General features: G+C 42.7%; 4 protein-coding genes across 4 annotated transcripts; 2 read left to right on the top strand and 2 right to left on the bottom strand.

Annotated features, from left to right (window-relative positions):
- The first annotated feature begins 5147 nt into the window (after positions 1-5147).
- On the top strand, positions 5148-6188 carry LOC133905325 (uncharacterized). Its single transcript, XM_062347093.1, has 2 exons — positions 5148-5501; positions 5660-6188. Exons 1-2 carry the CDS (start codon positions 5175-5177, stop codon positions 5834-5836), a joined length of 504 nt encoding a protein of 167 aa, XP_062203077.1. The 5' UTR covers positions 5148-5174; the 3' UTR covers positions 5837-6188.
- A 20643-nt stretch (positions 6189-26831) lies between these two features.
- Positions 26832-30148, bottom strand: LOC133905555 (putative pentatricopeptide repeat-containing protein At3g16890, mitochondrial). The gene is made up of 2 exons (XM_062347374.1): positions 27882-30148; positions 26832-27744 (listed from the first exon to the last, which is right to left on the bottom strand). Exon 1 carries the CDS (start codon positions 30051-30053, stop codon positions 27978-27980), a length of 2076 nt encoding a protein of 691 aa, XP_062203358.1. The 5' UTR covers positions 30054-30148; the 3' UTR covers positions 26832-27744; positions 27882-27977.
- A 10163-nt stretch (positions 30149-40311) lies between these two features.
- LOC133904950 (GTP-binding protein SAR1A-like) lies at positions 40312-43702 on the bottom strand. Its single transcript, XM_062346609.1, has 3 exons — positions 43415-43702; positions 42158-42289; positions 40312-40892 (listed from the first exon to the last, which is right to left on the bottom strand). The coding sequence occupies exons 1-3, from the start codon at positions 43541-43543 to the stop codon at positions 40572-40574; spliced, it is 582 nt and encodes a 193-aa protein (XP_062202593.1). The 5' UTR covers positions 43544-43702; the 3' UTR covers positions 40312-40571.
- A 6550-nt stretch (positions 43703-50252) lies between these two features.
- LOC133904794 (DNA-directed RNA polymerases II, IV and V subunit 9B-like) lies at positions 50253-51732 on the top strand. Its single transcript, XM_062346345.1, has 4 exons — positions 50253-50532; positions 50639-50714; positions 51144-51302; positions 51410-51732. The coding sequence occupies exons 1-4, from the start codon at positions 50504-50506 to the stop codon at positions 51488-51490; spliced, it is 345 nt and encodes a 114-aa protein (XP_062202329.1). The 5' UTR covers positions 50253-50503; the 3' UTR covers positions 51491-51732.
- The last annotated feature ends 20110 nt before the right edge of the window (positions 51733-71842 follow it).

Raw genomic sequence — 71842 nt, 5'->3', positions numbered from 1 at the left:
ATGAGCTCAAGCAAGAAGTGGAGAAGCTCAAAAAGGAGTTGGCAAAATTAAAGGGCAAGAATCATGTCCAACCACCTCAAGATAACCGTGTAACCATGCTGAACAAGCTTGCGGAGGGGTCCGATGTGACTTGCTTCAAGTGTCATCAAGAAGGCCATAAGTCCTTCCAATGCAAGCAAGTCAGGAAAAAGATCAAGGAGAAGAAGAAGGCGACGAATATCTCCAACAAGACCTTTAACCTTTACACCAAACCCAACTATAAGAACAAGAACAAGAGCAACCACTACAAGCTCAAGAAGAAGAAAAATGGCAAGGTGGTTGCGCATATGGTTAGGAGGAAGGACCGGGGGTAGAACCAACCTATTTGGGTACCTAAGGAAGTCATCACCAAGATGAAGGGGCCACAATCGGTTTGGGTTCCAAAGAAGACTTGAAGCCCGACGCGGCTATGGGAATTTAGAGACTTGGCTTACAAGATGAAGTAAAAGTTCAAGAAAATAAGCCAAGTATACAAGATTTGACGCTTCAATTAAGATCATGGCCATCATGTACCCAAATCCCTTTCCAAAGGTAAAAGAGGAAAATATTGGTATCATTGTATTGGATCATGGTTCATGAAGATATCTCCGAGCTCCCTCTCCCGGAACTGCCTTCTCGGGTCCTCGGGGAACTTGGGTACTCGGGGACCACTGTTCATGGCCCCGAGCGCCCTCTCCCGGAACCGTGTCTTCTCGAGTCCTCGGGGCACTACGGGTACTCGAGGACCACTGTTCATGGCCCCGAGCACCCCTTCCGGAACTGGGTCTTCTCGGGCCTCGGGGAGATAGTCCCCGAGGGAAGGCGCCACGTGGCATTCTGCTGTCCTGACCTCGGGACTCGGAGATCCCTGGTTCCCATGTCACCGACAGCGGGTTTCATAGAAGTTATTGGAAATACAATTTGTACTAACAGGAGATCAAGTGGCAGATGGATTCACCAAACTATTATTAGCTCTAGGTCTAAACACTACTACAAAAGCTATTTTTTGAGATACCTAAGGTTTATTTCTACAGGCGGTTCATACGACAAACTGCCTGAGTAGTGGGCTGGGGGCCCGTGCGGTTTTGAACCACCTGTGAAAATTAATTTTCACGGGCTAGGAGATGAGGACATTCCACGAATAGTACATGAGGGCATGTCGTGTGGGGTTCTTCATAATCACTACTTCTATTCCAGCTAACATTTATCTAAGCGGAGACTCCTATCTCACAGTGGATTTTAAGGACATGCACGCTTTGTTCCACCACGACAAACTCAATATCAATCTCATAAGCGTGTGGTTCCTGTAAGTGCCTACAATCTACTCTTACGTTCATATATATACTAATATATGCTACATAAGCTAATGACTAGTGACTTGTCTTGTAGGATATAATTTAACGATGCGAAAAAGTTGAAGTTATAGGTCAAATTCATTAATCTGCAACGAATTTTTCAGTCTAACTTGGTCGTGAACCGCTTGTGAAAATCTATTTTCATAGGCGATCTATTTTGCACATGTGGAAATCGTTCATTTCTACAGGCCTAAGATCACAGGCGGTTGCGCTAAACGTCTGTAAAAACCGATTACGAACCGCCTCTAGAAATAGTTTCTGTAGTAATGAAAAGAATTTAAACACAATTTTAACTTAGTTAAGTCATGATTGAGGGGGAATGCGAGATAGAGTTAGGCTACAGATTGAATCAAGATCGGTTGATATTGGTCACGTGTGTTGGAGATGGAAAAGGGCTTAAACTGAATCGGACTAGACCTTCAGAGATAAATGTGTATGCATTTGTTCGTTATCAGATGTGACCAAAACCGGCCAGATCAAGTTGTATTCCAAGTATGTGATCTTTGCTGCGTTTTGGCAGCTATATAAATACATTACGTGGCCTCGAGCGAGGTGACAATGCTTTCTAAATAGGCTAGACAATTTACACGCCTTGTGCCCACAAACTATTCGGCCCTGATCCCCGTATAGCTCAGACGGACCACCGGTGGGCTGCTCTACCTCCTCAACCACACCAGCTTGTTGCTGGACTCCAACGTTGCGGAGAAACCTCCCAAAAAACACCGCTCACTACTACAGAACTAGTCATAAGTGTCGTCTCATCAGTACCGGTTCAGTCAAAACCGGCGCTGGTAGGATATCAGTGCCGGTTGGTAGCAATACCAAGCATCAACTTGTCCATTTAGATAAAAAAACCGGCACTGATACTACAATCGGACCCGAAATTTTTATGTATCAGTGCCGGTTCGTAAAGTTTTGACAACAACCGCCACGCTCATTTGCCTTTACCGACGATGAAGACAAGACATCCATGCATCGGCGCAACACCACCTGCTCAAGCGTCCATATATCAGCACCAGAACATACCACATGAAATACAAATAGCAAGGAACATGGTCCTACATCCCGCAACCCGTCCAACGAGCAAACCGACACTCATCACATTCGTTTAACTGTAGCAATGCTGCTTCACTTTTTTTATCTTTTATTTACAACAGCAATGATAAGGGAAAAATACATTTTTGAAAACTACAGAACAATGGCTAAAACTTTCGTAGAGAAATCATATTTTTATCAGGTCAATAAGGGCCTCTAAGATTCTATTAAAAACAACACTGAAAACTGTCCTGAAAAGCCTGACAGAACCCTTCACATTTTTTTTCGTAATTAATCCACAAATCCAAAAATTCTAAAAATTTTACAGAATTTGTAAAACTCCAGTATCTACCACTTTATAGTTATAGATTTTTGGATTTAAAGCTTCTAAGGTGGCCAAATCATGCTCTGAACATGATTTCTGACGACGAAACAACAATAGCAACTTTTAAGAGGTCATAACTGGAGTTCTACTCATCCTCTGATAACGTACTTTACGCTGTTGAAAAATTATGAAAATCTCTAAAACTCATTCTACAACAGAGGCAAGCCTTACCTAGGGTTTCCCTTCAACAACGGTAAGGGCAACAACCTTGATGACGATCCCCGGGATGGTTCCTCCTCTCTTCCCTTCTCCTTCTCTTCCTCCTCTTCAATCCCTGTTTGGTACTATAGCATGTCTACTGTAGCTCACTAGCATGAGGGGTGGCCACAGGGGGCCCTTAGGGTTAGGGTGGTGGGGCTAGGGTTAGGGTAAACTGGGGGGTGCCTGGGCCTTGGATGGGTCGGCCCAGTTGGCCTCCCCAACCTAATTTTTTTTAATAAAATTATTTATTCATTCCATTCATTTAATCATTTATTCATTTTCCTTATTCCTTTCCTTTCCGCAACGGTGACTCGAAAGAACACAATTGAAATCAAAATGGTATATATTTTTTTTGGGTGTTACAGTAGGCAGTGCCACTCTAGATCCAAACCACCAGAGAGGCGATCGAGCAAACCCGCATCAACCCCTCTTTTCCCCGTTTCTAGAAGAGCAATGAAATCAAGTTTATTGCCATGAACGCTATCATTTATGTATGGAAGTTTAGTCAAGTAATTAAGACCTCTGCTATTCCATAATACTCCTCTCATTTGACAATATTGTTTTGTTATTTATCTTTATCTTCTTGATTTTCCAGCCTTCTCTTATGTTTAACTTTGCGGATCGAGATTTTAGGCTTCGCGTTGTAGGCCAAAGGTCACATACCATGTTACCCGGCTCAACCTCATCCCCATCCACTTTCGTTAAATATTTTATTAAGTGGAATAAGAGTTGATCATAAGAATCTAAGTCTGACTCATCCTTACTATGTTCAGTCTCATTTGAACTTACTGTAATGTTCCTATTTTGTCTCATAGTGTCATTTTTCCATTTGTTTGAGGGTCTGTATGGACCAAACTATACCCATTACAACTCCAAGTTTTGACATATTTGATAAAATATGATGGTTGGAGGAGAGGCATTTATAATTTGAATTGTCCATGTGCGTACCTGTTAGCAAGGCTGCTGAGGTGTATTGTGATGTTGAGGGCACCGCTCTGCTCATCCCCATCTCCATTTTGCCCTTTGCAATGACCGGGCCATCATGGTTCCTGGCGGCCGTGCATCTCATAGCGCACGCAAGTGAGTCGTCATCCCTAGCCGCCACTCCGCTAGCTTCAGGTGCAGCAGAGTTACGCTCGCTGCGACGGAGCTCAGAAGATGAGGTAGCTGATGGCGCCGAGGTTCGCTTGTTTTTCGTTGTCCGAGCTGGCCCAACCTGTTGACTCAGAGGCGGCGTTCCGGGCACACCACCCCCAACGTCAGCTGCAACACCTTTGATAACATCTTTCATCCAAGGTGCAGTCGCCGTTGAGGGGCATATGCCCGGCTGCTGCCCTCTCCATCTTTGCAACTGAGCCACAAGGCTCTCGCTGACAAACATTCCAACACTCCCTGAGTCCACCAACACCAGAATTTCATGCTTAGCTATGAATCCCTGGAATCTCATTGTCTTGCGCGGTCTCTTAACCGAAACTGTCTGCTCCTGAACCACCAACACAGCCTCAATTGTCTCTTCCTCAATGGCAACCCCTCATCTGGTGGTTCTTCAACAATCTGCAGAATTTCCAGAACTTTGTCATATCTACCATTATTTTTCCTACATAAATAATTATTTAAGTAAACTAATAAAAGTGGTTTCACTAATTTTGGGGTGTTATGGATTAGTTATGAATTAATCTATCTGCAACATATTTACTCAATTCTGCACGTTATAATAATTATTTTATGATTTCATGTATTTTTAGAAGATAGAGGATCACGTAAGAAGACTAAAAAAATTAGTTTCATGATTTTTGGATTAGTAAATAATTAACTATGCATTTAACTCGAATTAATAAATGAGTTGCACGTTTTTCCTTTCTTTTTCAAACTTCCTCTCCATGAAATATGATGCAAAGGATATTATTTTTGAAAACAAATTTCACAAAAGGTCTTAGAATTGTCTCTAGTTTTTTTAAAAAAATTTGTGATTTTTTTAAATGTTTTTGAATTTTGTAGGTGTTTTTTAACTAAACTAAATTTTTAGGGTTTTTTTTTATAAAAAAACAATTTTATAGGAGAAAATCAAAATCTAAGCGACTTTAAGGGTGTTTTTTATTTTTGGCAACAGATCAGATCAAGAAGCACAGCAACTCCAGACCCTCCCCAAACCAAGCATTCCAAACTCACCGCACAACCCAATGGCGGCCATCTTCTCGAAGGCGGTCGACGCGGTTGTGGCGCTCTTCTCGCTCATCATTACCGTGGCGGCGCCGCTGTTCGACTCCCAGGTCGTCCTCCCGCGCAGCCTTTACCCAGCGCCGCTCGTGAACATCTACCGGTGGTTCATGGCCGAGTTCGATCACTACCTAGTGGCCGACCCGCCGCCGTTCTTCCGCGGCCTCGTGTGGCTCGCTCTCGCCTTACTCTGGCCGGTTTGCGTTGCCAACCTCTACGGCATCCTCGCGCGCCGCCGCTGGGTCGCCACCACCTCCCTCGTTGCCGGCGTCTACATGCTTACATACTTGGTAACCATTTAGCTCAAATAAGGAGAAATGCAATTACTTCTTGTTTCTTGGACAAAATTTCAATTCGATTCCACCGGTCAATCAGTGGAATTATCCCAGACCTCAGTAACATTAGTTAAATTATCTCGATTTTCTAATGTTAACTGTATTCATTTCAGTCTGCAATATTTGGGGAGATGTTGGGTTCCGGGAGAGCAACACTGAAGCTGGTCCTGTTGTACGTTCCGTTCCTTGTATTTGCTGTAACTTTAGTTTTGCGTGGCCTCTGCCCATGCCCAGAGCTGGTTACTGCAGTTTCGTCAGTTGCATCTTCTGCTCAGAAGAAGAGGGTCTAAGATTCGCGGCAACTCGATCAGGGATCTCTTTTATTGGAAATGTGTTGGAATATTTGTTAGAATATGTGTACTAGTCAGTTACGTTTAGATTTGGAGTTGTATTAACCGAAGAATCTGTATCAGATTTTTATAACTCGGCTTCCTCGTAAATATGAGAAGATTGCTGTTGTGGCCATGTCAATATAGCGACCCTGGGTGACTGGTGTTATAACTATAGGGAGTCACCTATAGTCATATCCTGAGATGCCTCTGGATGTAGGCTTTAGTTAACCTCAGCAACAAACATCTTGATCTTAATGTCGCCTATTCTACTAGCACAGTAACTCTTGTTCGCCCAAATAGGCTATTCCAAAATCACCAGACTTGTACAAAATGAACCACTCCTTTTGTGTCAGCATGAAAAGAGCTTACTGAAATCTAGCATTCACACTTCAGTTGCCTACTTGTTATTTGATATTGAGAGAAGATCATCGTTGTTGTCCGAGTCACTATTATGGATCGCAATATTGGCACTTTCCCCACCGCGTGTTGCAACGCCACACAGCACGAGCACTACCAGTCTTTAAGCTCTTGTGTCATTGTCGTTAGTCTCTGTTGTTGCTTCTGCCACCTGTTAATACCATCCTAACGACCCACGGTATTACTGGTGTAGCGAACATGGTTTTTTTTTAATATGTGATTTTGATAATTAGTAACAACATATTTAATTGGACTAATATATTTATCAAGTATATATCTTAATATATCTTATAGATGCAATATATAAATAAGTCACCAAAGCTGAATTTAAGAAAATTTGAATTGAACGAATTCAGAAGAAAATGCATATACCGGAGTATTTTTGGTTCTATATAGAGGGATGAAGACTTCATCGGATGGTCTGATGTTTAAAAAATATACACTGCTGAGCATTTTTCAAGAATGAGTTTTTCAATACAGAAGAACTTTGAACTCACCAGATAGTCCGGCGATGAAGATAATACACCAGAAGCTTCTCTGGAGGATCTTTCAAAAGGGTTTTAGAGGTTTAAAAAGTTGTACACATCGGATGGTCCGGTGATGAGAGGGTCATACAAACCAGACTATTGCATAGTGAAGAGTGGCTCGGTCAAGCTCAAGTCTACACACTGGAGGGTTCAGTGATAGAGATCAAGGTTACACTGGAATATTTGGTGTTCACAAATGGATTTGAGTGGAGTTCCAACGGATAATTTGTATTGTTATACACATCGGATGATCCAATGTTCGTACTGCTGTTTACACAGGATCATTCGGTGTTCATAGTCTGTTGGAGCCGTTGGGGCAACGGCTAGTACGCGGGTTTGGGACTATAAATACCCCATACCACTCAGCCATTTGAGTAAGCTGGAGTTCAGAGAAGCTTATATACACTTGAGAAGACATCCAAGCCACCAAAGTGATTAAAGTGATCGTCCAAAGTAATTAAGTATAAGATTATATAGTGATTAGTGATAATAGGCCTAGAGGGTGTTGTGTCTAGGTGTTGTTACCTAGAGAGGGATCAAGGAGTGATTCTAGTTTGTACCGAGAGGTACGCTGGCGCCTTGAAGTTTTGGTAACTCACCGGCACCTTAGGCCTTCGTGGCTCAAGCTTGTTGACCCTCCGACTTAGTGTGGAGCGGTGGTAAGACTCTTATATAGGGACGCGTAGACTCTTGTCTTGGTGGCTCAAGCTCTAAAATGACCGGAAGAGAGGCTTGTGGTGAGGCCTTAGCTTGGTGGCTCTACCCACTCAATGTGGACTAGGTGTGACGTTTATGTTATCGATACAACGGAATAAAAATTCCATGTGTTGAGTTTGCTCTATCTACTATCTTTACGTTCTCGCATTTACTTCTTGCAATCTATCCTTGCATATTTACCTTTATAGAGTAGTTTGCTAGGATAGACTATAGGTTGCAAATCTTTGAACAGTAGAGTAGACACACTAGATGAATCTAGAGCACTTTTTGATAGAAATTGATATAGGTTTATCTTGTGAAGTCTTTAGAGCCGATTAGTTTTAAGTGTCCTAATTAACTCCCTCTTCTTAGGACGTCACCGATCCCTATAACATGGGACTAACATGTTTCAGGATAACAAGGAGCATGAAGAGCTTAAGGCTAAATTTGAGTGTATTGAATCTCAAATTAAGATCCTTTTGAATCAATCTATCTCTATATTTAATTTTAATCCTAAGGTAGATGCTTCTACTTCTTGCGATGATTTAATTGATTTATCTAGCTCACCCCTTTGTAGTGAGATTTGTGTTGAGAATGTTGTAAAATCACCTAACAACCTCATTGCATAAGAGAATGATGAGCTCAAGCAAGAAGTGGAGAAGCTCAAAAAGGAGTTGGCAAAATTAAAGTGTCATCAAGAAGGCCACAAGTCCTTTCAATGCGAGCAAGTCAGGAAAAAGACCAAGGAGAAGAAGAAGGCGACGAATATCTCCAACAAGACATTTAACCTTTACACCAAACCCAACTACAAGAATAAGACCAAGAGCAACCACTATAAGCTCAAGAAGAAGGAAAATAGCAAGGTGGTTGCGCATATGGTTAGGAGAAAGGACCGGGGTGGAACCAACCTATTTGGGTACCTAAGGAAGTCATCACCAACATGAAGGAGCCACAATCGGTTTGGGTTTCAAAGAAGACTTGAAGCCCGATGCGGCTATGAGAATTTAGAGACTTGGCTCACAAGATGAAGTAAAAGTTCAAGAAAATAAACCAAGTATACAAGATATGACACTTCAATTAAGATCATGGCCATCATGTACCCAAATCCCTTTCCAAAGGTAAAAGAGGAAAATATTAGCTAGATCTTTGTTCATGCAAAATCTCTCAATTGTTGTAGCTCATTTGACTTGTCCAGGATTGCATATGCATATTTCAATTTATTGCAATGCCTAATGTAGATTTTCATATGGTAGATTGTTTATGTTTCTCTCTTTCTTATAAGCAATATACATGGTTTATTAGTTGTAGTTTCGTTACATGACATAAGTTTACAAGTGATATACTTTATGTGCCATGAGTCCAATTTATAGGATAAATTCTCCATTGTTATCAATGACAAGTGCATGTCTCACACAAGTATTCGACACTTGTATGCACATATTTAAGGGGTGCATATCCTATGAGTTGTGATTTTGAGACTCATGTGATTCAAGTGGTATCTTTTGTAGTCTTATGGAGTAATCTACAAGTTCTCGGAGGTATGCAATGCTTATTCGTCAATTGGTATTATTGTCGATTCATTTGATCTTTTAAACTACCTCTATGTATAATATAGTTTAAACTCCCTATCTTATCATATTGTTTAGTTATGCATATGTTTCACTCTCATCATATGTATGCATATATATAGGGAGAGTTTAGACTATATTATGTGATTTTTCTTGAATTGTGATCTATGTATTTTTAATTCAAATGGTAGCCACATTGCTCATTTCAATTGCATATCTACAGTTGGTATGCATATCTATGATTGGTATTATTTACTCTACAGTTGGTAACATATCTTTCAATTGAATTCCTACAAGTGGTATTATTTTATTGGATCATGGTTCATGAAGATATCTCCAAGCGCCCTCTCCCGGAACTGTCTTCTCGGGTTCTTGGGGAACTTGGGTACTCGGGGACCACTGTTCATGGCCCCGAGCGCCCTCTCCCGGAATTGTGTCTTCTCAGGTCCTCGAGGCACTACCGGTACTCGGGGATCACTGTTCATGGCCCCGAGCACCCCTTCCGGAACCGGGTCTTCTCGGGCCTCGGGGAGATAGTCCCCGAGGGAAGGCTCCACGTGGCATTCTGCTGTCCTGGCCTCGGGACTCGGGGACCCCTGGTTCCCATGTCACCGACAGCGGGTTTCATAGAAGTTATTGGAAATACAATTTGTACTAACAGGAGATCAAGTGGCAGATGGATTCACCAAACTATTATTAGCTCTAGGTCTAAACACTACTACAAAAGCTATTTTTTGAGATACCTAAGGTTTATTTCTACAGGCGGTTCATATGACAAACTGCCTGAGTAGTGGGCTGGGGGCCCGTACGGTTTCGAACCACCTGTGAAAATTAATTTCCATTGGCTAGGAGATGAGGAGATTTCACGAATGGTACATGAGGGCATGTCGTGTGGGGTTCTTCATAATCACTACTTCTGTCCTAGCTAACATTTATCTAAGCGGAGACTCCTATCTCATAGTGGATTTTAAGGACATGCACGCTTTGTTCCACCGTGACAAACTCAATATAAATCTCATAAGCGTGGGGTTCCTGTAAGTGCCTACAATCTACCCTTACGTTCATATATATACTAATATATGCTACATAAGCTAATGACTAGTGACTTGTCTTGTAGGATATAATTTAACGATGCGGAAAAGTTGAAGTTATAGGTCAAATTCATTAATCTGCAACGAATTTTTCAGTCTAACTTGGTCGTGAACCGCTTGTGAAAATCTATTTTCATAGGCGATCTATTTTGCACATGTGGAAATCGTTCATTTCTACAGGCCTAAGATCACAGGCGGTTGCGCTAAACGTCTGTAAAAACCGATTACGAACCGCCTCTAGAAATAGTTTCTGTAGTAATGAAAAGAATTTAAACACAATTTTAACTTAGTTAAGTCATGATTGAGGGGGAATGCGAGATAGAGTTAGGCTACAGATTGAATCAAGATCGGTTGATATTGGTCACGTGTGTTGGAGATGGAAAAGGGCTTAAACTGAATCGGACTAGACCTTCAGAGATAAATGTGTATGCATTTGTTCGTTATCAGATGCGACCAAAACCAGCCAGATCAAGTTGTATTCCAAGTATGTGATCTTTGCTGCGTTTTGGCAGCTATATAAATACATTACGTGGCCTCGAGCGAGGTGACAACGCTTTCTAAATAGGCTAGACAATTTACACGCCTTGTGCCCACAAACTATTCGGCCCTGATCCCCGTATAGCTCAGACGGACCACCGGTGGGCTGCTCTACCTCCTCAACCACACCAGCTTGTTGCTGGACTCCAACGTTGCGGAGAAACCTCCCAAAAAACACCGCTCACTACTACAGAACTAGTCATAAGTGTTGTCTCATCAGTACCGGTTCAGTCAAAACCGGCGCTGGTAGGATATCAGTGCCGGTTGGTAGCAATACCAAGCATCAACTTGTCCATTTAGATAAAAAACCGGCACTGATACTACAATCGGACCCGAAATTTTTATGTATCAGTGCCGGTTCGTAATAAGAACCAGCACTGATACTACGATCGGTCCTGAAATTTTTATGCAATGCATTTTTGGCTCGTGCTGGCGTCCCCTCGGCTCGATCATCACTCACGTGTCCACCTTATCCTCTCGGTCACCACTCACCTCTCGGTCTCTCCTCCGGCCTCCTCCCCTCCGGCATCCTCCCCCACCGACCTCCCCTCCGGCCTCCTCCTCTCCTGCCTCCACCGGCCTCCCCTCCTGCTTCCTCCACTCTAGCCTCCTCCCCCACCGGCCACCGTGGCGGTGGCGATGTGTTGAGCATGCGGCGGTGGCAGAGAAGAGGGAAGGCCGAAGGGGTAGCAAGGAGGTGGTGGTCGGCGACAGCGCCAGGTACACCTGCGGTATAGGCTCTGTCTGTGGTGGTGGGTTGCTAGGAAGAGGAGCTACTGAGGAACGGTTCTCCATGGAAGCTTTGGGTTTTGGTTGAATCTGTGAATGCGTGTGTGATCGATTTATGCAGGTTGATGTAGTAGACTTGAATTGTAGGTGTATGCACTCTGTGTATGCGTGTATGAATGTTCTTCTCCTCTATTATGTTTATGCATTTATGGTTGCTCTGTTCTTGGGATGGGCTGCAATGTGAAGAGTGGTGTGTTGAGCAGAGGGAGAAAGGTGGGCTGAAATGCTTGGAGGGAAGTAGGAAGGGCAGGTGTGTTGAGAATGCGGCGGCGGTGGTGACGGCAGGAGCGACAGCTGAGCTGGCTCGCTTATTTTTTTGGCTCGAAAATATTTTTAGTGCCGGTTGGAGGTATGAACTAGCACTAAAAAATAACTTTTAGTGTCAGTTCTAAACCCGACATTGATAGTCAGTGTGACTATTAGTGTCAAGAAAAAATACCGATTAAAAAACCGACAATAAGTTATTTTTCAACCGACATTAATATATAGTTCTGCAGCAGTAACTGCTTAACTCACAGCAGTCACAACTGAGTATCACAACACTGGCCCGGGGTTCGACCTCCATTGCCTGCTGCAGTGACTCGCGTTGATCTGCGCCTTGACTCGCAAGTCCGAGTCCATGCCTCCTATGCACTCGCGCACTGCATCGTCTTGTTTCGCATCCACAGCACCAACCCGAAGCTGCCCTGCCGAGTCTGAAACACCCTGAACACCGCGTCTCACCAGCCGCCTGCAGTGCCAGCCTGGGCTCATAGCCGTCAGGCGACGCCACAAGCTTAAGCTCCACCTGCGCGCACGCCCGCGTCCCACCGAGCTCCTGTTCACTCACCCTGCATGCCGCCGCACGACCTTGCCGCAGCCGCCTTCGCGCCATGAGCCCTGTCGAACCATGCTGGACCACCTTCTGCATGACGAAGCCGAAAAAGAAGAAAATAACTCATTACAACCTCCTGAGCTTGTAATATAATGTTCTCCCGAGAGGATCTCTTTTTTCTTTCCTTTTTCTTTTTTTTATCTCACGGACGAGCCCACCCTGCGGGCTAGGTTGGCAATTAGACCGTGGGCTCAGGTTCCCGTGGATTCTGTACCTGACGGGTCTAGGTTCAAGTCTAAATATTCCCTCATGAGTCTAGTGGGTTAGGTACTGAAATGAGTCTGATCTGGCTCAGTTTTCTGAATTCAGCCATGGTTTGAATCATGTACCCGTAAAATCTTATATAGACCATTTAATTTTCATTTTCTAAATAATCCATCCAGTCCGTCTACCATCTGACCTCTCTCTCAGTCTCTCCATGTATTTCTCTCTCTCTCTCCCGGTTCGGTCTCCACTCATGCTACTGTTGCTCACCCCGTGCAGCCACTGGCACTGCCCCACGCCACCACCAACATTGCGCTACGCCGCCCTACGCAATCGATGTCGCCCCGTGCCACCTCTGTCGCCTTGCGCAACCGGTGCCACCCCGCGTCCTGGTCTTCGCCCACTTTCTAAGACTACAATCAATTCAACGAGCTGCCTCCTTTCGAAGAGAATATCGATCTGTCTCTCATTGATGACACTGAGGAACCTACATACATACACCGCGATCATAATTTGTATCAGGGATATGTAAAAAGTGTGACCGATATTGGGGCTATTGTATAATTTATGATAGTTAATTTCTATTAAGTATAAAGCTTGAATTTTTTATAAACAAATACATTGCCTTAAGTAACGAAGATGTAGTACACAAATTATAAACCTAATATAAAATAAATTACCTAGTATACAATAAATTACAAACCTAAATATACAATAAATAAGTTCCTGTAAAAAAAATTATAACTTAAGGCCTAGATATAAACAAAATATTTTGTCAAAAAAAAAGTAAAAACAATATCAGTGCCGGTTATAGGGAAAAATCGGCACTGATAGACCAAATATTAGTGCCGGCTTAATTATAAAACCGGCATAGATACTCCAAGTATTAGCACCGGTTGGGTTATACAACCGGCACTTATGCTAGTATCAGTGCCGGTTGTAGACCACAGCCGGCACTGATACTCTATCCCTATATAAGCAGGACTTAGCCGCAGCCTCTTCATTCCTCCCTTGCATGCCCTAGATTCCCACTGTCTCACAACATCGCCTCCCCGTCGCCGTCCCCGTGCCCGTCGCCATCCCCGAAGCCCCGTTGTGCTCATCCCCGTCGCCATCCCCAGAGCCGACGTTGCCTCCCCACCGTCGCCTCTCCGTCGCTGTCTCCGTGCCCGTCGCCATCCCCGGAGCCCCGCCCCCGTGCTCATCCCCATCCTCTTCCCCGAAGCCCGCACGCCATCCCCGGGGCCGCCCACGGAGCCAATGTAGTCCCCGTCGCCGTCCCCGGAGCTGACGCCGTCCACGGAGCCAACGACATCCCCGTCGCCCACGGAGCCGACGTCGTTCGCCGCCGCATCTTCTCCATGCACCCTCGCCACCTCCCTGTGCTACTCGGCATAAGAAAAATATTTACATGCATGCATCAAACAGAACTTATTACTTTCGATCTTCATTCTAACTGTTTAGCCTAAGGTTGTGTATGAATCTAATTCTAAGAAACTCGGCAGATTTCTCCGTGTTCCTAATACTAAAGCCTAAGTCGAATGATTAATTTTGTCATGAATCTTTGATGAGTGTTGATGTTCTACCCAACTAAACTTGCTCTGGGGTTCGTGACTTCGTAGACTTGAAGGCGTGAGTTGCTATCTAGTAAATCCTTCCTGAATAGGGGGATAGTTTCCCTATTCATCACGATTACCTTCCTTATATTTTATCGCTACACATTTCTCCATGTGGTCACAATATACACAAGATCAAGTGAGATATACATGATCATCGTATACCCTTATAGATATAAGGTGTTTATAGAATATATAATAATAATTATATATCCCTGTTAGAACATTTCTCATCTTAAATGAAAGGAAAAAAATTTCTGCATTAATATAAAAACTAAATGTCCACATATGGCATACTCTTATGGATCAGTTACTGTAGATTTTTGTTGAGCATATGCTCTTGTTGGTTCGGCCGACATTTACAATGGTATTGAATGCCCGTGCGTTGTAATGAGAGTAAGATCTTCATGAGATAAGTCGCAACGGGAGTAAAAAAATTTCAGTATACTCACCATACTTAACAAATTTGTCACATGTTAAATAATTTTTTTTTGCTTGCACAACTAAATTAACGATGAAAAATGAAGTTCATGGATAAATGATTCAGGTAGAGAAATGGTTCTGGTAATTTACAGTTTTTTTTACCGGAAACCAACATGAGATTTCCTAGCTATGTATTAATAGAGAAGGAGAAACAGAGTACAGAGGCGGCTGAGGCTGAAATCACCAAAAAAGAAAATTAACATCAGCAGTTCACCACACACAGGGCCAGAAACAGCCTAATGTTATAACGCCAAAGCTGGTCCATATGAAAATAATCAGCCGAGCTAGCTTCACCTAGCTTATTACATATCGCATTTAAAATTGCTTTAGATTGAGATGTATTAACTAAAACAAAAATTGAAGCAGTTAACAACCCAGTTTCTACAGTTTATATAACCTGAGCAGACCTCAGAACCCACAAACTTTGATGTTTATCATTGAGCTCGAAAGCAAAGATCTTTGTATTCCTGTATTCAAAGCAAAGATAGAAAATTTGGTTTGAGATCATAAATCTGTCATTGTCGGCTGGCTTGATGTATAATCCAAACAAGCAAAATAATCACATCCAATCCTTGATATGTGATGCTGAGGAGTCACATGAACCATCTAATTCGTTGGGAGTCTTACAAACCAGAACATTTGTTTCTGAAGCATGGGCCGAAGTCCGTAGAAATTAGAGATCCAGTGCACGCGAACACAGAATTAAGTGTGAAATTTTTAATCCACCAGTCCACTAATCAAGTGCTGGCATGGGGGTGATTGGGGCTCCTTGGGTGTTATTGGTGCCTAGAAAAATGAAGAGCTTCTTGACTGAGACACTCTAAATACAGGTCGAGCAAAACACTGAGACACTTTAAACAAAGCTACCGTGTACTGTATCTTGGTGAGACTCGTTCAATTTTTATGTCTTCACAGGGATGCGGTCTAAGTAAGAAATCTTTCAGTTTTGCACTTTGAGTTGTTATTAAATTCTAGGGCAGATGAATTTATTTAATATATTAAGATAATTTTCAAAGATAGCCAAATTAGAATATGATATTCTATTATGAAAGTATATATATTCATTATTTTTTTTAACAATCTTTCTCTTTGATTGGAGCTGCATGTGGCGAAGTTGAGTCGAGGGCATGGAATGCCAACTGCATATCAAACGCCGAGGGTATGGACCACCTCAAGGGAAGCAAATTGAGAGAGGAGCTCACTAGGACAATCATTGCTCGCAACATCCTTCAGTCATTTGGCTAATTTTCAGCATATGCACTTCCTTACAGGCTTCCTTTTTAGTTAGTTTTGTTTAGACAGTCCATGTTATATGTTGAATAAGCTTGTGTGTTGCAAAATGATATTGCGCAAATATGTTTTCATTTGTGTTTTCTATCTGAACTGAGTTTTGTTGGGCAGAGGGGCAGAGGAAAGAGACTGTATACCCTTTTGTGTGCACATGATGTACCTGTTTGAATTGTGTTCTTTTAAAAAAATATTCCTTTGGATGGCCCGTGTGTCCGCAACAAACTACACACGAAAACAAATGCTTGCAACTAACTTTGTCATGTCCTAGCTGACTACTTCCTGTTATCGTCCCATCCCTATAATCCTTTTTTAATTGCTCAATTGAATCTTAAACTCGTGGGCTGTTCAGTTCAACAATTGCAAATGATTAAGCATGTGAGTTGCATCCACTTTGACTAACACGTACATGATCAATTCTCAAATGTGTCCGAAAGAAAAACCTTTACAATTGTTTAATCCTCCACTTCCTCGATCTCACCTTGTCATTTAACTTTGTTCTATTAGTACTTGTACTTATATCGATGTTGTAAGAAATCTGAATAGTTCGAATTTTTATGTAGGAATGGCTCGTGCAAAATCAAGTCGTCGCCCACGGATGTGCCCCCCGATACAAGGCCCCTCCTCTGACCAGGCGCCAGTCGCGAATGATGCTCAAGAGGAAAGCCCAAGTGCATACCTCAACCTGACGATAATGCTCCGGGGGTTCGAATCACTGATGCTGCTGAGGATGGTCTAACCACTGATGCTTCGGAGGGTCTGACCACTGAGTCTGCGCCGGATGGTCAGTCGTCCGAAGGATCGAGGTGTGGCCGAGGTCCTAGCAAGATGCCTGAAGGATGGTTTGTTATCACGGAGGTTGATTTAGCTGGGGATCTCATAAAACCTCTACACATACTCGGGCCGTTCAAGACAGCATGCAGGTGTCTCGTAAGGGACCACGTCGCAATCACTTACAGGACTTGGAGAGGTAAACGAGGTGACAAGTGGGCGGTTCCCGATACCATCAAGGGTTTCATGTGGGGCAAGTTGTCGCAAAAGTTCGAGTACCATGAAAGATGCAACATGGCCATAGCGAAGCATCAGGCCCTAGTCATAATGGGCAGAATTTTTAAGAATTTTAAGGGTAAATTGTATAGAGATTATCACTTGAAGGGTCAAACACCGGACTGGGATGATTATCTGACACTGAAAGATTTTTGGAATGATTTCGTGGAGTACAGGGATTCAGAGGAAGCAAAAAAGATAAGATAAGCAAACAAGACTAACTCCCAGAAGAACATATACCTCAACAAAACTGGCTCGCGCGGGTACGTTAGAAAACTTGACCAGTGGGAGAAGATGGAAGAAGACGTAACTAAAAGTGGTGTCACACCTGTGACAGCTGAGTTGATTCCACAAGCGAAGAACTACCTGTATGGGAGAGGGGTGACTCTTGCGCCTGATGGAACCTTATGCTTCAAAAGCGAACGAGAACTCGAAGCCACGCAGAAGATTAGAGATGCCCATGCCCAGTGTTCCCAGGGCTCCTTCGAGGCAAACAGGGAGAACGATGAGCTAACACTGGCACTGGGAAACAAGGAGCACACCGGTCGCACACGCGGCAAGGGTTTGAGGCCTTGGAAGGTCGGATTCGAACAAAATGCCGATACTTACAAGAAACAAAAAAAGAAAATATTTCAGAAATTATGGCCATGCTAAAAGAAGAACTTGCAGAGGAGAGACGGATGATAGACGTGAAAATAGAAGCGGCTATGCAGCAAGCCAGGCAGGAAGCAAGGTAGGAGCTGTTAGCCGTCACAGAGAATGCTTTGGTGCCGAGCCCTGGCGGTCCTCGGAGCAGCTGCGCGTCCATGGGGCTTCCAGGAGAAGCCTCAATCCGTCACCCCGTGGATGACATCACAGAAAGCACATCATGCAACCTTGTCGTGCCAGTCTTGTGTGTTCCCACCATGGTGGCTAGGGGTCTGGCTGAGCAATGGGTGGAAGGGACCCTCTTCAACGGTAGTCCGATACCACAGGGATATGCCAGGGTATATGTGGACACTGTAATACATAAGTACCATAAAAGCAAGCTGGATTACCCTACACAGGTGGGGGAAACGAGGCTCTCAAAAAACGTAGGCCATTACGTCCTGTGGCGCAAGCGCGATATATTATTTGGCAAAGACACAGACGAGTCTGGGTCTAGTTCGGAGTAGTCGAACGAACCTAGAGGATCTCCGCCTCCTTCGCCGTTGCCTCGACAGCCACCCAGAAGCTCTCCACCTCCTCCGCTGCCGCCTCCATAGCCACCCAGAAGATCTCCACCTCCGTCGCCACCTCCACAGGCACCAAGAAGATCTCCACCTCCGTCTCCTCTGGCGTCGACTCCATAGGCACTCACAGGACCTCCGCCTCCTCCGCCGCCGCCTCCACAGCCACCAAGAAGATCACCAACCCCTTCGCCACCACCACCTTTCCCACTGCAGAAGCTGATAGCACATGCACAAGCTCGGAAGTCGATGTCATCTCAGAAATCGACTTCGTTATAGCAGCGAGCAGCATCTAAGAAGCGGCAGTCAGCATCTAAGAAGCCAGCATCTCCTCTGCTTTATGATTTAATTGAGGAGGAAACCAAAAGAAAAGTGAGTGTCGATGTCACTGCACACTTCAAACTTACTGAGCCAGAGAAGATTCCTATGGATCCAGCAGTGGTCGGCAAGTTTATTAACTCTTTGATGACAAGACCTGGGCCTCCACCGCAAAAATCTAACTACGCCCGCATCATGGGTAAAAGCCAAATGAGGAAGACGTCGATCGTAAGGTAAAAACAAAAAACAAAGAGCGCTACAACAACAGGAAGAATTAGAAAAAAACTTTCTAATGTCGGCTGGACTGACAAAAGAAGTGCTTTATGACGAGTCCAAGGTTGAAAAGGCAAAAATTGTATGGCATTTTAAACTTGGCGATCTACTGGTTGAGTCCCTGTCGGAGCTAACAACCCAAATGCGGAGATTCCATGCCTGGTACTTGGAACAGTCGAAGGCCGGTAGAGAAATGTTCGCGTTCAAATACAGATATTGTGATTTCCTCCACGGGGACGGTGAAGTCTGGATTCATTTCGACGAAATGTATCAATTGTATCACCAAGACGCCCTCAGCGTTCAGCTCTTAAGTTTGTGGAATCTGTAAGTATCTTACATGTACCATTCACAGTATATATTCTTGTGCCATTAAACTGAATATCTTAACTTCTTGTGTATGTAGAATGGAGATACATATGTGCGGTTAAAAGGGAATCACTCATGTAGGATTCCTCGACCCAATGAAGATAAACCAAACGACGGTCAAAACCAGGCCACAAGAAATCGAGGATTATGCACTTCAATTTATTCAAATTTACCAATTAAAGCGATACATACTTCTACCTTACAACTTTGGGTACATGTTTTCCTCCATGTTTGTACTACTCTTTTTGAGCATCACGACGTTAGGATTTACGACTAATTACCTACGGTGACATCTGTGCAGATTTCACTGGGCCCTCTTTGTCATCCAGACTAATTACAGCTGTATCATTGTCCTTGACGGGAAAAGAAATCCAGTAACCGAATACCAACCTGTCATAGACTTGTTACAATGGTAAACTAATTATTTCATTAATGCTTTAGTAAACTTTGAATTGATTGAATCTAAGTTTAGTTACGGTCAATAATCACACTCGTATAGGGTGTACGTGCGCTACGTCAAGAGGAAAGGACGTCACTTTCTGTTCCAGAAGGAATGAAGGATCGTAACAGACTTTCCTTGTGGGTTTCTGACCCAGAGCAACAATTTATGTGGCTACTATGTATGTGACTTCATGTATGGATGGACCGAAAGCAATTATAGTGACATTCTCAAAGCTAAGGTTAGTGTTATAGATATTGATGTTTAATTTTCAGTTCTTACTAGTGTTCAAATAGATTGATTTCTTCAATTATGGTGTTCAAATAGATTGATTTCTTCAATTATGGTAATTGCAGGACCTCCAGCTAGAAACAGGTATCCTCACGTCACAGACAATCAATGCAATTCAGGAACAACTCTGCGGGTTCATCATTGATCAAGTCATTCCAGAGTCCGGGTGGTACCATGTTCCCAAATGGTGTATTTCGTACAAAGCCGTCCCTTCACAAGACCCGTGGAGTTCGTTACCTGATTCTTCAAAAGGCAAAAAATGTAGTTCAGGGTCCTCGGTCAACAAGAACAATTGAATGACATCGTTTCTTGCTCTTTTGTTGTATACTTCTGTTGATTATGAACTTTTGTTGCAAATTATAATTAGTTATGATCTGTAGTCAATGACATGTGAAATAGCATTGTTACGTATGCATGAATGAGATGAGATGAGATGAGAATGAATTATGTATGTGTGTGATACATTATGTGCTGAGATGATTATATGTGCATGTGCTTTATGTGACATTATTTGTGTTGTTGTCAGTAAAGGCTACATTCTGTACAGGGGGGAGCGACTATCAGTGCCGGCTCAATATAAACAACCGGCACTGACATAGATAATATCAGTACTGGCTTTTACTAAAAACCAGCACTGATATTTTCTGTATCAGTGCCGGTTTTTATTCGTTAGCTGGCACTGATACTCATTATCAGCGTCGGGTCAAAAACCGGCACTGATAGTCCATGACTATCAGTGCCGAGTAATCAGTACTGGTTCAAAAACCACCATTGTTGGTGCTTTTGAGCCGGCACTGATGACCATTTTTGTTGTAGTGAATTGGACTGAAGTGGGTGTTTAAGGTGAAGAGACACGAAAATGGTGCTGTGGTGAAGTACAAAGCTCAACTTGTCGCAAAAGGGTATGTCCAGCAACATGGTGTTGACTTTGATCAAGTATTTTCGCCTGTAGCCCATATGGAATCTATCAGGTTGCTGCTAGCAATGGCTACACACAAAAAATGGACTGTGCACCATATGGATGTAAAGTCTGCCTTCTTGAATGGGGAATTGCATGAAGAAGTTATGTAGTGTAGCCACCTGGATTCATTGATCCTGATCAGCCTCAAAAGGTGCTAAGATTGAAGAAAGCCCTCTATGGCCTTAGACAAGCATCCAGAGCATGAAACATCAAATTGGATAGGACCCTGACCTCATTAGAATTCATGAGGAGTGCTCTGGAACATGGAGTTTACTCTCAAGGATAAAATGGCAATAGGCTACTAGTTGAAGTTTATGTTGATGATTTGATAATCACAGGTGTTGATCCAACAACAATGAGGAGATTCAAGGGAGAAATTATGAAGAAGTTCAAGATGAATGACCTGGGTAGTCTGAGCTACTATTTGGGCATAGAGGTTCAGCAGGGAGGAAGTGGCATTACTTTGAATCAAAGCTCCTATGCAAGAAGGCTGCTAGAGAAGGCTGGGTTGAGTGAATGCAATCCTTGTACTGTTCCCATGGAGAATCGGCTAAAACTGAGCAGAAGTGAACAACCTCCAATGGATGCTACCCTGTACAGAAGCTTGGTAGGGAGCCTGTGGTATTTGGTTGACACTCGACCAGACATTTATTTTGCTGTTGGCTATGTCAGCAGGTTCATGGAAGACCCCGAGAAGACCATTAGGCTGATGTCAAGCACATACTGAGGTATGTTGCAGGGACTCTGAGCTATGGTTGTCACTACACCAAGGAAGAAAAAGGAAGTACAGGTCTGATTGGTTATACTGATAGAGATTTATGGGGTGATCTGGATGATAGGAAAAGCACCATTGGAGTTATGTACTTTGTTGGCACTAATCTCATTGGGTGGCAGTCCCAAAAGCAAAAGGTAGTTGCACTTTCATCTTGTGAAGCTGAGTACAATGCAGCTACCACTGCATCCTGCTAAGGAGTTTGGCTAAGGAACTTAATCGGTGATCTAAAGAATGAAGCATCTAAGTCTGGACTATTGAAGATGTAAAATAAGTCTGCCATGGCTTTATGTACGAATCCAGTCCTTCATGATAGAAGTAATAATATAGATGTGCGTTATCACTTCATTCGGGACTGCATTGATCAAGGGAAGATTAAAATCGAGTTTGTTTGGACTGAAGAACAACTTGTAGACATCCTGACCAAGTCGCTAGGTCGAATTCGCTTTCAGGAGCTCTAGCACAAAATCAGGGTTAAGGAAACGAAGAACAACAAGACTTAGGGGGGGGTGAAATGATGAGTAAGTCTTGTGTTTTTGCTATTTATTTTAGTCAGTGTCAGCTCCAGATCGTGCTTGGTCCACTTTCGGAGCTATTCTTCATGTTAGTGCAGGAGTAGTTTGGTTTATCCCATTTTTTCAATCAGTTTCTATTTTCAGTCGTGTTGCCAAACGTGGAGGTGTGAATCGGTCACGATTACCACTCACGATTCGTGCCTTAGATGTAGGAGTATGTAATCGGGTTAATTCCCAATAAATAGCAACAAAAAAACCCAAAAAATGTTGCGCCTTCGCAGCACCAATTCTCTCTCTGAAATTCATCGATTTCTTCAGTTTATTGTTCATTCTCTGAAAATTGACTGAACTGAAGATATTCAGTCTTCCTTCAAAGCGATCTATGACCTGTGAGTGTGCGTGATTTTGGCTGACAACATGACTCCTGTTCTTGGCCGTCCATGTCTCAGCCACCGTTTGTCACTTTGGCTGCCTCTCCCCAAAACAGGTTTCTTGTGATCTAAAACATCTGTTTGTCACCTCAGCTGTCCCTCCCATGATGTCTGCTCCATGATGTCCACTCCCTGTTGTATGCCCTGCCATGCACGCTCTCCAGCGCACCAACTCCATTGCGACAGCCATGCCCTCGCTCACTACCTATGCATGAGCCTGTCACACAATGGCCACCTGCATCACCAACAAAATCTGCTCATCGTGTTGCGATGCCACCCTTGCAACACCTGTCACACCACTGTTACCGCGATGCTCCCACGCTCCGATCAATTTGGCTACCCACCACATCTGGTTGCCGGTTTGATCATGAGCCAAATTCGTCGCCGTATCCGCATCATTTTCAAAAAAAAATGCTATGCCGATCCTATCACCAAGTCTAGCCCATCCTCACTGACTGCAATCAGTCGAACGGTCTAGACCTCCTTCCCGAAGTGTCTGACACCACCAACCGAATCGTCGATCACCGTTATGCTCCACCTTGTGCCGTATCGAGCAATTCCTCGATGCCCGTCAAGCATGATCCTCACTCATCTGCATCGCCCCTAGATCCAATCCAACTATGGCTCTTGATTCCGCAAGATGGATTTGAGTTGGTGCTTCGGAGTGTTAAGTATGTGCCGAGACTGTGATGAAATATAATTTCGCTTGGAGCTCTACATGGTGATGGATTGTTATTCTGGGCTGAGCCGGATGGGAAGACAACAAAGATCATGAAGGGCGACGAGACTGTGATGATAGAAGAGATGACAAAGCCATTGCATCTTTATAAGCTGCAAGGGTGCACTATTGCAGGTGGAGTCATGCAGGATGGAGTTGCAAGGATGTCAGTGTTTTCTGAAGGTGGCAAGTCAGAGGTCAAGTCAGGCTCATCATGCGGCTCGCCTTGATCGGCGAAGTCAACAACCTATGTTGTCTGGTGTACAGGGAGGTTCATGCATGATGGCTTCAAGGTGGAGGCATATTCGTCAAAGTGGAGTTTGTTGGAATATGTGTACTAGTTGCTTACGTTTAGACTTGGAGTTATATTAACGGTATAAGGTAGAGTTGGTGTCGGACTCTTGTAAACCGACCTCCTCATAAATATGAGAGGTGAGCAGCTATTGCAACTATGATATGACAACATAGCGACAGCCTTGCAAGGGTGCATGTGGTTCTTCAAGGACCCTAGGTGGTCGGTGTTGCAACTTTGTGGAGGAACGCCCATATTCACGCTCCGAGGATATAGGATTTGAGTGAACCTCATCAACAAGCATCATGTCTCCCTGTGATCTCTCGCATGCAATGTCTCAGTAGATCCATTGCTTCTGCCTGTTTGTTCCTAATAGGAAATCTATTCAAGTATCACTAGATGTAAGATGTATTGCAGTAAAAAATTATTGTATGTACTTTGTTGTTGAATAGTTAAACCATACGCCAAATAGTGAACACAAGCATGAAGTCCAGGAAACATGGACAATGTATTTTGATGGCTCGTTGACACTTCAAGGCTCGAGGACTGGGATAATTTTGATACTGCCAACAGGGGAAACCCTAAGGTTTGCCTTTCAGATGGATTTTCCTATCATGAATAACATGACATAATGTGAAGGATTTTTGGTTGGTCTCTAAGTAGTTATTTCACTCGAGATTTGATGACTTCTTGTGAAGGAAGATTCATAGTTAGTCATAAATCTGATAAAAAAGAAATATAAATATTTCGATCAAACCATGGTCACATACCTTTTGGAGGTCAAGAAGCTTGAGCGGCATATCCCTAGGAGGGGTAATATTCTACTCAATAGGTTAGCAAGGCTAACTTCGTCACGATTTCTAGTACCTTGCAGGATTTTTATGGAAAAACTCTCGATGCTGGAGGTATCGCAAAGAGTCTATATTTCACCTAAGATGTTGCAAAGCGCCGCCATCTCATTTGAGATAATGCAAAGCATCGTTGTACCACTCGAGTAAGAAGAAACTTGGATGAATACCATCCGAGGATACCTGTAGGATCGAGTTGTACCTGATGATGATGCTGCATTAGAAAGAATTGCCCACAAGGCCATAATGTATACTCTAGTCGATGGCGTCCTCTATCGGAGAGGAGCTAGCGGAGTCTTGATGAAGTGCATCTCTCAGACATACAGTAAGAGATTACTCGATGAAATTCATTAGGGAGGGGGGGGGGGGTTATGGAGCTCATGCTACCTTCCAAACTCTGGTTGGAAAGACCTTTAGATAATGTTTCTATTGTCCTAAAACCCTTCATGATGCGAGGTAATTAGTCAAAAAGTGTGAACAATGTCAGTTTCATTGCCGACAGATTCACCGACCTGCTCAGGTACTACAAACAATTCATTTATCTACACCTTTCGCTACGTAGGTTTGGACATTGTGGGACCATTCCAAAAACCCTTGGAGATTTTGAACACTTATTATTCCTTATCGATACATTTACAAAATGGATCAAGACAGAGCCAGTAGGTAAAATAACCATGGATGTTGCCAAATGATTCATCATGAGGATCATAGTGACTCAATTTATAGTTTCGAGTTGCATAATTACCGACAACAGAACCCAGTTCACTAGCAGCACTTTTCAGGAATACTTTGAGGAATTGGGAATCAAAGTCTATTTTGCTTCTGTAGCTCATCCACAGAGTAATAGCCAGATGGAAAGGTCTAATGGCATCCTACTACAAGGAATAAAGAAATGAGTCTTTGATAGACTTTTGAACTATTCGAGGGCTTGGGTTCGAGAATTTTCTTTTGTATTGTGGGCCATTCGAACCACTGTCAACCAAGTGAGTGGTGAGACTCCTTTCTTTCTAGTTTATGGAGCAGATACCATGCTTCCTTGTGAACTCGATATAGGATCTCTACAAGTGGAAGCTTTTTCGAAACAAGGTCAGATTCTATGAAGAGCGTACAACATCAATTTCCTCAAGGAACTGAGGGATCAAGCTTTGATAGGGTCGATCAAATATCAACAAGCACTCTGCTACTATCATGACAAAAGGTTTGGAGTCGAATCCTTGTTGTTGGGGATCTACTTTTGAAATAAGTTCAAAATCAACACAAACTTTCTCCCAAATGAGAAGACTCTTACAAAAGTGGTCGAGGTTATCCGACCAGAATCGGTTAGGCTAGTAATAGAGGATGGCCAAATACTCAATAACTCTTAGAATATTGATCAACTCTATAAGTATCCTAGAGATAAATTTGCCTTAGAAAAATGATGAGGCATCATAACATTAGGTCCACTTGATAGAGGGTCAGATTTCTGTGGTTGAAGTGGGAGCTTCCTCAAAGTCTGTGATCAGTATAAGGTCCTGTTTGTTTTGGCTTCTGCTTAAGCCAGAAGCCCAAACAAAGCAGTTTACTTTTGCTGGCTTCTGGTTATGGTTTCTGAGAAGTAAAAACAGTCTTTACTACTATAAAAATCACAAAAGTCAGAAGCAGTCTTTTGCTGGCTTCTACCAGCAGCAGATTTCTAGAAAAACAACAGCTTGTAGAAGCCCAAACAAACATGACCTAAATATATATAGATAGATTGGTGCACCATAAGCTATCTAAACGTTTGATCAAGATTCTATAATAGCCTCATTAAATTATGTGTAAGTAGGAGCCCGTTCTTGATGACAGCTAAACTCACATGTAAGTACACTACACGCAATGTCAATTATCACAATCACAATCGAGCAGTGAATCACGTGTCTACGACCGCCGACAGTCCGGTGCTCGATCCCCATAAATAGAAGCCCCTGATGCGCTATTCCGCCAAGCATCTTCGCTGCCTCTTCCTTTTCCAGCGCCGCGCTGCTCAAGACCGCCGCCGGTTCCGTGCTGGTGCTGTTCGCCGGGCAGCTGCCGGCGCCTCCTGCGGATGTGCCTTCCCCTTTGACTTGACGTGCATCGTCTCGTGCCCTGGGCGTTGTGATAAAAAATAAATGCGGTTTTGACTTCGGGATTGCTTGATCAACGACTGCGGGGAGGAGCACTGAAGAGAAGAAGCAACTGAGCTGCATATAACTCCTGTTTTTTGTACGATGCAATTGGTTTGTTATTTTACTGGAAAACAAGGTTCTAGATGACATTTACTCCTTTTTGCTGCCATGAAAACATTTTGAATATGTACCCGTGTTTAATTCCCAAACACAGCAATCAACAATTATACACGTGATTAAATGTTGAATTTCTCGGGTAGTAACTAGTTCGGTATGCCTGAATAAATATCTTCCACTTCATGACCATGACGGGAACACATGCCTGCTCTGTTTCTTTCACATTTTGTCAATCGCATGACGGGAACACATGAAAAAAAAAACATACAAGAGCAAAGCAGCTTCATTATTCTTTGCCCTGACGAGAGCAACTCAACTCAACTTGACCACGCCATTACAGGAACGCAAGGTCCCATTAGGTCTCAGCCACTGTGAAGGGATTGCACCACTGACGGCAAAGAGCTCCCCTGACTAAAATACCGACTGTGACGTGCACGAGCTGCAGTTCGAACCACTTGAGAAGCAACAAAGGCCTTGAGAGCACCTGTCAAAGTTACTGTTGAATAACCAGACTACAAGATGGTGGGCAATCGTCAAGGCAAACGAAGATACAAAAAGAAAATTCCAAACAGCAGAATTGATCTCCCTAGGCTGCTTTCGTAGAAAAACGCTGCAATTGGTATTACAGGTTTACTTAGAAACTACTACCAGACAACATATAGACATCGTGATCCATTCATATCCCAAAGGCAACTATTTACTGAGACAAATTCCCCGCTTTCATTTTTTTGGTTTTGAATGTTCATACTTCACTGAAAATCAAGTACAAATAAAACCAAGAACACAGTCAATAACTTTTTCTAAGCTTCTGGAATTTCTCTTGAGAGCATTCACATGTTGAAAGCATCTATGGATTCGCCAAAAGTTTATCACTTTATGTAGTCACATTGTAACAAAGTAGGTAAAAGAAGCTAAAAGAAACATTCCGATTTGCTCTGAAAAGGTTTTCAGAGGGAAAAGCACAAATCCATAGCATCCTTGAAATGCAATCCATGCCGGTGAGCCAAATTCTTGAAGGCACTGAGAAGGTCCAAACACTTCACTTGCGACCAACACTTAACAGACCGAATGAAAGCACAGTGTCACCATTATTATGCATGGTACAATAGGAAAAAAAAATGGTGGCGAAAATAAACATAAGAGAAACAGATCATGTGAAACAATTGTTTATATTAATATTGTTCTACCGTACCTTAGCGCTAGCAAAGATGAGGCTATCTTTGCACTGTTCACTGCAGGAGAGGGCAGCATTCATGTATCAAATAGCATGTGGCAGATAAATCATAATTCACGTATTGACAGTCTGAACCAAAATTTCTGATCCTGCCCTCAGATTAGAACTGGAGCCTAAGTGAGCATTTCTTCTATGGAACTTGTTCATGAACTCTCCTGCCTCGCTGAAACGACCCATTTTAGCAAGTGCACCAACAACTGGCCAATATGTATGTTGATTAGTGACAATGCTGGCACTGGACTCCATTGCAAGAAGAATTTCTTTAGCTTCATCAACTCTTCTTTCGTCACATAGAGCTTTTATCAGGGCATTGTATGTGTAACTGTCTGGAGCCACACCACATCTTAACATGGCATTAAAAAGATTGTGAGCTTTATCTATTTTTCTCATCCTGCAAAAACTCAAAATAGGTGCATTGAAGGAATATGCATCGGGGGTAATGCCATCCATTTTCATTTTACTAAGAAGATCGATGGCCTTGTTAACATGACCTGCTGAACAAAATGCACGTATTAGAACATTGTAAGTCTGTACATTCGCCCTAACACCCCACTCTGACATCTCATTGAAGCAACCGAAAGCATCATCCAGCTGATGGGTCTGACAAAGCCCATCAATAAGGGAGGTAAAAGTAATGATATCTGGCATGAGCCCGTGTTCCATAAGCATCTTAAGAACAGCCTTTGCCTCATGTACATTGCACAATTTTGAAAATCCACTTATCAGCGTGTTAAAAGTCACGAGATTAGGAAAGAAACCTGACTCTTGCATCACTTTGACAATCTCCATTGCCATTTCCATCTCACCTGCCTTGGCGAGGCAATCTATCAGCATGTTGTAGGATGTCACACTAGACAAGAGCCCATCCAAAACCATCTGACTCAAATACTTGTTTGCCTTTGAGATATCCTTGCAGTTCAACAAGGAGTTGATGATGATAATATACATATCAAATCCCAGATTCTGGCCTTTCTTGATGAAATCATCAAACAACTCACATAGATCAATCAGCTCCAAGCATTTCACAGCACAAGAGATCACAATGCCAAACATTGTGTTGTCAAGGCGATAACCCCTATTGCCCATCTTCTTCACAAGTTCCACCGCCTCTTTGGCCATGTCGTTCTTCGAGAGACAGTACAGCAAAGTTTGACACGCACTTGAATGCAGAGCATGATCAGTCTCAAGCCACTCACTCATCATCCTGTGTGCCCTGTCTTTCCCCAAACACCGAAACGCACCGTGAACCAGCGTCCTGTACGTGGCCTCAGTCGGCGCCACACCCTTCTCCTTCATCCTCTCCAACACACGAACCGCATCTTCCGCCCTGCCGGCATTGAAGAACCCATCAACCAGCATCGTGTAGGTGAAAACATTCGGCCTAATCCCCGCGCCCTCCATCTGCTTCACCAGACGGAGCGCCTCGTCGACAATCCCACGCCGGCAGACGCCGTGCACGAGCGCGTTGTACGTGAAGCAGTCCGGCTGGCACCCGTCCGCGGGCATCTGCTGGAACCTGAGGTACGCCGTGTCCACCGCGCCGGCCCTTACAGAGGCCGCGATCACCGCGTTGTAGACCGCCGTGCTGGGCCGCAGCCCCAGGCGCGGCATATGCACGAACACCTCGTGCGCATAGTGTGCCAGGCCGAGCCTGCCCCAGCTCTCGATCAGCGCGCATAGCAGCTCCTCGGAGACCTCGCACCCACACCCCTTCACCTCGGCGACCAGCGCAGCCGAGAGCACCACGGGCCCGCGCCGCCACAGGACGTCCCCGAGCGCGCGCCGCACGGAGCGGTCACGCGCGACGTGGCGCCCGAACCGCGACGCCCAGACGTAGAGGCGCACGCAGAGGAGCGGCTCCGATGCGGCGGCGGCGGCGTGCTGCAGCGCGCGGACGACGAAGCGCGGGCCCAGGTGCTGGAGGGTAGCAGCGAACTCCAAGTTGAGCCGCGCGAACCAGTCCCGCTCGGCCAGGAGCGACGCCGCGCGGCCTGGGTCGGCGGCGGCAGTTTCCGCCGCATCCTGGCCCGATTTGCTGGAAAAGTGGCATCTTTGGCGGATTTGGGAGGAGAGACCGGCGGGTTTGGGCAGGCGCCGGAGGAGATTGGGGAGCAGCCTCCTGCTTCCCATCTGCTTCGTGTGAGAAATGAAGAAAAAATCCAGCCTTTTTCTTCTTCTGGTGTGATTTATCTCTTGGGTTAAAAGTTTAGGGAAGTATTCAACCTGGAGAATGCAAACTTGATCATAAATTTTACTAGAATTTTATAATTGATTAGGGCAGAACAGAGCGTGCGTTGTGTCTCTTAAAAATAATAAAGAAAAGCACCCAAATTTGATGGAGGTATTCACCTTTCATCATCTAAATTGGTCCTCTCAAATTTGTAGGTAGGCATCTTTCTTCTTCTTTAAAAAAAAAAGCTATTTGTTTCTCCTATTCATTCTAGTTTTTCTTCTATGTCTCCATATGGATGCATAAGTTTTGGACGAAAACAAAAGCCGTACAAAGTATTCCGGTAATGCATTCGAGTGTCAAGAAAAAGCGGCACACAAATTGATTAACTGTTGAAACAAGTTCAGAATATAAAACCAGTCAAGTTCAACAGCAAAAATGATTTAAACTAAATTTATACTCGAAGTTGTCATCACCGTACGGTTTGATAAAGCTCCGGCATTGGCCACTCGTCGACGCTTCGACATGTGCTTTTGCACCATGCTTGAGTTGTTTCCCCTGCATCGAATTTGGTTGAATTCCAGCCCAATACATAAGGAAAAGAAAACAAAAGATGACTATTTGTTCCTCCTATTCATTCTAGTTTTTCTTTTCGTGTTTCCGTATGGATGCATAACTTTTGGATGAAAGCAAAAGTCTTACAGAGTATCCGGTAATACGTCAAGCAAGAAGCCGCAAGCAAATTGATTAACAGTTCAGAATCTAAAACCAGCCAAGTTCAACCGTAGAAATGATTTTAAACTGTATTTATATTCAAATTGCCAATCAATCTACAGTCGATAAAGACTCGTCGAATCCTCGACATCTACAGCAGCCTTGCACCGTGCTCGAGTTCTCGGGACTCCCCCCTATGCATGGATCGTGCGAAATTTGCCTTTTATTTTTCCTTTTTCTATTTCCTTTTTTTTTTCTCCTAGCCCTTGTCATTAAATCATTGTTACCTATATTTTATGGTTTTGTGTCTATTTTTATGCACTCAACAATTGTCAAACCAAATTCAACAATTTGGTATGAGGACATTAAATCACTTTTTATGAAAATTTGTTAAAACACATGTCATACACACTCAACATTTTAAAAAAATTGGTTCAACAGTCTATAAAATCTAATCCAACAATTTGGAAAAACCATTTCAATATTTTGTATTTGAATTGTTGAAACAATATTTTAGAACTGTTTAAATAGCATATAAAATTGTTGAAATAGCATATTAGATTTGTTGAGTTTTTTAAAAATTCAAAATAGAATAATCATATTCATATTGGTTTAATTTATAGCATTAATTATGAAAGCGAGCGATGCCAAAGCTCTTTTCAGGCGCCCAGTCTATAAGAAAACTGTGAGTTGTCTCCCCTATGTAGATTCTGCTTGAATTCTAGCCCAGTACACAATGATAGAGCAACATTTAAAACAGTTTTGTAGTCAAAACACTCCCATTTCTTGTAGTCCATATCGTCCAAGAGAGTGCTGCAAATCCAATCTGAGCTAGCAAAAATATACACCATTTCAGAAACTGCTTATACATCGGTTGGCCAATGAGTAGGCTGGGTGTCAGTCAACCCAAGCAGCCCAAGAGGCCCACCAACATGGGTTACAACCCATGAGAAGGTAAGTTCGTTTCTTTGTTCTTTTTCTATTTTTCTAATATGTATTACTTTTCTTTGTTCTTTTTTCAAAACAAGATACATTCTACATTCGTGGATGATGGAGGGAGTATGTAGGAAATGCGCTACCAATAGCTTTGAACACGCCATGCATGGCCCTGGAGCCCACGTTCACTAAATATGCAACATGTATTTGTTTACGATCCGCATTGTTAGATCAATATTCAAGATTGAAAGATATAACGATTCTCATGTGTTAGTTGCAGCCCTGGCCAGCTACTTGATTTATCAAGTGCAAACAGATTCTCTGTTTGGCGGAGCGCATGCATATCTGTATGGTTGCCACAGGGTATCCCATGTCCATACCCAAACTCATACCCGCAATATTTAAGAAGTGTATGGTTACCTATTTAGTTATGGATATGGGTAGGGTATAAGAGGGTCATACCAGCCCAACCGGATACTCCGATCTTATCCGGATACTCTGAATTCAGTAGAAATCGTCCATTATACTTGTAGCCATTCTAAATAATTTAAACCATCACTCTATCAGTCAATTCTCTCTCTCCAGTGAAATTTCTCCACCTTCCCTACTTCTATGTATCTCTTCTCTCTGTCCCTTCTCAAGAACACATCTCCCTTCCCTCGCTGCAGATCTCTCTCCCACCCTCTTCACTCACTGCAAACATGCTCTCTAGCCCTTCCACGTATGTTTTTTTAACCGGTAAATAAAACTTACGAGAGATCACCAGTAAACATGATTTATCGGATATAACAGATAAAATTCAAACAAAATACGGTAAACATGTTAAATTTTTTCTACAGGGTCCAACAGTAGACCCAGTAAACCAAGTTTATCACCGGTTTTTGGCCGAAATTTTTTCCTTGCACCAAGGTTGGCGACGCCTCTCTCTCTCTCCAGTTTGGTTAGACACTAGCAACTGCGCACATATTTCATACATGTGGAATCAATCTAGCATATAGCAATCTAAAGAAGTAAAAGAATAGAGTATAACAAAAGAGAGAGATTTGTATACACAAAATTTACAACATGATCATATAATTTCAGAAGGGAGGAGAATGGAGAGTATCTGAACAGAAGGGTGAAGAGGACCGTATCGTCTAGAGTTGGCTGTCTGTAGCAATGTTATGAGGAGAATCGAGATGATGACCAATTTGTGAGGAGATAAAAATAATTCTCGCATAGTACCTTAGTGTAAAGATAACACGACGAAGGTCACCTTTGTGGTAGACAACAGTATAGGTGACGTGTGGGTGGCGGCGCCCCCTCTAAAGAAACTTGGTTCTATAGGCGAAGTGTGGAAGGTGGCACATCCTCTTGAGAAATCCGACAATAAATATATGGGAGGCAAATATTGGACGTCTAAGTATAGAAGATAAATGATAGAAAATTGAATGTATTTTTTGAATATATAGATGTAAATATTAGACATTTAAGTATGAAAGGCAAATAATGAGAGATTAAATGTATTTTTGGAAGGATGAGCAAGATCTAACTTTACACGGTGCAATTTGATCAACTTGGGTGGACGATAAAGATCAATCAGAATTGTCATAACTTGTATATTTTATAGGAGTATAGATAGGTCAATTTATTTAATTTGGTGCTATCTCTTTCTCTTGTCTCCCAGAAAGTTTTGCAACAAATTTGGAATTTCAGTTCTAGATTGCTCCGGTCACCTCCCCATGCCATGCATTGGCTCGGGAGCCATCAAAACAGAAGAGAATTTGCATACCTCCAATAACAAGAAGAAAAGCAGACCCACAACAAAACAATGTGAGCAAACTAATATGGATGTAGGTAGCAAAAACGAAGCCTATGTGAACTAATTTGCATGTAGGTAGCAACTATGTGCTGTGGAATGTGCATTAGATTTGGGATGCTTTCCTATGTACAGACCAGGATGAAGACCAGTGACCACGTCATTGAGCTCACAAGCATGGCCATCACTACTATAAAACAGGTCATAAGTAGCGTTCTTTCAGTATCAGTTATACAAAAATCGTGATTGAAAATGTATCAGTGCTGGTTCCTAATCTGTCGGATAAATGAGTAAGCTGCTAAGAAACAGCACTGAAAATGGACCCAAAATATTTATAAAATCAAGTGTTGGCTCTCAAGCTCGAGTCCACCTCTCCCTCTCTACCTTATCTCTTCATGGGATCACAGGCACACGCTCAGTTCTCTCTCTCTCTCTCTCTCTCTCTATCTTATCTCCTCCTTTCCTCCATCTCTCTCTCGGTTAGCCCCACGCGCCTCCGCTCTTGCCTCCAGGCCCTCTCCCTCGTCAGCCCCATGCACCTCTGCTCCTACTTTCGGGCCCTCTCCACTAGAACCGGCACTGGAAGGATGCAAGAGAGGGGCAAAGGAGATGAGAGATGGGCAAAGGAGGCGAGAGAGGAGCCAGGGAGAGAGACCGGCCAGAGGGGAATGGGCCGAGCTCGCCCAACCCAGCAGCGCAGGAGGCGGGCCAAGGCGGTTGGAGCTCTGCTGGCTGCAGGGAGCTCTGCTGGAGAAAGGGGATTTTGGGATTTTTGGGTTTTGTTGCAACGGAAGGTGCCCACACGCGTGGAGGCTGGATGAGCTGAGCTGTAGGAGCATGAATCGCTCACCGAGCTCATGCTCATGTAGGCTTTCAGGATGGAGGCAGATCGTTGCAGTGGAAGGTGCCCACATGCGCAGAGGCTGGAGGTCCAGCGAGCTCCATAGGCACGGCGATGACAGGGATGAGATGAGAAGATTTGAGCTGAGATGATTTGTTCTTGTATTGTGTTCTTGAGTTATGTTATGTCTAGTGAGTTCCATAGGCACGATGACGACAGGAATGATTTATTCTTGTGTTGTGTTTTTGAGTTGATTTATTCGTATGGATGAGATGAGAAGATTTGATTGGATTGTGTGATGTGGTTGTATGGATGAGCATACGACGGTGGTGGTAGCGGCAGGAGCACAACGGTGGTGACAACGGCAGGAGCGGCAGCCGAGCCAGCTCGAAATCTTTCAAGCAGGCTCGTTTATTTTTTTTTCGCTCAGGAACCTTACCAGTGCTAGTTGGAGGAATAAACTGGCAGTGAAAAGAACTTTTAGTGCCAGTTCCAGACCCGACACTAATAGTCAGTGACTATTAGTGTCAAGTAAAGTGTGTCAATTGAAAAACCAATAGTGAAGCCGGTTTTCAACTGGCATTGATCTGCCTTTTGTAGTAGTGCATGTCCCCCCAAGGGCCATGGCCCCTTCACCTTTGAAGAGGAACACCAAACTCTTTTCCCTCATGCTTGGTCATCGAGCTTAACAGAAAGGCCATCTGCCTGCATCTGACACTCTAGCGCTCATCCAAGTACTTAGTGAGGAGCAAGTCATGCTGGTCCATCGATGGCGCGAGCACGTAGCCGTGCGCCGAGGACTACGAGGAGCACTGTTAGATATATTTAAAAATATTCTAAATAAATATCAAAGGCTCAACTAACTGGAGATGAGAGTTTATCTTTTAGTCCTACCTTACTACTAGAGGTGGAGGGATAACAACTTATAAATAATTCTCTCATCCACCCACTTAGCATGTGTGGATAAGAGGATTAGGAGAACGCACGCGCATCCTCGCTCACCTCGCCGGGCCGGGGCGGGGGCGAAGGGCGCGAATGCACAACACCTACGTGAATGATCTTTCAAAATCAAGTCCATTAGCTTAAGGATGTGTAGCCTCCTTTTGCAATTTCTTTTTTGCTGTGTGGGACTGATATATGTGTCATTAGTTGTGATGCTTGTGGCATAGCTGCATTTCGGCCCCCTTCGACCTTGTTGGGTCCGGGAGCACCAGGCGAAAGACCTATTTGGCTTCTTGTTGATGCTAATGCCGGCAACACCCTTGGGTATCGTTCCCTCTCTGGAGACGGGGTTGTGGTGTTCCTTGCCTTCTCCAGAACGCTCTCCGGGTAAAAACCCATTTTCTGTTTTCAAAATGGGCAATATCGGCGTCTTTGGCATTGTGCCCTCCTTGGAGGCGTCATCTGAGAATTGTATTCCCCCCATTCTTAGACGGTTGCCTAGTTTATCTAGGTAGTTTAGTTAGATAGTTCGTCTGCTGTATTTGTGATTTTTACTTGGTTTTCTCTTATTTAACTGAGCAAGCTAGCCCGTTGAACTTTTGTTGTTAATAATACAATGGATAGTTCTTCTGTTCGATTCACTGAAAAAAATAAGAGAAAACATGATTAAAGTTTAGTTTGATAGTTTGAAAGAAGGCGTGGAATCAAACCACAAGCTCTTTGTATTTGAAAGTGGAGTACCTCCCAGATGAGCCATTTGGAGTCTGTTTGGTTATCTGTATGCCCTCAATCTGACTCGTATGAGTCATACAGGCTGAGTTGAGATAGATTAGAGAGATACAGTAGGGTTTATTTAGTTGGCCGTATATGCTCAGTCTAGTTGAGAAGAGATTGTGTTTGGTTGTCTGCATGAGTATATGTTTTATTACAAAGAAACTCACTTTTTTACCAAATAACCTAGGGTTGAAAATATTTATATAAATTAGTACATCACCGGATAAGAATATTAGTGAATTTTTTATGATATTTGGAGAATTTTAATTAAATATTGACTTAGGCTTTTTGGATCACTTTAATTAAAATGGGTTGTTAGTAAGCTCTAATTTGCGCATGAAAACATTTAGAATATTTGGACCTCTAAATAAAATTGGAAGTAAATAAAAAAATTTGTATGCACAGTGTTTTTCATCTCCTAGCCAGACCATACAGAAACGACCGATTCCGACGTTTCCCCAAGTCTAACTGGACGGATGCAGCTGCACTAGCGGGTGCAGTCAGTCATAAGCGCCAACCAAACACGCACACACCGCTCTGCTTTGCATCCACCGGTGCATCCACGCGCTCAGCAGGGCATCAAACACACCCTTGGTTGCCCGGAAGCATAGCTCTGACACATAAGTACTAGGTAAGCACGTGCCAATTCTGAGATAAATTGTGGTTTTGCGTGCACTTGTTTAATTTTGTGAGTAAATCAGATGAGTTTCAGATTTTGGTCAGATCAAAAGCTTTCAAATTGCGTGTTTGAGATCAAAACTCAACTGCAGATTTGCCTTTAAAGAAAGTCAAACTGCAAATTTCCCAACGAAATAAACCCTCCATGCCTTCCGTTTGCCACTGCTCCGAACTGTTTCATTTTGGAAGCAAAAATAATTTACAAAATTAAAAGGAAAAAATCAGAGACACAAAAGACCATAATGCCCTTAACCCTCCGCTTTCCTCCATGGCCGCTGCCACCTCCAGGGTCGGTCCTGATATTTCAGTGATCCGAGACGAGATTAAAAATGAGCCCCTATTAAATATAAATTTTAAAATATTTATATAGCACAGTGATTTAAAACAAATAGCGTTATTTTTTATATGAAACAAATAGCAGTAGTATACTAGTATATACAGTAATATACATATCAGTTTACTTTTAGACTGGACAGAACACATACACAGTAGTATACATATACATATGTGACCCCTGGGTTTTGGGGGCCTGAGGCGGTCGCCCCGCTCGCCCCCCCCCCCTCAGGGCCGACCCTGGCCACCTCCTCCCCGGCTGCTCTCCCCGTCGCACTCCTCCTAGCTCTCCCTGCTGCCATCCTCTTTCTCGGTCAGTGGAGGCTTTGATCTGCTCTCCCCTACCGTTGCCCGATCCCATCATCACAGGCTCAGATGAGGCCATTGGGGATTCGGTTCTGAGCCACCGCCGCCCGGATCGGACCATCACAAGGTGCAGAGGCCCCTCTCTGGCATGCGCTGTGCGTCTTCCTTTTCTTGCAGTGGGCAGGTATCGTCTCGATCTCTTCATCTCGGTAGCACGGGTGGCGAGCGGCCAGGTGCCGATGGCGACCAAACAGGGCGGAGCCAGGATTGAACAATAGTGGGCTAAGAGAGACAAGTTTGAATCGATTTTAGAAAAACAAAACATATGTGTTTAGATGATTTTATATGATCAACTTAAAATATATTTATTCTTGTTTATATATAAATTCATCCATAATAGTAAATATATGATATTTCATATAGTGAATGATGATATATATCTATTCAATTTCATGATATTACCTTTGCTAATTTGATATGGTTCTACCATAAAAGTTACTAAAAAAATCTCTATAGCTGAAAATAATTAGAGCTCAGATCAATAAAGTATAGAGTAATAGAATATAAATCATGATCGTTAAGGATAAATACTTTAAACTTAGTAAAATTTGGCAAGGAAATAATACTTGGTTACATGCATTTACAATAACCATGGTCCATATGTAGTAAATTTATGTTAAAAAAGACATATAGTACTTGAACATATATAATAGATAATATAAGTTTATCTGTCAGTGAGCTTTTATGTTCTTTAATGATATGTTGCTTAGCTAGAAAATATGAGATTTGTGTTCGTTCTACCAACGTTAATAGCATATATGATTCCATGATTAAAGAGTTGTTGCCAAGAAAGAATATAATGACATGAGTTAAAAATTAAACGCATATGTCGGCTAGAAGATAATCAAAGTTTACCTACATATATAGTGTAAAATAATATGAATCTACTGATTGGTTCTTAGATGCTAGATTATTAATTTATTTTCTTAAGAAGAACTAATACACTTTTTCACATTACTAATAGAAGCATAACGAGAGGGGGGCTAATACATGCATAAGCGGTCTGGCGATGGAATTTTTACACTTTGACCCTTTTTAAGAACATATTATATGGATAGACCCTTGAGAAAACAATTTTTGAAAATGGATCATTTTGCACGACTCCATGATATTTGGTGCTATGCTACCGATTTTTTTATTTTAGACTTGAAAGATTATACGTGGTAACTGCCACATCATCAGTTATTATGGTATCGTGCTATTCAACCAAGACGTCAAATATCATACCGCCGTAAAAAGAGTCTATTTTTTAACATTGTTTTCCAATAAATTCATACATAGAAAAAGTTCTTTAAAAAGACCAAATTCTAAAAATTCCACGCCCTTGGGCCCTCGTCTCGGCCCTTGCGACCACCTCAGATCCGCATATGCAAGGTGTTTCCTCTTTCCCATTGAGCAACAGCGAAATTCTTTCATCTACATTTTGGAAAAAAAAAATCGAATCACTCCAGCCGGTCAGCAGATTACTAGATGTGAATACGGTTCTCGAAATCTGACTCGGATTTAGTGTTCATTTTAACAAAAAAAATTTATACACATGAAATATAACTCGATATCCGACGCGGTGTCAAAATCCTACACGGATTCGAGGTGTCTGATTTAGGGAAAAAAAATTGAACACGGATGTCCCGGTCAGTCATAGGGTTAGAGCTCCAAACTAATGAATTAGCACAGAATGTTGTAGATTGTGGTCATATTTGGAACAAAAGCAAAAAAAAAAAAAAAGGAATTTTAATAGATTTGAGTCCTATGGAAGATTTTCGTTAGAAACCCTTCGAATCAAAGGATTGAGCTTACAAGAGGCTCTTTCGGTTACCCAAAAATCTTGTTTTCATAACACCAAAACAGGTTTTGCATTTTTTTCTTCTTTTTCTAAAAAAAAAACCTTCAATGTTACTCCTCTGTTCCACGCGTATACCTAGGAAGGATAATATGTGAGTAATATTTTATAGATCATATCATATTTGTACCCTTTGAAACAATGGTCTAATAGTAGCAAGCACAGTGAATTTTTTAAAAATCTTTTTTAACTTTTATGCCTCAGGTATGCACCCGGTACCAGTGGCGGAGCTAGGTTAGGAGGTATGGGTGCACATGCACCCCTCCAATCCAAAAATACTATTAAAATTAGCTCTAATAAACAGTAAATTACTGTAGCTCTAATGAGCCATGCACCCTCTCCCTCCGACGCTAGCTTAGCCCCTGCCCGGTACTAATATTTTGCAGCGGAGGGAGTATACTCCGCTGCCAAAAAGAGAAGTTCGCGCAAATGAGAATGCACACATTGTAGTTCTGCACATGCAATTTACACAAAAATATCATGAGAACATCATACATACATGATCTTTTGTATTTTTCAAAGGGAAGAAACAATCGATCAAAAAATCCATACAATGTACAATTCATGAACACATTGCGCTGTAAATTTATCAAAATTCATGTACAATTCATCAAAATACCAAAACAGAAAAGAAACGTCTAAAATAACAGAAAAGAAACGTCTAAAAAAGCAAAAAAAGAAATCAAATGCTTGCTCTGTACATGCAATTTACATAGAAATATCATGACAACATACGTGCAAGATCCTTTGTATTTTCACTGAAAAAATAAGATCAAAGAAATCAAATGCTTGCTCTGTACTACTGGTGAAGGCGAGTGCACCTCCGGTGGCGTAGCCAAGGTGCGGCAAGGGTGTACCATTACGGTATTGCACTGTTGACCCCCAACATTGAACAGATCTTAGAATTTCAGATGAACTTTACGAAATGCACGAGGCAGGGCATGATGCATCATGCATGACAGACACAGCGTCACTGCTGAAGAGGCAAAAAAAGGAGACACCGAGAACTGAAGAGCTCTACGAAGCAAAATTTGATGGTTGCTCCTTCAAGATCACATTACAAGTGAACAGAAATCTAGCACATCCCAGACTTTTCACTACTTCCATGACCACATATGTACTGGCACCATGAACAACCATGACCAGCTAGCTAGCTCCCTAACTCTCTTGTGGTAAGCTAAGGTAAAAAGAGGTGTATAATGGTACCATCAGGAGTGCATAAACCTTTCTCCGTTTTTTTTTTCAATACAACAGCCCTACTTGATGTACTGGGACAGCCACTTGAACCCATCGCCGTACCCCATCTTGCGGACGATGCTGCACATGAAGACCTCCAGGGGGCGAACGTTGGACTCACCAAGGTTCACCTTGCCCTTGCCGGTTGTGAAGTTGCTCAGCCCCATGTGGTAGCGGAGCTCCTCCTCAGACGCGGCATAGGGGATGTCGATCTTGTTCCCCAGGATTAAGAAGGGGACGGTGGCAAGGGAGTCGTCCGAGAGGAGGGCATCAAGCTCCATCTTTGATTCGGCGAACCGCTCCTTGTCATACGCGTCCACGAGGTACACAACTGCATCGACCTGATCAGAAGGAAAACTGGAAGATTCAGCAAACAGATGGCGATAACATATGATTCCTGGTTCATGGTCCACCAGCATTCAGAGTCCCAGAGTAAATTAGGAAGTCAGAATCAGATCATCAGGCATAATGCAAGGTGCATGAATATGTGCAGCAGGAGCATATGCATAATGCAGCAAACTAGACTTTCAAACCCCTGGACCTACTGGGGCCGCAATGTGAAATTCAAGGGCAAAAAGACATTCATTGTGGAAGAAACGGCTATTTAACCCAATACAGGAAGCACTACCAACTGGTAAATTTGTAAGATACGAAAGCAGTAATTGCGTACTCCTAAGTGTAGGTATTCCTAATATTAGTCTTTTCCTATCAGGAGAACTGTTGAGTTTCTGATTTGCAGAGTATGAGTTCATTTGCAGTTTTTATTTTGGACTTCCTCTGCGCCCTAACCTTCCTTAGGCTCCCTCTGTACCTCCGCCCATCACGAAATATTTTTTTTATCCTTCAGTCCCTTTTCCAGAACCAGAGATTACAGATTTCATCCCACTTCCAGCAAACTCCACACACTAGTGCCAATGTTTCTACATATTGGCACAGTCACTTTATTCAGCACATCTCATACCACTGAAGAATATCCACCAATGGCACTAAGCCAACACCACCACCGCATAAAACAATAGAAAGCCATTTTGAGAAAGGTATATAGATGAGAACAAAATGTTGGCTGCAAGAAGGCATATGCTTGGACAAAAAAAAGACAAAACTAGAACAAAACTGTAATATCAAAAGACAATGGTGCCTACAGACCAAACACAAGCATCTTACCTATGTTAGGCTAGTATCTATTAATGCAAAACTGCATATCTATATATGTGTAGTGGTATATTAGATGGCTGCACCAAGGTGGCATAGCTTGGTGCATAGCATATAGGAGTGGGCTACTCACAATTCTATGCACTAACCCCCACTGACCAACTTGATGAAAATTTGGTAATAAGCACCTGGTGCTGCAAGTGGGAGCAAAAGTAAAGACGAACATATACCAGTGTCCTCTGATAACGACATCAACTATAACATTTATGGCTAGAGAAGAAGCATAGCTACAAGTACTTCTAAATTTCAGAATGAGCTAAAGAAGTACAAAATGATAGCACAATATCTTCAGAAATCATAACCCATAGGATAACACATTAAGCAGATACAATTACAAACCGAGTTACTACTAATCGTGAATTAAAAAAACAGAAAAAGATGATGAAGGTGAGACCTTGGCATAGTAATCCTTCCACACACGGCGAGCAATCTGATGACCTCCTAGATCAAATGCCTTGAACTTGATCTTCGCAATACTCAACTCTTCAGAAGTCGGATATTGTGTAGGCTGATGCTGAACCAATCTCTGCCAGAGGAACACAGATCCCAGATACAAAATTATTCCACAAAGACAAGTACAAACACATAAACTGCATAGAGTTTTCATTTCCTATCTGCTTAACATCAGCAAATACAGTTTTTCAGCATGATTCTACCAATTTTAATAGTGAGAACAGTTGAAACTAACAGTTGTAAAATTGAAGTTCCAATAAAACGTATCTTCAGCAAACGGTCATGTCAGCTCTAAACCGTAAGAAATAACCTTTCCCCAGAATTTACATCCTACAATTCCAGAACTGACATGGAATCTTATGCTCACATAACTGAAAGAAGCAAAGTTTTCTGCAGTCATGCATGGTACTTTTCCAGATCTAGCAAGCAATCCAGTGCTCAGAGGAAAAGACGGCCATAGCAACTTAGCAAACAAGGCAACCCAACTGCTTGCAAGTCCTCACCAAGGGAGCTATCTTGTTATCCTCAAAGGGAAACCACTTTATCCAGTCCACCAACTCCACAAAAAATGGGGAGAAATTGAGATTATGATCGAAGCGTCCTCAATCTAGGTAGTCCCTTTTTTGCAATGCATGCTATGGAATTCCACAAGGGAAACTTTGCCAAATGCTACAGAAGAAAAAAGACCACTCAACGCTTCAAATGAACATCTATTAGCAGAAAACTAAAATTTCGGGTGGAAACAACAACCTTGAATCTAAAGAAACGCGCACTGATACGTGCGCTTAAAGCTCTTCAATTTTCTTAATGGGAGGGCTCTTCAAATTTTACTCATAAGAGGTTAAAATCACACGATTCCCCTGAAACTGAATGGACGCAATCCATCCGTAATCACCAGATCATCACAATTCCTTCAAACTCATCAGATCACCTCTCTTCACCGCGCACAACACCAGAACACCTCACTGCGACGAAATAAGAACTGCTGCGGTGCCAAATCTCACACAAACTCGAAATCCACACGAAGCAGGACCTTTGAGCCCCACGAAGAAAAGTCATGATTTTTTTGGCCAGATAAATAAGCTAAACCCATCCAGCCCAATCGTAACCGCATCAAGATCACCTACTCCACCATTCCGAGAACAAGAAACATGTAGGAGTAGTTGAACAAAAAAAAGCGATTTTTGGGGGCTCCAACCTCGTCCTTGAGCATGTAGAGGAGCGTGGTCTTGCCGGCGTTGTCGAGGCCGAGGAAGAGGATCTTGGCCTCCTTCTGCCACAGCCCCAGCGAGGCCAGCACCCCGTAGAACCAGTCCACCAGGAACATCTCCGCCCGCCGATGGCTGGACCCCGCCGGCAACCTCCCTCTCGCCCGTTCGCCCGCCGGGGGAGAAGGCGGCAGCGGCGAGAACCCCTTAACGGATCTCCGCGAGGACCCGCTACGGAGGGGAGCGAATGGTGTGACGTGGCGCCCCACCCCGCTGCTGCGCAGGGAGTAAAAGTACAAGAAGCTCCCGGACGATGACACGTGGAGCCGGGAGATCAGTGGGGCCCGGTGGTCCGAGTTGGGTAGGTAGGGGTTGGTTTGTTTGGAGCAATACCGTGGGCCACTCCAGCCGCACGCGGATTCCCGTTGCGGAATTTTTACATTTTGAACCTTTTTAAAAATATATTCTAGAAATAGATTACTGTGAAAATAATTTTTGAAAATAGATTTTTTTACGGGACCGTGACATTTAGCGTCATAGTTCCGTGATAGCTGTCTTGTACGATTTTCTATATTGGACTTGTAATATTATATATAATATCTATCATAATACTAATTACTACGACTTTGTGCTGTTTAATAATGACGTTAATAATCATGACACCGAAAAAACTATTTTTAATATAGTTTCCACATATGTAGAAAAAGTTTTTGAAAAAAACCAAAAATCTAAAAATTCCACATCCCCGTTTGGCAATATTTGTATGCCGTACGTGTACATGTACGTGTGATTTTACCTGATGTATTTGTGCGAAAGAGGAACCGTAACCTGGTATTTACAGGTGCAGAGGGCTATGAAACTATTTTGGTGGTTGTTTAGATCTTCCAAAATAAAGATCAGTTTTGACCAAACAAGTTTTAAGAGGATTTTTTTAAGAAAATGAGGTTAAGTGGTTATTTACATCTTTCAAAATAAGACGGATGCTAAATTTCAGAAGGTTGGTTTTGAAAAAAAATTAAGCGAAAATTATGAGTCATTGAATGGGCATTTAATGGCTCACAAATATTATCAACCTCCCCTCCTGCCTTGTTGCGCCCCGCCCCACCTCACCGCGTTCCCCACCCCGCTTGCTTCCAGCCATCTCCGGCGGAGAGAACATTACTGGATCTACTCTCGCAGCCTCCGCTGTGCTAATCTGGCGTGCCAAGATGCCGCCGCCCCAGCAGCCACCCTCCGTCGTCTTGTCGCTTCGCGTCCACCTCCTCCGCTAGGCCATCATTCCTTCCCTGAAACTCTTCTAAGTCCAAAAGCTATGGAGGACACTGAAATTCCGAAATCCTAGAACCCCTAACCCTAACCCCCGTCGGCAGCCATCGACCTTCGTTGCCTCATCACACTTTCTAAATTTCGGTGCATGAAATTTAGGAACTGTGCCAAAATAAAGATCAATTTTAACAAAAACAAAATTTAAGAGGGTTTTTAAGAAAACAGGTTTAAGATTGTTATTCAGTTAACGCATATTTAAAGAATTATGGGTGTGCATCTAATAAACTGAAAATAGGTTTTAATATTTAACTGTTTAGGTGAGTCATCACGCGCAGTAGACATCTTCGTCTACGAGCTTTCTATCACGAGCTCATACTCATCTCTCTCTTTTTATTTTTTTAATAAGGATCATCTATCTCCTTTACTTTCACATTATCTCCTCGTTTTTTATTTTTTAATAAGGATCATCTCCTCGTTTCTCTCTCCCTCCTACCGCGAGCTCGCCAACTACGAGGCATCTTCTAAATATATGATGCATTTTTTTTTCAAAATCAGTCAGTTCTTTTTGTAAATGTAAATGATAGGTACGAAGAACAAATAGTCTTTTCCCTTAAACTAATCGATAGCACCACCTCAACCACCACTACGACCGAAGATCGACGATGTCACACCTAAAAACTCTAATCTAGGTATCAAGCATGCATATGTATCATAACATTCTGTTTTATGTATTTTGATTTTTTTAAATATTTAAAAATATTTTGGAAACAATACGTAATTGATCAATGCACGTTCCCACCATATATATTTATAAGTGAAAATTATTTAGAAATGATAGAAAGTTCTAAAGCCATTTAAGAAGGATAAGAAAAAGAATAGGAAGAAACGAAAAAACGAAGACTTTCAGCACGTGGGTTCTACCCGCGGTTTGATTGGTGCTAGTTGCAGTCTAACTGCCAAAACTCAGAGGCACCATTTAAAGCTCATCGACCAACTCTCACTCCCTCACTCACTTCTTCCTTCACCAAACCGAGGAAGAGAACAAGACGACCACCTCGACCACCATGATGGCCGAAGATCAATGGAGAAGACTTCTCCGAACTTCCCGAAGGCTTCCTCGAGCTCTTCCCCGTCGATTTCTTCACTAGAGATGCTTTCACGAGATTTCTTTCACCTCAAGGCCAACCACCATCCGAAAGCCCAATCTTCGTCGAAGATTTTCCGGAGTTAAACAACCCCTAAAAAGTTTTCCCACGCCGAGGTGAGACTTCCCCAACTGTTTCCTCTATCGTTCCCGAGCTTCAACCGGTCCCCCATTAGTTTAGACCCGAGATTCAACTTAGCCATGTACTACATCTATGGGTCCTCAAGTTTGGCCCCGTGCAGGCACGAGGGCCGAGAAGATAAACTCGTGTCATGTGGATAAAGTTACCCCTACAGGGTATAAGAACAATTCTAATTGCTGCGCTCTCGGTTATGAGCATATTTGGTGTCCTGACACTTATCTTAGAGTCACATGATGATCTTGAGATGATGGTCATGCTCATCGGAGATGAGTATGAGAGGGAATGTTGACGTGATACCTTTGAGTTGATCATTGGTTTAAGGTTACTCTTTACCGTTATGGGTAGAATTTTGGAAATTAGGGTCATGTCAGTTCGAGTCGCCGAAGTCTTCATAGTTAGGTGTTTACATATAAAGATGAGTAAAATAACATTTCAACAAATATGTTAGCTTATGGCTTAGTTTCCTTGTCACCGTCTGTAATACTGTTTTTTTTGGAAAAAAGAAGAAGAGAGAGTTGACCAAATTTGACTTTTTGATCCGAGGCTCGTATCGACGATCAGAGACCGTGGTTGCGTTCATCTCGTCGAGATGAACCCATTTTGCTATTCATATGTCTGTTCCGGGCACTCTGGGACCCGTAGCGAGCCCAATAAATCTAGACCGTTCGTTGTTTTGAAAAAAAAAAGAGGGGATAAGTGCTGGATGGATCGGTCCTCAACCCGATCCATCCAGACTCTTCACCCGTCTCTCTCTCTCGCGAACTCTCTCTCTCTCTCCCGCGCCGCCGAGCTTCCGCGCCCGTCGCCGCACCGCCCCTGCTCGCCGCTGAGCCGGTCGCCGCCGTTCTCCTGCCGCCGGCCGCCGCCCCCTGTCGTCGCAGCTCGCCGCCGCAGCCGCCAACCACCGCGCCGGCCGCTGCCGCTGCTGAGCGCGCCCCTGCCGCCGCAGCCCGCCGGCCGCCGTCGCTGCCGCCGGCCACCGCCGACCCCGCCGCCGGCGCCTCCCTCTCTCCCTCTGTTCTGTCGGGCGGCCAGAGCCCAGCCGGCCGAAGCGGCCAGCGCCAGGCAGAGCAGAGAATCCAGGAAGAAAAGAGAAGGAAGAAAGAGAAGAAAGGAAAAAGGAAGAAAGAGAAAGGAAGAAGAAGAAGGAAAAAAAAGGAAAAAAAAAGAAGAAGAAAAGGAAAAAAAAGAAGAAAAAAAAAGAGGAAAAAGAGGGAAAAAGTTGGAAATTTTGGAATTTCGTCGGATTCGTCGTCAAACTTTCGAAGGCGAATTCTCGGTAATTTCTAGACGTTCGTGGTTGGATTAATCAATCAGTTAATTCGTGTCGTATCATTTCATGTGATTAAAGATCGATTCATTTTGATAATCGTGGTTGACTCGAAGATACGACGTCCGAGTTGCAGTATTCAGTTATTCGAAGTGAAATCTAAGTAATGAGGTTTTTAGTTCAACCCTGAATTGGAAATAGTGTATCATTTCATGCGATACAGCTCTCTGTTCAGTTGTCCGAAATGTCGGCGTAGACGCGACGTTTTCCGACGTAGGGTTGACGCTTCATTTTTTATGTGCTTCAAATGTACTTTAGTGCTAATAACATACCTGTTCAGGTGGTACCTCTTCTGGACGGCCGTGACTTTGCTTTTGATTCGTCGCTTTTGGTGAAAGGCAAGTAACTTGGGGGTGTGGTTCTATGCTATGTTTATATTCATGTCTTACTTCTTTTGCAAACAGAAATTTGAAATATATGGTTTTATGTTCAAATCCATTTAAACTATGGATGTCGTTGCTTTTGATTATTTAAATCAATGCTTTCCTTATTAATCTGGACTGTACCTTTATCTTCATGAAATCAGTTTGTTTTCATGAATCAGTTGTGGTTTTCATCTTGAGCTATTCAAAAAGAAATAAAGAATTGACGTCAATTCACATGCATACATATGCATTTATGCACTTCATATGGTGATAAAGGCCGATCACTGCCATCGTGCGTGATTCGTACCGGTACATGGAGTTGCATGAGATGTTGGCATCGTCCAACTCTCAAATGAAGTTGCATCATGGCATTCATACATCTCTCTTTATGATTTTTTTGGAGAATACAGAATTCTGGGGATTTGAATGCCATTTTTGGGTGAAAGAACGGGTTGGAGTTTGACGTTTCCTCGACAAATATTCTGAAAGTAAAAATCTCTTTAAAAACCATGAGTTTTTGGCTTGTTGATGTGATAAGGATGTGTATTTCCAAATACTTTCAAGATAAAGTGAGATGTGTTTATATACATAGCTGTTACTTGCTGAGCTTGTCTCACCCCCCTGTTAAATCTTTTACAGGTATGTTTAGTTGCTGACGTGCATTGGGGTTGGATCTGGGTAGTTGCACGCACTCCCTCACCACAAAGCCGATAGTCACCCGGTGATTGAGTTGAGCTTTGTTGATGGGTTGACGATTGTTTTGGTATATGTTGTGGTGAGACGCTGGTAGCGTCGTGAAGGTTATTTATATGTTGGTTATATCTGTTATGACTGCCTGAGATTGGTTTCTGGTGGTCAGTTATACCGCTCTTCAGAGGAAATGCTGCTAAAATTTCCTATTTTTAGATATTTAGGCTCAGTTGGAGGTAGGGTGTTACACCGTCTAAATGCATTTTTCTTCGAGTCGGGAATATATATACCCATATGTGTAAGTCTTGCGAGTTCCTTCGTACTCACTGTGCTATTATTGAGTTTTTGTTGCAAGTGAGGACAAGCTAGTATTTGGCTACTTTTACCCCACCGATGTTGATGATGAGCAAGAGTAAAGCTAAGCGACACGAGACTAATTCTGGTGATGCTTAAGGGAAAAAGCATCATTGGCTTTTTTTGTCGTTTTGTTATACACATTTTCCTCTGCATAGTAGATGATCCATGTACTTAGAATGAACTTGCTATAGCCTCTAGTTCTTGTTCGGGTCAAGTTTATTGATAACTTGGCATAACCTTTTACTTTGATAATTTACGTCGAACCGTATTGTAATATACCGTATTGTAATATAACTTGTAGTACCTTATTATGATAAATATATTGTAATTGTACATGTAGGATCCTGACAAGTATGTACCAGAATACCAGAATTACACTTTTTTAATTGAATGGTTGTTACGATATGCGGTTTAGATGTGGATTAACATGTGGTACGTTGGATGTCAAGCATGTGCTAGCTCTCATTTTGATAGCTGATCGGCATGTTCCATTAAACCAAATACGATTTAAACTGCTCTCACACAAACCCGCAAGAAAATTACCGCCTTACTGCTTATACTTGTGTTCCAAACTCTCCAAAATCTAGATCATTCCAATTTCACGCGCCTCCATGTCTCCTTTGGACAGCCTGAAAGTTGATTCTTTTCCATTGCTCCATTGCCTGGACCGGAGGGTTTCCAATGTTGTAGCCTGCAAGAGTGAAAAACTCTAGGGTCCGATAGATATGGACATACGGTAGTACAAGAAGCTAGAAACAACAGATAGGTGCCAGGAGCTGCCGAAGAAAGTCACAGCTCAGCCTAGCAAGATGCTGAATAGCAGTGTTTGGTTCCTAGAATTTGATTTGCTTCGTCTTGCTCTGTAGATGTGTTTAATATTAGAGTGAAATATATTTAGTTGTTTGTATCTATTGTTCTAATCTCGTTTAATAGATATAAATATATATATCTTCAGTTTGGTCTGATAGATGCAGGCTTATGTATCTGTTTATACAGGTAGGTTTATTATTAGTGTCATAAAATTATATCTATACAAGTAATTAATCACAATTTCAATTTAATTAATCATAATTTTAATTTTTACATCAGTTCATACGATCTCATATCCAGTCAACCAAATATAAACTCAACTCAACGTAAATACAATCAACTAAATAAACTTTTTAAACAAATATAACTATATTCAAACTATTTTCATTCAGTCAGATCATATGATAGCAGCTCTAAGAAGCTTGTCTGAACCAAACACGCCCAGATCACGCTACCTGATGAGCAATGTCAAGCCGTACGTCAGCTGATTATACGTACGATTGGTACATAAGATTGGTCAGATCCGCAATACCAGCAGTGATGCTTTAAATTGCTGAAAGCCTGAGACACTAAAGCAGCACTGTTTGCGCAGTCTTGGATTGGTACAGACTGTTATTACATCCCCGGAAGCTTTCTCTCTCATAGTCTCATGTGTCCCCACAGACAGGCAGCATCACACAGCAGCAGAAATATACAAAAGTAGCTACAACTTGCATCGGAAAAAGAATATCCTTTGGCGTGCATTTCTAAAATGGCTACTTCTTGACTCGCCTTCTTGGCGACCATAGCTGCACTCGGAACAGCATCCATTCCCAATCATCAGCCCTTTCTTGCAGAAGGAATAGGATTCAGCTCCACCACTGGAAACCACCACCAAGAACAAGATCTGAAGTAGGCAGGCAGGCAGGCTGGGGTCAACAGAGCTGAGCAGACAGGTCAGGTCAGGTCAGCTCTCGCAAGCAGCAAGCAGCAGCCATGAGTACCATGAAGTTTTGCCGTGAATGGTAAGCTGATAATATGTTGTGTGCATCTATCTGCCTGCTCATGTCCTTGTTCAGCTGGGAATGAGGTTTCAGTAGTAACAGGTTCATTCCATCTCTTTCTTGGCAGCAACAACATACTGTACCCCAAGGAGGACAGGGACCAGAAGGTGCTCCTCTATGCCTGCAGGAACTGTGACCACCAGGTTCTTCTTTCCTCTACTACTCGTACTCTCCATACACCCAAGATCTCGTCAATTCATCCACTTGAGCTTGCTCTTGGATTCAGATCTTTAGAACAAGATGAGATGGGCAGCAGCCATGGATGAAACATGTGAACAAGATTAGCATGGATAATTCAGTAGAACAGAGTCTCTGTCTTCTACCGAGTAATTATGCGCCACATGTGGTTTGTGGATACATTTAGGAGTACACTTCTGCCTGCAAATTGAAATGAACATAATATGTGTTTGTAGGTGAATTTAAGTTACTTAGAAGATCAGAGAACATCCAGTTCTTCCGATAGTCAGGGTGTTACTTTGTGATCGACGCAGAACAAACTTTTCTTTTTCACCTTGTACAGCTAGCTCTGATGTGAGTCTGTGGTAGCAACTGAAATGCTCTGAAAACTGCAGGAGGTTGCAGACAACAACTGCGTGTACCGGAACGTGGTGCACCACAGCGCCGGGGAGTTCACCCAGGTGCTCCAGGACGTCGCCGGCGACCCGACGCTGCCCCGCACCAAGTCTGTGCGCTGCGCCGTCTGTGGCCACGGCGAGGCCGTCTTCTTCCAGGTCATCTAATTCTTCAGAGAACATGACGAACTTACTTCAGAGCTCATCTTCTTCAGAAGCCATGACAAACTTCTGACCAACAAGACCTCACCGTGGTTCTTCTGCAGGCCACCGCGAGGGGGGAGGAAGGGATGACGCTCTTCTTCGTCTGCTGCAACCCGAGCTGCGGCTACCGGTGGAGAGAGTGAGGTGTTGATCAGCCAGGCAAAAGGATCCCATTGATGCAAACAGTCAGAAGGACACGATTTTTGAAATTTTCATCCAAGAGACCTGCCCATAGTAGCATGAACTGATTGTATGTTTGAAGCACATTCAGGCATAAGCCGTTTCAGTAACTTCAGAAGGGAGACAATTAGGACCACTGGGGTAAATTTCCCTGTGGTTCATTTAACAAACAAAGGATATGATGATGAGGACAATTTTCTTGGTTTCCTGTTTCCTTTGAATTTCTCCGGTGCCTTCTGTTGTGGATCCTGAGAGCAGTCATGCTCTTAAGTTTCTTTCACTTAAGCAAACGATGAGCTGCAGAACTTGAAACTACGGGGAGCAGCAGCAAGCAAGAAAGCCATGAAGTTCTGCCGCGAATGGTAAGCTGTTGTTTGGGAAATCAAATGGATAAGTATTTTGGTTTGATTGTGATGAGTTATTAATAATATTAGATTTGAGTTGATTTTAATTGGCATGAATATGTTTGTGTGTGATTATGTTTATGCTAACTAAAGCTGGAGTTGGAGTTTTAGTCTCGGGTGCAGAAAGTTTACACTCACCAGATAGTCTGGTATAAGGATTTTTCATCTCACCGGATAGTCCGGTGTGTGATAAGTATGAGCACCGGAGCATTTCAGTTCATGAAGGAAAATGAAGGTCAATCTGCCGAATGGTCCAGCGATGGAGTTCAGTACGCATCGGACAGTTTTCGAGATAAGTTTGTTTTTGATGCTAGAGAGAAGATGCACACTGGATAGTCCGGCGATGAGCAGAGTGAACACCGGAAGGTACACTGGATCATTTATCAGAGAGGTTGCAGAATGGGGTCTGATGCAGAATGGATTTGGAAAAACATGTTTGTTTGCCTAATGTTGTGCGGGTGATGGATGCAACTTGGTGGTCGACGACGGGATAATTAGGGCCAAGCGTGGAGTTTAGTGCCGGATGATTAAGGAGGTCGAGCGGAGTCAAGAGTGATCCTAGTTGTGTACATAGAGGTCAAGCAAAGCCTGGAAAGAAGGATGGAGATGATGTGGTGACAAAGTCAAGCGAAGGGGATACCGATGTAAGTGACAAGTCGACTCAAGGGACCAAGAGCGGGAGAGTTGCCGGCGATCAAGATCACAAGACGGAGTATGCGTGTCGACATCGGGATGCTTGCTTGGGGTCAAAGCAAGCAGCAGTGGGTCACACTTTCAGAAGCGTGTGAGATAGTTTCATGGTTTGGTCTCAAAACCGTGGAGGGATGGAGTGCACGTGGCATCATTGTGAAGCTAGCGTCGAGACGAAGCTAAGTTGTGAAGGTGTCATGGTCGTTCGATGGATGGAGCAGAAAAAGACCAAAATGACCTGGTGGTAGGTAGGAGGCCATTGTAAGTGTGGGTTATCTTAGGAACAAGAAAATTTAAAGGCTAAGGTACCTTTCTAGACCTATAAATAGAGGGATAGAGCTATAGAGGAGTCTTGAGCCAGTCATTTGAGAGTCTAGAGATAGGTTTTGGATGAGAGTAGAGGATATGCTTAGTCTATGTAATAAGCTAGAGCTTTTGTGAGAGATTTTTTTTTAATCTACTGACAATAGGGCTGACCTATGTGTTTAATGAAATTTAATTTTTCATATGAGTTTGTATTCATCTCCTTCTAGCATTCTTCTTTTGGTTCCCTTGCTTTTGATGCAAGTTTTTCTATTTTCTTGTTGATTTTCATTTTTTCTTTTGAGCTACGAGTTTTCCACTTTGGGAGGTTATTCTTCTTGTTGCTAGAGGCATAAACATTCACATACTCATGTATACGAGTGGGCCTTGAATCCCCTTGCCTCTAGACCATCAACTCGGAGAGTTGTTTCTTCCGGTGACCATCTTCTTTGGTCTATTGTGTTTCTTGCCAAGTTGCTTGCTTTTGTGGCGATGATCTGTGGATTTGTGCTCTATGGAACCTAAAATTCATATATAATCTATGAGAGCCATGGTCTTACTTGGTTTTCTTCATAGGAACTAAGAAATTTGTTGAGACACCTATTCACCCTCCCTCTAGTCGTCACTCTTAATCCTACAATTGGTATCAAAACCGCCTCATTGACCTTAATCGGCTTTGTGATTCGTAGACGACATGGAGAGAAGTGGGAAGATTCTAGTTTTCGATAGTCGAGACTTTTCGTACTAGAAGGTGCGCATAGAGTCTTATCTCTTAAGCCAAGGAAGTGCAATATGAGAAATAGTTGATTCTAATTATGATATTCCTGCTACTCGCACGACTCAGGTTCAAATCGTATAGTATGAAGATAACAACAAGACCAGAAATATTTTGTTCACTAGCCTAAGTCGGAATGAGTTTGACAGGGTCCAACAGCACCTTCGTACTGCTCGTGAGATTTGGTCCACCCTCAGTGTCTTCTATGAGGGCACAAACTAAATCAAGGCTAGGCGTCAAAGCACATATAACTAAGAATACCAAATGTTTGTGCAAGGGTCTGGTGAATATTTGAATGCTATATTTGCTCGTTTTGATGAAATTGTTGGCAACCTTAGATCCACAGGTGTTTTGCTCTATTCTGATCATGAAAGGGCGATCAAGCTTCTCTATGCTCTTGATCGTAGTATATAGGAAGTGAAGATCTCGAGCATTGAAGAGTCACCAAGTTATGACGCGTTAACTTGCGATGAATTCTTCAGTAAGCTCAAGTTCACCAAGATAGCCAAGGCCGCTTGGATTGGTCTTTGAAACCCCCTGTCTCGAAACATGGTGTTGGTTTCTGGACCTAGTAGTGACAACTAGTTTGGAGGTGGTGTTTCTTGTGTAAACACTTTATCTAGTGGATTTGCTTTGTCTTCCCTCGTTTCTATCATAGCGGAGCAGGTGGATCTGGCTCTCATTGTGAAGAAGTTCACCTGTTTCTACAACAACCGCTGAGACCAGAAAAGGGTGGATCTCGAGCCTGCTTTGAGTGTGGTGATACCACATACTTCAAGGCGGACTGCCTTAAGCCTAAGAAGAGGGGGGGGGGGGGCAGCGACCACGACTACAACAAGCACAAAAAGAAGAACAAGACGCCATTCTTTAAGAAAAACCGCGATAAGATGGCCAAGAAGGTTGCCAAGGCGGTTTCTAGGGCATTTGTGGCAGCTCTCAGTGACATTGATACCTCTTCAAGCGAGGAGGAGAGCTCGGAGGAGGAGGAACTGCAAGCTAAGAACAAGAAGAAGGCCAAGAATTTCACCGGCCTCTGCTTCATAGTTGACGAGCACGACAACAGCAGCGACATTGAGTTTGATTCCTCCGAGGTTTTACCTTCCTACGACCAGCTATGCATCCAAGTTGATACGTTAAATGACGCTCTTGTTAGCTAGTATAGGTTACTTAAAAAAGCTATGCGTGAGTTGAAGAATCTTAGGTCTAAGTATGAGTCTGTGTCTACTGAACTTGCATTGCTTAGGTCTAGACCTTATGTTGAGGAGTGTGAGAGTTGTTTGATTGTCATGGCTGAACTTTCTGAGCTTCGGAATGTGCTTGCTCAAGTCACCAGTCAACTTGATAGTACCGAGAAGAAGCTTCTCGAGGAAGAGTTTATGTCTACTCTCTTAGGTGCTTGCAAGAATTGCCCTTTACTTGCAAAGGATGTTGAACTGAAAGATAAGCGTCTTAAGGAGCTAGAATCTAAATTTGAGAGTGCTGGGTGTTCGAAGGATGTGCAACCAAACGTTCCACCTGCATAGTCTTTCAGGACAAGCTCAGCTGGATTAGAGGGCAAGTTCAAAAACTCTTGACTGAGAATGAATAGCTCCTTTCTCTAGTGGAGAAATTCTTAGAGGGCAAGAGAAAAATGAATTTGATCATGGCCAAGACCTAGGTGTGCTAACAAGGCGGGTTTGGCTTTTGGGTTGAGTTTTGAGAGGGTGGTTTACAATGGAGAGAGTAAGACTGTGTTTATCACACCTACTACCCTGGAAGCCGATAAATCCAACATTAAGGCCACACCACCTCCTATCGAGAAAGAACCCACACCACAGCTCATTAAGAAGAAACCCACACGACAACCCAAGAGAGCTCCATAACCTAAGGTGAGAGCCTTTGTGAGAGAGCCCAGAGTAACCAGCAGTCGAGTTCTTGAGAGACACCATCACTGCACCTACTGCAGAGAGAGAGAGTCACTTGGTTGGGTTTTGTTTTTGCCGTAGGAGAGATGAGCAGTGTGAGTGGGAGTGGAGTGCCCAGCACATATACTGCCCACCTTTTGGTGTACATGAGTCTTTTTCTCTCTCTCGCTCATGAGTCTTTGACGCTCTTTAGTTCCCTCCTAGAGGTGATGCCCGATATGGATCTTACCATAATTCATTTGGTTTTGGTTCACGTGTAAGAGGTTTTGAGTCCCAACGCTTTGGCAGACCATGCTTTCTTCTTCGTTGTGATTACCCCCAGCGCACTAGTGTTGTTTTGCTTACACATGCGTTTGCTTCTTCAAGGTGGACCCAGTACTAGATTCCCAGGTGATTTTTTACTAACCCCAGTACTGAGCCATCCACATTCTATTCTTCTCATATGTTGGTGGCAGGTGGAGACCTAGAGAACAAGTGGCTCATCGACTTTGGTTGTTCGCATCACATGATCGAAGATTCATCATGGTTCTCCAGCCTCACCCCGATGAAGAGACATGAGTACATTACTTTCGAGGATGATCAAAAAGGAAGGATGAAAGCCAAAGGTATGGTAAAGGTGAACGAGAGTTTTACTCTCAAAGATGTGGCTTTGGTAGAGCATTTGGGATACAACTTTATCTCTGTATCTCAGTTGTTGGATGAGGACTTGGAAGTGTGTTTTAAACATAATACTTCTCGTGTTCTTGATTCTTCTGGCGCTTTGATTTGTCGTATTTCCAGAGTTGGGAGAGTTTTTGAAGCTGATTTTTCTGAGTCTTTTGGTTCTTCTCAGTATTTACTTGCTCAACCTTCTTCTGAGCTTTGGATGTGGTATAGGAAACTAGGTCATATGAGCTTTGAATTGCTTACTCGCTTGAGTGGCCTAGGCTTGATTGCACAAGCTCAAGTTTGAGAAGAACATTGTTTGCGCTCCATATCGGCATGACAAGATGGTTGCTGCTCCTCACCCACTAGTTAATCTGGTGATGACTGAACGACTGAGAGAACTTCCACATATGGACACTGTTGGTCATTTCCAGGTTCGTTCAGCGGGTGGTAAGTGGTATGCACTTGTCATAGGTGATGACTACTCTCGCTACTCTTGGGTTTTCTTTCTTGTGAGTAAGGATGAAGTGTTTTTACATTTTTGGAGCTTAGCTTTGATATTGTTCAAAGAACTCCCCAGTGCATTGAAAGTAATTTGTAGTGATAATGGCACCGAATTCAAGAACTATCTCTTTGATGCTTTCTGCCTTGAACATGACAATGATCATCAATTTTCTACCCCACGCATTTCTTAGTAGAATGGCGTGATTGAGAGGAAGAATAGAACTTTGGTTGAGATGGCTAGGATGATACTTGATGAGCATAGGACTCCTAGGAGGTTCTAGGTAGAGGCTATTAGCACAACTTGCTACATCTCAAATTAGATTTTCTTGCGCTCGATCTTGAATTTGACTTCTTATGAGTTGCTTTTTGGGAGGAAGCCGAATGTTTCACATTTGAGAGTCTTTGGTTGTCAGTGCTTTATCCTAAAGCATGGCAATCTTGACAAGTTCGAGTCGCGTTCTTCCGATGGAATTTTGTTGGGGTATTCCCTTCATGGTCATTGTTACACGGTTTATAATCTTGACACTAACAACATCATGGAATCTTGTGATGTGACTTTTGATGAATCAACTCTGTGTGCTAGTTCTGTCTTTGAGTGTGTGGGTGATCAAGAGATGAACAGAAGAATCTTTGTGGATGGTGACCTTCCAACTTTCAGTGATGATGAGGATGATCCACTACTTCCTGTCATGTCACCTGCTTCAAAGTTGGTTCCTTCTACTTCTATACTGACAGAGGGTCCTGTAGCCTCTACTTTCACTTTAGTTGCTTTCGAACCTATACCAGCTGTATTTGAGGGGGAGATTGTCTCATGGCGCGAGGCTCCTCAACACATTCAGCGTCAACATTCCCCATAACAAATGATCGGTGATCTCAATGAGTGGGTAACGAGGTCCAAAATTGCTCATCATGATCACTTTACAGATTTTGCATTTGTTGCTTCTTTTGAGCCTCATGATATTGGACACGCTTTCTCTAATTCAAATTGGGTTAATGCCATGCATGAGGAACTAGAAAACTTTGAGAGAAAATAAGTTTGGGTCCTTATACAGCTACCCTCTAACATTCACACGATAGACACCAAATGGGTTTTCAGGAACAAACAGGGGGAGGATGGAGCTGTAGTGAGAAACAAGGCTAGGCTTGTGGCTCAAGGTTTTACTTAAATAGAGGGGATAGACTTTGGAGAGTCTTTTGCACCGGTTGCTAGACTAGAAGCCATTATGATCCTTCTTGCATTTGCGACATCCCAAGGTCTTCAAGTTGTATCAAATGGATGTCAAGAGTGCTCTCCTAAATGGTTTCATAGAAGAAGAGGTCTTTGTTAAGCAACCCTTAGGTTTTGAGCACCCTAAATACCCATATAGAGTATACAAGCTTTAGAAAGCTTTGTATGGGCTTAAGCAGATACCTAGTGCTTGATATGATAGACTTAAGTATTTTTGTTAGAGCATGGGTATGTAATGGGGTCGGTGGATAAAACTTTGTTCACCCTCAGGTATGGCAATGATTTTCTACTTGTTCAGATTTATATGGATGATATCATTTTTGGTGGTTCTTCTCATGCTCTTGTAGCCAAGATTGCAGCAAATATGAGAAGAGAATTTGAGATGTCGATGATGGGTGAGCTTAACTTCTTCCTTAGGCTTCAAATCAAGCAATGCAAGCAAGGTACATTCGTCCATCAGACAAAATACACCAAGGATTTGCTCAAGAAGTTTGACATGAGCGATGCTAAGCCCTTGACGACACTGATAGATACTTCAACTATACTTGATTTGGATGAAGATGGAGAGGAGGTGGACAATGAGAGTACAGGAGCATGATTGGCCCCCTCCTGTACCTGATGGCGATAAGACCGGACATCCACTTTGTTGTTTGCTTGTGTGCTCACTTCCAAGTATCACCTAGGACGTCTCACCACCAAGCGATGAAACACATACTAAGGTACCTCAAGCACACTCTAGAGTATGGTCTTTGTGTTTTCTTCCTCTTCTTCTCTTTCTCTTCGAGGTTTTTCAGATGTGGATTTTGCTGGCTGTAGAATTGATAGAAAGAGTAGCTCAAGTACTTGTCATTTCTTAGGTATTTCTCTTATGTGTTGATTTTCTCGCAAGCAGTCTAGCGTTGTGCAGTCTACTACTGAAGCTGAATATATAGCTACTGCTAGCTATTGCTCACAGATTTTTGTGGATGGTTGCTACTTTGAGGGACTATGAGTTAAACTTCAAAAGTGTGCCACTTTTGTGTTGTAATACCAGTGCTATAAGCCTTGCAAATAACCCAGTTCAATACTCCAGAACCAAATATATAGATATGAGGTTCCACTTCTTACAAACCACAATGTGTAGGAAGACATTGAGTTGAGCTATATAGATACCAAATACCAGCTAGCCGACATTTTCTCAAGCCTCTTGAAGTAACCAGATTTACCTATTTGAGGGTAGAGCTTGGGTGTGCCATCCCTATAGCATTGTGTGAGGGGGTGTTACCATTGTAAATACTCTATCTTATCTTTTGTTACATTTGCATTTCATATCATCTTATAAGATAATCATAGTAGTTGAGCTTTGATTTGTATGTTTTTAGTATTTTGTCTAGCTAGACTTGAAATTATACTAAGTTGAGTAGTTGTGCGAAGCAAGCTTTTAATGTTAGGCTCATATTGATGCTTTGACATAAAATATTTTAAGCAAGCTAGCTTTTCTAAAGATGAAATTTGACACTTTTATGAATCATGTAGACTATGAAATACTACATTCTTGATCATCATGTTTGAAATTGCTTTGGCTTAGCAATACTTGTGTTGAGGCTAGTTTGATGAATATCTTGTTCTGCAATTCTTGGTTCAAGATAGTGGATTGGGGAAATTGCACTATATTTTCTGTTTTTGTCAAATATTTAGCTTATGATAGAACATTGGGGGAACATGTGTTCCTTGTGTCGCAAAGGCGCTACTTGACCTGGTCATGTGAAAACTTGATAATTTATGCAAATTTGAATAATATTGAGAAATCAAGTTTCTTGTGCTAAATTAAGATCCAATACGGTTTTCTTGATGCTTCATGTGGTTTGCCAAAGAAGTGAACCCATAGTTGCTAAAGTCAACTTGAGGATAAGATTAATTACAATGAAATGTGTCTAATTGTTCATTTCTTTTAATCATTTGATCTAACAAAGTCTTGGTTTGATATATAAGCGTTTGCAAAGCCTATTATCATGAATGCTTGTTTGCCTAGTTTAAGATTGAAGTTAGCTAGCTCTTAATACTTGTATTGCCTCGCACGAGTAGATATTTATATGGTGGTCACTTTTAATACAATTCGGCTATGTGAACTTAAATGCCCCAATAATTCTTCCGTTTAGCTTGTCTAGCTTTATGTTCTTGTGACACTGTATCTTTTTGAGCCTTTGTGCAATTGTGAGCTTTGATTTCTACTCACTGTAGCCCTTTGATGCTTCTAGCCTTTGTAAATGTTTTGTGGTATACTTGTGAAAGCTCCTTAGGATTGTATGTTCATGTATTGCATAGTGTTTTGTCTTTAATGTTTGCATTGCTAAAAGGGGAAAAAAATATGCACTAAGACACAAAGAAGAATCTTGCATAATGAAAGGTGGATAAAATCTAAAAAATATGTGGAAAATATGCATTCATCAAGGGGGAGCATTTATGCATTTTTGAGCTTTTGAGGTTCTTGGCTAAGTCTTTGCCTCTTTTCGGGTTTTTGTGATCTTTCTTATGCCAACTAATATATTTTTATACCAGCAGTAATCAAAACTCTATTGTTGCAATATGAAGATGTTTTTCAACATCCAAAAGGTCTGCCCCTTCCAGAAGCTACGATCATTCTATCACTTTGCTATCAGGTGCTGCACTAGTCAATTCTCGGCCTTATAGGTATGCTCCCCATCAGAAAGATGAGATTGAGAGGCAGGTTAGTGACAAGTTAGCTTCAGGCATTGTTACTACTAGTATTAGCCCCTTTGCATCACCTGTGCTCTTAGTCAAAAAGAAAGATGGAACATGGTGTTCTTGTGTAGATTTTTGGAAATTGAATGATGTCACGGTGAAAAATAGATTTCCTATGCCCATTGTTGATGAAATTTTGGATGAACTAGCTGGAGCAAAATATATTTCTAAACTGGATATGAAGTCAGGTTTCCACTAGATAAGAGTGCATCCTGATGATGAGCATAAAACTGCATTCAAAACACATCATGGCCATTTCCAATTCAGAGTTATGCCATTTGGCTTAACTTATGCTCCTGCCACATTCCAATGTTTAATGAATTCAGTTTTTGCTCCATACATGAGAAAAATTTGTTTTGGATCCCCTACAAGTCATGATTTTTTTTTACCTATAGTTAGAACTAAGAAATAGTGGAGTAAAAGCAATAGGAATGCAATAAAATAAAATGACTGTGGCCTGAAATAGTGAAATCTATATGACAAATACTATAGAAAGCAATAGGAATGCAATGAAATATAGCAACACTACTACAGAAAGGCTGATCACTACCGGTTCCAAAACCCCATCACTACCGATTTTGGAACCGGTAGTCTTTATTCAGCAGCGATTATCATAACTATCACTGCCGGGTCTAGAACCGGTAGTGATAGTTGTTCTCGGGAGCAAAACAAGAAACGAGCCTGGGCTATGGAACAACAACGACGGTGGAGCACACCAGTGGTGGCGGTAGCTGAGCCGGCTCGGCAACCGCCACCGCTGGCGTGCCACAGCTCTCCTTGCTCTGCCCTGCACAAGAAAACACGGTGGCATGAAGGCCGCTGCTACATCACACAGTACATAGCACGAAGGCCGTCAACACTACCCCCCGTGCTGCCACCGCTCGTCATGCCTGATGGAGTGCCTCCGAGCTCCCTCTCCGACCGTCATCCATTCACTCGGGATCCCGCCATCACTGCCGCCACTGCTGCCCATGTCGCTGCCACTCATCCGTCGCCACTCATCGCACCTGATGGAGTGCCTTAGAGCTCCCTCCCCGGTCATTGTCCCTTCACTCGTGATCCCACCACCGCTGCAGCTTGTGCCCCTACGGATCCCGCCACGGCCCACACTCCTGCGGATCCCTGCTGACGAAGGTGCGTGAAAGCTGATGAAGTGACAATGTCGCCCTAGCTGTGGGTGATGAAGCATCCCGATGTGGTGAGGCAGGCCTGCTTCCCTGGGGTCCTCGTCAAGACGCCATCGTGGATGGTAGCCGGGGAGGGAGCCCGAGGAGGAAGGTATGGCGGCTGGGGATCGAAGGGAGCTCAGGGAGGAAGGGAAGGACAACCGGGGCTGGGAGCCCGGGGAGGGAGCTCTGCGCCTGATAGAGTGAGGGGCAGCAGGAGTAGAAGAGATAAGACAGAGAGAGGCTTGTGGTGAGGAAAGAGATAAAGGAGAGATAAGCTGGACCCGTACATGAGGACTGATGATGTGAGCTAAAATTGCATTGGAGGCAAATTTCAGGTCCGTGCACATCAGTGCCGGTTGGTAGCTCAAACTTGCACTGAAACAGTCTATCAGTGGTGGTTTGTGGCTGGAACCGGCACTGATACGGCTCAATCATTATTCGTGCGCGGAAGATTAAAACCGGCACTAATACATTTTCAGTTTGGTTCTTATGCAACCGGCATTGATGAGCCGCTATTTTTGACCGGTTTTGTGGTAGTGCAAAGCAATATTATGATATTATCACTTATCAGGCTACTTAAATTTCAAACATTTGCTTTCTGACAAAAGACAGACAGATCAGGAATTTTGTTTCCACACCTCAGCCTGGCATCTATTGCATTCAAAGGTACAAAGTACTAACAAGCCATAACTAATTCCATACGATTTGGGAGATTAAGCGAGTATTATATTCAAATTCAAGAACTCTTGTAATAAATGAAGAGTTGCACACACAAATTCCAAACGATAAAACTAGATATAGGCCCCTATGGTCCATTATTACAACTTAGTTTGCATTGACATTGCTTGGAGAATCATTTGGTTGAAGTCAACTGCCTCACATCGCAGAAGTACCCATAGCTTAGAACTAAGAAACTGAAGAAAAGTAAAAATACAAAAGGATTCTAGACAATGACACATCAGTCTGAACACCTGCCCTTCTGCTTCTACATCTGCAGAACATAAACTCTAGTTCTAGAATAAGTTAACCATATAGGAAATGGTTTCTAAAGCTTTATTTATGTGCAGGTGGCTCAAATCGACACACTTTTTATTGTCATCGTAGCATGTCATACAGACAGGAAGGGACACTCACTTGCTTATAGTAATTGTGAACCTAGTGTATTAAAGATCCTACTATATGAGCTTGGATCATTTGGGAATAGGACGAGAATCAACACCTGAATCCGGCTTTGTTTCATGCCTGCAACAAAAAGCAAAATTGCACATTCTATCGAATGCATTCTACATTGTAATCCTCATCAATTACCTCCACTGTTTACATATAGATCGAGAAGGAGGATCCGAGTTTTCGCTCATCCTTTGGAATAATCACTTAGCCTGTTTGTCCTAAACTTAACCGAGTATTGAGCAATCTTCCAGCGTTGCTATCACTAAAACAACATTAGACAACACGCTATATTACACAGATCACACGCTATCCCAATCCGCCAATTTCTTCAGTCCAAACCATAAAGATTACTCGCAATAGTGACGGGTGAGCAACCGGCACTGATAGTTCGAGACTATTAGTACCGAGTAAGGAGTGCCGGTTGAAAAACCAGTACTGAAACCGTTTTTCGACTGGCACTGATATGCCTTTTTTAGTAGTGCAAGAAAAAATTTCCCAATTCAAAAGGCTGCCTCACATATTTCTGACCATATATTTGCACATATTCATATACCTAACCTCTGCTGCACATAGCAATGTAGTTTGAACTACATGAGAAAGCATCTGCACATATCACGTAATAGAGTTTGAAATACAAAAAGCAAACATAACCAGATAGGGTCACAAAAGATCATGCATCCATATCACCAAAAATCTGCACAATTTGATTGATCCCGAATGATAGGATTGTTGGCCTGATCTTCCGATAGGTAGCGATAACTCAGTAGGTGGAGAACTCGACGTTGATGATCCAAAGGCTTCAACCCGAACAGATCGTCTCCCTTGCAATCACTACACCACAGCTCCGTTGGTTATCAACCGTGTCGCGCGGTTGACCTCGCCAAGAAGGCTCAATCCCTGCAAGCGTACCGAGAACACAAGCAAGAACGTAGAAGATGCAATCTGAAATATTACGAGTAGAATTCAAGCACTCGAAGTTGGGGTTCCACAAACACTTGCGGCGGCCTAGTCGGTCCGGAACAAGAGCGAAAATCTCACAATCTCTGTGTAGATCAATATCTAAGCAAAACCCAACCCTAATTGGGGTGGTAGCTACTGTATATAAGAGACTAGGGTCGGCCAAGGATCCTTGGATGCGTCACTAATGGACTCCAACACGTTACACGGCCCAACGGGCCAAAAGATGGTGGCGCAGCACCCTGACAGATTCTGGACATCTAATTGTTTCGACGATTTCTGTTGACTCATAAAGAATTTGGATATGGGACCAGTCCCATTGGAAAGCCTATCTCCTTAGCTTTTCAACCATGTGTAGAACGTCGAAAACAGAGTCTGTATACGTCCTGGGCGATGATTTTAGTGCAGTCTGATCCTGGACTCCGAAACGGACTCGAACTTGATTGGACCTCCACCTTGGCTTGGGCGCCCTTGCTGGTCTTCTCCCGTATTCCTAAGTAACAATACATCATAATTATTCAGTAGCATCCCATCCTTATCAAAATATAAAGGAACACTAAGGAACGAGCTCACCTCATGATTTAGTTGACGTGCACGAGCTCGTGTCAATGGACCTATTGTTGGAGGAATACTCGGTGTGTGTGTATCCAAAAGAGTGATATCCTCATCATCCTCTCTCTCTCTTGAATTGGAGTCGTCCTCGACGCAATGTTATCTTCTTCTCCCAAGTAAGGCTTCAAATCTGAAATGTTAAATGTGGGACTAACCCCATAATCTGCAGGCAACTCAAGCTTATATGCATTATCATTGATCTTTTCCACAATTTTAAAAGGACCATCAGCTCGAGACAGCAATTTAGACTTTCTCAAATCAGGAAACCTATCTTTGCGCAAATGTAATCACACAAGATAACCAATTTCAAAAGTAATATGTTTCCGACCTTGGCTACCATAAGTTCTATACTTCTCATTCATCTTTTCAATATTTTCCTTAGTAAACTCATGCATTTTCAGAATCAAATCAGCACGTGTCTTAGCATCAAAATTCAATTTCTCAGATGTTGGTAAAGACAGTAAATCAATAGGGGCACGGGGATTAAAACCATACACTACCTGAAACGGACTTACCTTGGTGGTGGAGTGAACTGATCTGTTGTAAGCGAACTCAATATGGGGTAGATACTCTTCCCAAATCCTTAAATTTTTCTTCAAAACAGCCCGCAACATGGTGGATAATGTGCGGTTCACAATCTCCGTTTGTCCGTCGGTTTGAGGGTGATATGTCGTCAAAAACAACAGCTTTGTCCCAAGTTTATCCCAAAATGACCTCCAAAAGTGGCTCAAAATTTTTGCATCATGATCTGAAACAATAGTATTAGACACTCCATGCAAGCGAATGATTTTCCTGAAAAACAAATCAGCTATGTTTGTAGCATCATCGCTCTTGTGACAAGGTATAAAATGTGCTATTTTTGAAAAATGATCCACAACGACAAATATACTATCCCTCCCCCTCTTGGTCCTAGGCAATCCTAAAACAAAATCCATAAAAATATCCTCCCAAGGCACACTAGGAACAGGAAGAGGTATATAAAGTCCATGTGGGTTCAAGCGAGACTTAGCTTTATTGCAAGTAGTGCAGCGTGCCACGTAGCGCTCGACGTCGCGCCTCATCTTAGGCCAAAAGAAGTGAGTAGCCAGTACATCCTCGGTCTTCTTCACTCCAAAATATCCCATCAAGCCACCTCCATGCGCTTCCTGCAAGAACAATAGGCGAATAGAGCTAGCTGTGATGCATAGCTTGTTAGCACGGTATAGCAATCCATCATTCAGCACATATTTATTCTAAGTTCTTCCTTCTTTACAATGTTCAAAAGCATCTTTAAAGTCCAAATCATTAGCATATAATCCTTTAATTGTTTCTAAACCAAAAATCTTATGATCAAGTTGGGACAGCATGATATAACGTCTAGATAACGCATCTGCAATGACATTGTCTTTACCTTTCTTGTGTTTAATGATATAAGAAAATGACTCTATAAATTCAACCCATTTAGCATGACGTTTGTTCAGTTTGGCTTGGCTTCTAATATGTTTCAAAGCTTCATGATCAGAATGAATAATAAACTCCTTGGGCCAAAAGATAATGTTACCAAGTTTCTAAAACTCGCACTAAAGCATACAACTCCTTATCATAAGTCGAATAATTCAGAGATGGCCCATTCAATTTCTCACTAAAATAAGCAACGGGTTTACTTCCTTGTAGTAGCACTCCTCCAATTCCAATGCCGCTAGCATCATATTCCAAATCAAAAGTCTTACCAAAGTCCGGAAGTTGGAGTAGAGGTGCATGTGTAAGCTTCTCTTTCAGCGTATTAAAAGCCTGTTCTTGTGCTGGCCCCCATTGGAACAGAACGCCCTTCTTTGTCAACTCATTGAGTGGGGCAGCAATGGTGCTGAAATCTCTCACAAAACGCCGATAGAACCCTGCAAGGCTATGAAAGCTTCTCACCTGTGTGATAGTCCCAGGGGTCGGCCAGCTCTTGATGGCTTCAATTTTAGCTTCATCCACTTCAATTCCCTGTGGAGTAACAACATAGCCAAGAAAAACAACTCTATTCGTGCAAAAGGTGCACTTGTCAAGGTTAGCAAACAAACGTGCCTCTCTCAAAGCAGTAAAAACAGCACGTAGATGATCAATGTGTTCTTCATGTGACTTGCTATAGATCAAAATATCATCAAAATACACCACCACAAAGCTTCCTATGAAAGCACGTAAAACCTCATTTATCAATCTCATGAAAGTGCTAGGTGCATTAGTTAAATCAAAAGGCATCACTAACCACTCATATAGATCGAACTTAGTTTTGAAAGCAGTTTTCCATTCATCTCCCAATTTCATTCTTATTTGGTGGTAACCACTACGCAAGTCAATCTTTGTGAAAATAATAGAACCACTCAACTCATCAAGCATGTCGTCTAGCCTAGGAATAGGGTGACGATACCTTATTGTGATATTATTAATGGCTCTACAATCAACACACATGCGCAATGTACCGTCTTTCTTAGGAACTAAAAGAACAGGAATAACACAAGCACTAAGGCTCTCTCGTACGTACCCACGGTCCAACAGGTCTTGGACTTGTCGCTGAATTTCCTTAGTCTCCTCCGGATTGGTCCTATATGCAGCGCGGTTTGGCAAAGTCGCTCCCGGGATCAAATCTATTTGGTGCTCTATCCCTCTCAATGGTGGCAGCCCCGGGGGTACTTCAGCTGGAAAAACATCCTTATACTCCTGTAAAAGGTTAGTGACAGCAGCAGTCAAAGAGCTAGGTATATCATCGATTGAAAATAAAACCTCTTTGCATACCAAAGCATAGCACAAAGCATCATTATTTTGAATTTCAGCAAGGTCAGATTTAGTAGCAAGCATAACACCACCCTTTTAATGTCTTTGGACCTAGGTGTGTTCTTCTCTTTCTTAGGTGGGAAAACAGATTGAGCTACTTGCTGATTTTCAGATTCCAAAACACGTTCTTTCTTTTCTTTTTCAGCTAGCACTTTATCACATTGCACAATTTCAGCAGGTGTCAAAGGAAGCAAAGTGATTTTCTTCCGCTTGTGTATGAGAGAGTATTTATTACTTCTACCATGGTGTGTAGCATCGGTATCAAATTCCCAAGGACGGCCTAACAAAAGTGAACATACTTGCATAGGCACTATATCAAAATCAGCATAATTATGGTAGGAACCAATAGAAAAATGTACTCTCGCAGATTGTGTTACCTTAACCTTGCCGTTGTTATTGAACCACTGAATGTAGTATGGATGAGGATGTGCACGTGTTGGCAAAGAAAGATTCTTCACAAGATCGGAGCTCAATAGGTTGTTACAACTCCCGCCATCAATTACGGTACGAACACGTGCATCTTTGACAACAAGGAATGTCTGGAATAGATTATGGCGTTGTAGCTGCTCTGCTTGCTCCATTTGAGAACTCAAAACTCGCTTCACAATGAAGGTGCGTGCTGCATAACTCTCCGTGGTAGCGGTACCACTAATCTTCTCCCCCTCACTATCCATGTCATGATGGGCTGCAAGATTAGCTTCAAATGCATATTCTTCCTCGACATCACTATGACTAACATATCCACCATCTGCTGTTGCGGAATATGCTCGTTGGCTTGGGCAATCCTTCATGATGTGGCCAATACCTTGGCAGCGACGGCACACAATGCCCGTTGTACGATCCGTGGTAGCTGCACTTGAAGAAGAGCTTGGCATTGGATCCTGTGAAACAATATATGTGCTCACCTCACGTGATGGTGGTGGTGCTCCTGCTGAACGTGCCCGAGTGTTGGAGGAGGGGGCAGCAGATCGTGTAGATGTAGAAGGGAATATTTTTGCTTGTCCCTGTGGTACTCGTGAAGTAGATGTACTCCCAAAATTATTCCTCAATTTCTGCACCTGTTGTCGACCATGTAGTTCTTTTTCTGCCAAGATAGCAAAATGGAACAACCTATTGGTAGTATTGTAATCTTTATAATCAACAAGGTTCTGAATTTCACGTCTCAACCCGGAGTAAAAACGAATCATGGTATCCTCATCATCCTCTTGTATATTACAACGAAGCATAGCAATTTGAAGCTCTTGATAGTAATCATGCACAGATTTAGAACCTTGATTTAAGCGCTGCAATTTCTTTTTCAATTCACGTGTATAATCAGGAGGAATAAATCTAATGCACATGGCACGTTTTAGTCTAGGTCATGATTCAGGTTCTAAGCCACTAGAAACTAAACCATTCCACCAAATAATAGCATAATTCGTAGACTCACAAGTGGCTAGTCTAACTCTATGCATTTCAAGAACCATATGAGAACTATACTTTTGATCAACCGTCATTTTCCAATCCAAATAAGCATCAGCATCATATGCACCATCAAAAGGAGGTATTGAAAACTTAATCTTAGAATAAGGATCATCGCGACCATTGCGATTAACATTATTACCTCCGTTACCTTGACGGCGTTGTTGTTGTTCACGACGTAATTGTTCAGCAGGACGATGTTGCTCAACACGCGCATCTTGCCCAACAAAAACCTCACCATCTTCCTAGTCACCATCTCCGTCACCATTATTATTATCAACATGTGAATGTTCATCATCCTATGGTGGCTGTCGCAACTCAAGGTCGTTCACTCGCGTGACAAGGTTAGCAATGCTTGTTCTAATGTCTGTCAATAGTCTAGTATGATCGTGCAAGGCTTTGTTGAGTTCTTCCTTGGACACACAATCCTTAAAATCCGACGGAGAGCCGTCACCTGACATGGTTAGTAGAAAATAAAGAACAACACAATATTATCCCTATAAACTACTAGGTAGTGGAAGGTGGAATCACACACACTCAAACATCTTACCATGCTCTTACAAATGTTCTTACCAACGCAGCAAGGAGGAACAACCGGTGACAAGTCTGGAAACCATGTGAAGCGTGGGATGATTGCAAGAGTGAACCTGTTCGGATCAAAGGAGGTGGAGCTTGGAAAGGCACAATATGGTAGCAAGGATTAGCAATAACTGTAATCAGATGAGCAAAACTAAATAAGTGTCCAAAGCATGAATCACAGTCGCTGGTCTATCACGTGTCCCTAGTCCTAGCACAACAGCTGAAACAAAACTAAACAAGATGATCAGATAAAGCACAAGATAGGAAGACACAGTAAATAGCACAATTATCCGGGTGTTCTCTATGTGCTCCTCTTTTTTGTCTTTTAGCACTAGTAGAAATCACGAATTTTTTTGTATTTTTCTGATATTTTTTTCTGAACTAGGAGCACACAAGAAACAACCACAGAAATTTTCAGCTCAAACGGATGCAAGATGTGGCCTATAGAAAATCAAGCACGTTCTCTGAAAAGCGTGCGAAAACTTCGCGGCTCGAATACTCAATCTTCGAAGCCGAATTTGGGAAAAAAATTTGGCGGAACCTGGCAAAGCGGGGGAGCAACGGATGTAACTTTTTTTTGTAGATGTCCCTGAAATTTTTTTTTTGCCTGCTTCCGAGTCCGTATGAGAAAGTTATGGCCGTTTTACTGAACCCCTGTCGAGTTAGGGTTTTTTTCAAAGCACCTCTTGCAGAAATTGTTCTCGTTAAGGTATGGCAAGCAATAGGATCACGAGAGGAACAAGGAGGGCAGCGGTGGCAGGGCAATTGATACAAGGCGACTTGCGACCTATCTAAGGTTGGCGTGGTGGAAAGTAACACAAGGCGGCTCGCGGTGGCAAATCGAGTAATGTGGTGGCTCGACTTGTTGGTGGGGATGGTGGCGATGGGATAGCGGTGTGATCAAAACAGCACAGAGCGTTGACTAAAGACCAAGAACACGACTCTAAACCAGCAACAAGACTCGACCATGGACACAGACTCAACAACGCGCAACTGAAAACAAAAATTGCAAAGGCACAAAGGGTTCTAGGGCAGCGGAAATTGACGGATTTTTTTTTGGCTTTTTCTGGACTCTAGGTAATGAAAAACAGACTAATCTAAAGGGGAAAACGAAATTACCTAACGGGCAACCTGAAAATCTGATACCAGATGATGGGATTGTTGGCCTGATCTTCCGATAGGTAGCGATAAGTTGGTAGGTGGAGAACTCGACGTTGATGATCCAAAGGCTTCGACCCGAACAGATCGTCTCCCTTGCAATCACTACACCACAGCTCCGTTGGTTATCAACCGTGTCGCACGGTTGACCTTGCCAAGAAGGCTCAATCCCTGCAAGCGTACCGAGAACACAAGCAAGAATGTTGAAGATGTAATCTGAAATATTGCGAGTAGAATTCAAGTACTCAAAGTTGGGGTTCCACAAACACTTGCGGCGGCCTAGTCGGTCCGGAACAAGAGCGAAAATCTCACAATCTCTGTGTAGATCAATATCTAAGCAAAACCTAACCCTAATTGGGGTGGCGGCTACTATATATAAGAGACTAGGGTCGGCCAAGGACCCCTGGATGCGTCCCTAATGGACTCCAACACGTTACACGGCCCAACGGGCCAAAAGATGGTGGCGCAGCACTCTGACAGATTCTGGACGTCCACTTGTTTCGATGATTCCTGTTGACTCAGAAATAATTTGGACATGGTACTAGTCCCGTTGGAAATTCTATCTCCTTAGCTTTCCAACCATGTGTAGAACGTCGAAAACGGAGTCCGTATGCGTCCTGGGCGACGATTTTAGTGCAGTCTAGTCCTGGACTCCGAAACGGACTCGAACTTGATTGGACCTCCACCTTGGCTTGGGCGCCCTTGCTGGTCTTCTCCCGTGTTCCTAAGTAACAATACATCACAATTATTCAGTAGCATCCGATCCTTATCAAAATATAAAGGAACACGAAGGAACGAGCTCACCTCATGATTTAGTTGACGTGCACGAGCTCGTGTCAATGGACCTATTGTTGGAGGAATACTTGGTGTGTGTGTATCCGAAAGAGTGATGTCCTCATCACCGAATGAGTAAATTCTTCTTCTCTTGCATAATGTATATACAATAAGCATTACAGTGACCATTTGTATACCTACATTGCAAATAGAGAAAAAGAAGGGTGTATGAGGAATTAACTTTGCAATCTATATATTTATTTGCTTTCTACTACACATTTGACAGAAATGTTTATTAGTTCACAAAATATGCTTCTCTGAACCACTTAAGTAGCCTAACTCGATCACCAGATTTACCTAACAGTGAATGGAAGTAGTAGCAGAAAAGTTCCAAGTCTTGAAGTTGATTGTTGATTCATTTTACTTCCTCTAGTGCAGTAGCTA

The sequence above is a fragment of the Phragmites australis genome, chromosome 22, assembly GCF_958298935.1.
Source record: "Phragmites australis chromosome 22, lpPhrAust1.1, whole genome shotgun sequence".
Lineage (NCBI taxonomy): Eukaryota > Viridiplantae > Streptophyta > Magnoliopsida > Poales > Poaceae > Phragmites > Phragmites australis.
This window is presented reverse-complemented; position numbering and strand designations above follow the sequence as displayed.

Excerpts from the sequence above, each read along its gene's own strand:
- LOC133904794 (XM_062346345.1), top strand. The coding sequence starts at position 50,504 with ATGAGTACCATGAAGTTTTGCCGTGAATG. Across the intron at positions 50,715-51,143 it reads GCAGGAACTGTGACCACCAG|GAGGTTGCAGACAACAACTG; the intron begins GTTCTTCTTTCC and ends TGAAAACTGCAG. Across the intron at positions 51,303-51,409 it reads GCGAGGCCGTCTTCTTCCAG|GCCACCGCGAGGGGGGAGGA; the intron begins GTCATCTAATTC and ends GTTCTTCTGCAG.
- LOC133905325 (XM_062347093.1), top strand. The coding sequence starts at position 5,175 with ATGGCGGCCATCTTCTCGAAGGCGGTCGACGCGGTTGTGGCGCTCTTC. Across the intron at positions 5,502-5,659 it reads TCTACATGCTTACATACTTG|TCTGCAATATTTGGGGAGAT; the intron begins GTAACCATTTAG and ends TATTCATTTCAG.
- LOC133905555 (XM_062347374.1), bottom strand. The coding sequence starts at position 30,053 with ATGGGAAGCAGGAGGCTGCTCCCCAATCTCCTCCGGCGCCTGCCCAAA.
- LOC133904950 (XM_062346609.1), bottom strand. The coding sequence starts at position 43,543 with ATGTTCCTGGTGGACTGGTTCTACGGGGTGCTGGCCTCGCTGGGGCTG. Across the intron at positions 42,290-43,414 it reads TCTACATGCTCAAGGACGAG|AGATTGGTTCAGCATCAGCC; the intron begins GTTGGAGCCCCC and ends TTCCTCTGGCAG. Across the intron at positions 40,893-42,157 it reads GGAAGGATTACTATGCCAAG|GTCGATGCAGTTGTGTACCT; the intron begins GTCTCACCTTCA and ends CCTTCTGATCAG.